Here is a 72089-nt window from a genome sequence, read left to right on the forward strand (position 1 = left end):
AAGTTACGCTCTTCATCTTTATTTATATATTTATATATTTTTTTTAATGTTGAGGATGAGATGATGCAGCCCAAAGTAAACTTTCTATATTTCTAGTAAGAGGTGCATATATCACTTTTTGTTTCGTATAATTGAGAGATCCCAGTGTGATTTGAACCGACCGCTTGGACTTACAATTCACCGCAACAGTAAATAAAATATTGAACAACATATTATACTCAGTCAATAGTCAAATTATTTTTTCCCCTAAAACTCGTACAGTACTATATATCCTAACTAAAAATATAGGGCAAATTACATTTTATCCCCTTGTGGTTTTCGCAAAAACCACATAACCCCCCCATCGTTCAAAAAGCTATACATAAACCCCCTGTGGTTTGGGTTGAACTGGCAAATAGACGGAAAGCACCCACCGTAACGATTCGTGGGCAAAATGTCCAAATTACCCTAATATAAATACAAAAAGGAAGCAGATGAGTCAGATTCTTCCTTGTTCTGTCTTTGTCGTGAGAAAAGGAGAGAAAAACATGACCACCGAATGAAGGAGAGAAATTTAACCCACAAAGATCTACCATTGAAGACCAAAAAGTAGCTGTGAAAGAGCATCACGAAAGCTGTTGTTGCATCTGGTAAGTTTTTTGACATCATTTTAGCATATAAGATGCACTTGCATGGTTTTTGAACAGAAACTAGCGGGCATTGGAAAGTTAATAAATCAGTGATTATTTTGCTTAAGCGTTGATTAATTTAAAATTTTGCTGCTTTGGGACAATCTGTATTATCATATTTAAGCATAGAGTATTTTATCGACTAGAATTGAATTTATGCATTAAGATTAGGGTAAAGAAAATTGCATTCGGGAGTAAAGAAAATCCCGCCTGCATAATAACGTTGAAACCCGCAAGCGGGATTCTGTGTTTTTTCTATTTCAAGGTTAGCTCGCATGCGGGTTAATGTTATATTTGAGCGCGAGAAGAAAAAATTGGTAATTAGGCTCTTTGGGCATTATAAGTAAATATTTAAATTAATGGCAGTTTTATTACACCAATATTATTGTATTATCATTATTATGATTATTGTATTATTTCTTATGCAAATATAACATTTAATAATTTAAATTTGATTTTATTTTTACAATTTATAAAATTTTTATCACTTATATAATATTTTTAAAACCCTAATACATCTAAATTTGATTTTATTTTTCAAATTTATAAGATTTTTATTTTAAAAAATGGGATACGGATAAGATATCCGGTTGGTTCGATTTGCATAGGTGCATATGAGAATATCCGAATACTCTTTAAACCCGCATGCGGGTTTAAGGAGATTATGGCAACTCTCTGACACACTAGTTACCCGTCCAACTTGTGTGTAACTAAAATATATTTAAATAATATATTTCATATTTTTGTTATTTAGAGTTTAACAAAACATTAATATTGGGTAGATTTGAGGGATATGCATAATTTTGCATATTTGTAGGAATATTAGAAAATGGAAAATTTGGGTAAATTCCCAAATTTTGGAGGTAAGGTGCAATCCAAGAACTAAAACAGTCATTTATAAAACCTTAACAGTCATTTATAAAATAGTCATTTCTAAAACCTTATCATCACTGCCTCACCAGTTGAACGAAAATTGCAGGTTTGTTCAGCTTCTATCTTCACGGCATTTCTTCTTATTTTTCTTTCGTTCTCTATCTTGGGTTCCTTCACCAACTTTCAGTGCAAAGTCAGCAACAAAGTATTTCGGAAGATGGAAAGAGATGAGGAGCACCCATCTAGGCTTTATTGGGTACGTCAAATTGGTCAGGGGTAATATGGGTATGTTTCCTACTGCTACCAGAAGAACAGGCGCGTTTTGCCCACGAATCGTTACGGTGGGTGCTTTCCGTCTATTTGCCAGTTCAACCCAAACCACAGGGGGTTTATGTATAGCTTTTTGAACGATGGGGGGTTATGTGGTTTTTTCGAAAACCACAGGGGGCTAAAATGTAATTTGCCCAAAAATATATATGGAACACAAAAGAAATTAGATTTCAAAGATATATGCCTGCCCTAATTCTGTACAAAATTAAGTTAATTTTTTGTACAATTCCTAAATTAAATTGGTTCCTAAAGACTAGAACACTTGCACTCAAATAATACAGTACACTACAATACGATACGATACAATACAACCTTTGTTGTTTAATAGGCGTCCACACTCATTTGACTACAGAGATTTGTTCGAATTAATATTATAATAAAATTAAATTAGATAATTGCATGGGAATCTCACTCCTGTAAAACACCTAAAACCTAACCAATGCTGCCCCTCCATCCCTAGCAATGACGGAGCCAAGGGGGGCAGAGGGGGGCCATGGCCCCCCCTAAGTTTTGAGAATTTTAATTCATAATATGTAAATATGTGTGTAAAATAAAATTGGCCCCCCCTAAATTTTTTCAATTTTAGTTTATATTATGAGAGTTGATATATATATATATATATATGAATTAGTCATCTTTGAATGGAATTTCAATTTTGGCCCCCCCAAAAAAAAAATCCTGGCTCCGTCACTAGTCCCTAGCCACCACTACTACTACAGTTTGTATTTCAGTCTTCAGCATCTTCACTCTTATCATGGCTGTGGTTGGTTGCAAATTATTCTCTAAAATTTATTTCACCACCTACAGGGAACTTTGGTGGTTCCCCGTGGTCGTGTCCTCTGTTGCTGCTTTTATGTGTTTTGCCCACTCCGACCTTCGTGAGCAGCATCCCATGACGGTAAATTTCGTCTCCAGAGTTTCAGGTGTTGTCATTCTCATGTTAGATTTTTTTCTCCTTCACGATTATGAAAAGACTCAAGCGTATAGGGTGCTGCACCTCAAGTTTAGTATCCTCGGCCGATCTACCTCGGTTCAGCCATACTCTCCGGGCTGAACGAAACTTCTTTGGCGGGAACCTTCTTCTTCTACTTTGTTGCCACTACCGTCATGTGTGGGGAGAGGCTGCTGGAGACAAAACTCATTTCTTGTAGGGTCTGTCGAGCTTATCTTAGCCTTGGTTTTGGCTCTTGGTTCTGGACCTTTGTTGCATTATCTTGGTCTTGTCTTACCTCTAGGGGTTTGCTGCTTGCCCTATGTGCCTCAAAAAAAGCGAAGGAATGAGGGGAAGGGAACCATGGAGATGGAGATGATTGGAGGTTCTAAATTCTTGTGCATATTTCGGTAAATTTACTAGTATTATAAATAAGTTACTGTTTTACTTTGGTAGGTTTGCTAGTATTATAAATAACTTAGTGCTATCTCTGTCTAATAGATCATCTTGTGTTGTTCTACTGCTATCTCTCAAAGATTATCACAAAGATTACAAGGACTTGGTTAGTTATATAATTTTGGTGGGGCCGCTAGCTAGCTTCTAAATTTGGCCATTCTAGTGATATATGCTATCCTTTATTTCTCAGTAACGAGGATAATTATCCAAGACTGTGACACAATCTTTTTAAGATACAAAAGTTTGGCATTTTCTTGGTTTCACTCTTCACTATTAGTAATAGGAAGCCCTTTTTTCCTTTTTCTCCCTGTCTCTCTCTTATTTTTATTTTTTTTTCATTTTGTTTTCTGTGATGTTTGGAAAGAAAGCGTTTTTGTTATCTATTTTCTCTTTCTTGTTTTATTTTTTCTCTCATTTTTTATATTGTCCCTGGAAGAATGGATACGTTTCTGTGACCGTAAGAATTATTATAATTATTTTTGCTAAAGTTTTGGTTAAGTGCAAATCATTAACGTTCCATAGCTTTCTAATCTAAAACTTCAAAGGCTGCCTCTAAATATTAATGTATTCCATGATGAAAGAACTTTTTAGTTGTTTGTTACTAGGTCTTTAATTCTAGACCTTGACCTTTAATTCTCAAATCAGACGAATCTGAAGCCTCAATCCTCACAGTTGGATCTTATGTTTGTGTCATTAATAGCAACTTTTCCAAAATAAGAAACAATTTATTTAGCCAAAATAAGACCAAGTTTATTCAGTAGAAGATCTTCACGTGAAAGAGTCATAAGTACGCACATTCAAGTTAAGGGTGTCCAGAATAATAAGCTGGAAAATATTTGTGACTTTTTATGTTGCTTTTGAAGGAATGAATCCTGTAGAGTTTATTTTGCACAAATGCTCTGATCGTTTAAGTCATTTAAGTCAAATGAAAAGAGGATAAGAAAAGTGTAAATCTCGGTGTCGATCAAATGAAAAGAGGATAAGAAAAGTGAGAAACTTGGTGTATGTTTATGTGACTTCAAAAAAGTGTAAAACTTTCCAAGATATATAAGTTTAAGTCAAAGGAAAAGAGGATAAGAAAAGTGAAAATCTTGGTGTATGTTGTTTATGTGACAATTTCGTGTAAGGTCTTGTGAGTGTTGTTGGATACAGTATGCAAGTTCTTCATTTGGGAAGGGGGAACAAGAGAATCTTAATTAAACGCCAAAAGAAAAACAAGTTATTTTTTAAATTTCTCTATTTTTGTTGCTTAGATTCAAAATCTTGCAGTCATGACTTCAAACCCATATTTTTTTAAATATAATAAGCAGATTTCCACGAAAAAATTAGAGAGAGAAAAAAGGAATTCAATTTGTTGACGTAATTCGAGTAATTAGAAAAAGAAAATTGATGCCTCTCTCAGAAAAGGGTCCATCTTGCATCAAAAGCAGAATATTGTAGTCTCTTTTGGCAGTAACAAAGTTATCTACTGATTCTTGTATTTGTCATAGAACTCCATGTATCTTCACATTCTTCATTTTCTCTCCTAAGAGCAACAAATGGAGGGACGAGAGCCTAATCATATGAATGATAAGTTAGTTTCGAGATTGTGAGACATTTTTGGTTGGCTAGTTGCCCCTTTCTGGTGATTCTGCCATTTGAAAGATGTTACCCCTATAAAATAAGTTCATCTTTTACATATGATAAGCCAGTGAGAATGGAGGAACTACGTAGTTGTTGAAGATTTGCTCAGGCAAATAACAAATCATTCTTCGATACAACAAACTTAAGTGACAGTACTTTTTTAGCTTTACTAGATCTTCGATTGAATTGTCCCCTTTCAACTCCCTTTCCATTGAATCCTTCTGGCTTGAATTTTTCTGGCTCATCCCACAGTTTTGGATCTCTTTCGATGGTCCATACATTGGTGAAAAACATCGTGCCTTTTGGTACCTCATATCCACAGAGATTACAATCTTAAGCTGACTGGTGTGGCACAAGAAGAGCAAGAGGATGTAATTTAGTGCTTCGGTGATAATGTCAATTCAGACAAATTCAGATTTGGGATGTCTTTTTCTTAAGCTTGTCCAATCACGTCTTTCAACCTCAGCTATTGCTTTCTTCATGGCTTCTGGATGGCTAAGGTCCTAAGGAGAAGAGACATTGCTACTCCAAAGTAGTTGCTGTGCTTTCAGTCCCAGCTGCAATCAATGTCTGAAAAGTGCAAGTTTAAATTCACCATTTTGCTTCCCAAAGGCACCCCAATAATTTTCTTCTCATGTGACTTGGCTTTTCCTTTTTCCTTTCTGAAATTACATAGGCACTCTGCTAAATGGAGAAGCAATATTGTTGAGTTCACAGATCAGACTTTATTTACTACTACTATGAATTATGCTAGATATGCATGTGTTAATAAGTGTTTTGATTAGAAGAAGGTTAATATTTGTGCATCAGAATGATGCTGCTTAAATATTTCTTCCAATTTTGCATCATGCTAAGTGTTCATATCCAAAAGAAGTGAGAGGGAAGCTAGTCATGCCAGCATAATTGCTTTCATTATCTAATCAGGAAGAGATTCTGGTTCTGCATCTTGCTTTGATAGCAAAATATCAATTAATGTCTTCTTCGTTTCTTTGTTTTTGTAAAGGCGTCGGTACATTGTCGTATGTTTATAGTGGCATTCTAACCTCCCACACAGAAAATGTAGCCTCATTAACACTTTAAAACATGCAAAGAATTGCAGCTGATGATCTTCAGTTTTCCAATTTGAAAGCCGAACGACTGATCAACACTAAAGTGATCAAGGTAGAAATGATGTGTTAATTTGTAGGACAGAACCATGAGCAGTGTAAGTATGATAAAATACAATCCACTTAGACGGCAGCCATCATAGATGGCTTTAGTCACTACTAGGCAGGGTGGACAGTAAATGAGTGATACTATCAAGTTTTCGAGGCCTGTAGAAGACTTCCGATGGCTTTGCCTTGTGGGTAGATGTGCCAGGAGCTTCCATCTGAAATCTTACATTAGGTGTTCTGTCCTATGCCTGTACTAGTGACCCCCACCAAAAAGAAATGCAGCTTTGTAGTTCTTAAGCAGGTTAAATTCCCTTTATTGCTTTATATTGTGCTGAACTGAGAAGACACTTGTCCAAACCCAGCAGCAGATCTTTTGTTTTAACTTGGTAATCAACAAGAAGGTGAAGGTAATATGTTAATTTTCCAGAAGACATAATGGCAATATACGTACGAGACAATACTTTGCACCTGAAGGATGAGCATCAGAAGTGGCTGAAATCGAATATAAACCAAGGAGAAAAGAACAAATCTTGATATATATATTTTTTTAGGAAGTGGAAGCAAAAAGTTGAGAACTATTCTGTTTTGATTTCCCCTGCATTGTATAGTAGTTTCCAATTTCAGTGCTGTAGGGGGACCTAGTCATGCATTGACCATCCCAAAGTAATTGAAAATTTGGCAAATGTACTTTTGTCTTTTCTTCTTTTTTTTGGTCCAAATTCATGTACATTATTATGTTTTGGAGATGTCAGTCAGTCTAGAGATCAATTACTGCTATTTTCACCTCGAATAATCATTGAAATATAGGGATTTTGGTTGGAGGATAAGCATTAGAAAGGTCTTGACTGATGTAAGAAGCATTACCACACCTGATAAAAGGCAATAAGTGCAGAAGAATAAGCCTTATCTATGGAAAGTCATCCAGTGACAATTGTACATCATTGCTAGAGAAAAGCCACCAAATTACAAAATCAAGACTTTCTGACTTAAAAAATTGAGTCTGTCAATGTTTAATGTCTCCAGACTTAAGCAGAGACTTTTAACCTTTGTCAAAAGCACAGAAGGTGTGCGAAGTAATCCAAATCCATTAAGTCTATACTCAGAGAGTCATTCTAGTGCCGCTTACAGTTTTCAGATCTGGGGGTTCAGTTGCCTGATCAGCTACTAATCAGTCTCATGTATGCATTAAAGGTATCTTGTCTTAGCTCTCCTTTATAGATTTGCTCTTATAGATGACACATTTTGGTTGATGTTCTCCAGGTACACAAGTCCTTGGAAAACAAATTCATGTATTCTTCCGGCCTCATGCTTGAAATTGTCAAGTTTCTCATAAGTATCTAGTTTCCCGGTTGCACATAAACTTCAACTTCGGACATTTTTTCTCACTTAACCGCTGAAGTAACAAGAAAAACCCAAGCACGCTTCACATTAGTTTGAGAAAATCTTAGTTTAAATCAACCAAATCAAACCAGATGAATGTTCAAATGTCGTGCACCTACATCTTTTACTGATGTTAAAATTTCCACCCGAATAATAAATTATTTAGATCCTTCACCTTGCTTTGGGTAAATTTAAAAAAAAAAAAAACCAATATGAAGGTGGCAATAGAAAGAGCAGTAGTTGGGAGGCTGGGAGCTGTCTCGGTGTGAAGCTTCATTTAGTTGCACGAGGGAAATTAAAGGACTGATGGCAGGGCATTCTGCTGTCCCTGACAGAGGAATCATCAAAAACCACGGAGAAACTTAAGGAGAAATCAAGCAAGAAAGCAAAAACATGACAAAGGAGCCAATCAACAGTAATGTTTACTTGTCACACTAAAGCAGATGATGCAAGCACCTAGAAATGTAGATTGCATTAATTTCCATCACATACTACAAACAAACATTTCCCAGAAAAATCTATGCAGCTTACTGAGACACTTTTTCTTAGTATACTATTGCATAGAAATCTGCTACGAAGCTGAACAGGTTGAACTCAGCCACATGGATTAGTCTGCAAGAAATTCCTGTTGATGTATATACAAGTGCAGAATTTATAATTTATCAGATTGATGGAGTGGTTGAGTCCCATTTGTGGATAGGTTTCAGAAAATTGTGAACTAGAATTAGAAGGCTGCACACAAGACATACTTCTTTATATCTGCTTTCATGTTGTTTTAGCGAACTTATATGAACGTGAAGGAAAGCTTGAAAAAAGTAGGAGAAAGTCTTTCAATCGCAAAGTTGGGGAAGAACTCTATGGAGCTTTTAAGACTCATTTGCTGCAGACTGCATTAGTTTATTTGAAGAATCAGCTGCTAAATAGTACAAGTCATTCAGATTAATTGTAACCATTTGGTACAAGAAATATTCCATCATCAACATTTCAACAATTAAATTATGAAATACATCATTATAAACAAAGCTATACTTGTTTAATTTGACAGAGCTGTAGCCAAGTTCAGAGATCATTAAATTGCTCATCCAACTTGTCGAAAGGTCGATGATATCTTTAACAATTGATAACATGATGGTCGACTGGTAGCGAGGCAGCTTCTTCAACACAATTATCGATGATATCAATTATACATTTATTAACTCAGGTTGGTTGTAGGCTTGTGGTCTTTGGTAGGAAAGCTATACTCAAGCACGAAGACATGGTTAGCCGAAAACTGATTTTTTTTTTTTTTTTTTTATAAGCAGGAGGTGTTGGAATCTAGGACCTCTTATGTACTGTCAATGTTTTGAAACTCGGACGGGTGATTGAACAGGTAAAGTGGCAACATCAAGGTTCAACCGATTCAACCTCAATTCATTGATTATTTATTTATTTTTTATTTTTAAAAATAAAAAATAACAAGTAATCAGAAATATGTAATATCAACACAAAAATCCTAAAATTTGTAATATCTTTTGGAGAAGATTTACTGATCTAGTGCCTTCTAATTCATCAACCAAATAAAAGAAAAAGTATTTCACAAAAAAAAAAAAAAGAATCAACAAAATGATGAACAAATCTATCCAATATTTTAAATTAAACAATGAAGTGTTTAACCTTCCCAACTAAAAAACAAATCTGATAGGATTTGTAAACTTAACTCCAAAAAACAGAAAAAAAAAATCATTAATATGAAACCAAAAGATAGAATACGAAAGGGAAAACAAGTGTGCTTTTTTATCTACCAAATTCAACTTGATCATCGTTTAGTTGAGCTTGTAGAACGGCTCGTGGAAGTAAAGATTCTTGGAAGAGGAAGAAAATTGAGGGTTTCTTGAAATTATAGTTGGATTAGTCAATTTATTTTTAATAAAAATAAAATAGCCCATCAACCAACTTAATTGAAGTAGTAGACAACTTAATTAGTTGTAGTTGTTGGGTTTTGATAGAACCCAAAAGTTCAAGAAAGTGAGCAGCCCATAAAAAAAATGTCCTAATTCAAACTCAAAATCTAAAAACTAGACCTGATCAGTTTAATCGGTTCATTTCGATTCACTGATTTTGACTGGTTTTGGCTGGCTTTTTAGCTTTCTGGGTTTCTCATAGATTAAGTTGGTTGGTATCATATCAACCGGTCAGTCCCGTCCAATTCTTAAAACATTGTATACAATTTCTTACACCTTATCATCCAATCTAACTCTTTCCAAAAAAATTGAAAAGTATTAATTCATTTAATTAAAGAGTTTTCTGGCCAGAAAACTAAAAAGTTTTCTCATAGATTACTATAAATCTATAGTGATTTTTTTTAGGAGGAAGCAATCTACATATATACATAGTTTGTTAGTGGAGGGATGGATTAAATAATTTGGGGGGAGAAAGTATAAATGAGAGGTCTCGAGTTCAAGGCCTCTCACTTACAGTTACACTAAAAAAAATGATAATAAACAAAATATATGCGTATAAGTTTGTCGGAGAAAAATAGCAAAGTCACAAACTCTATGATTTTTGGAAATCACAGTCAATTCTCAATTTGATTTTAAGGAGTGATTGATTCAATTGGACATTGGAGACAGAACAAGAAATACAACACACTTGACTAAGCATCAATACAAGATTGTATCAGATTGTGTCTTACCAGTTTCTGATAAAGCTATTGTGATACATGTTTTGATACACAACTTCACGATCCTGAGTCTGTATTCTGCGAAATGGAATCAACAGATACTTTATAGACTTGATTATAGTCATCTGCCAAAAGGTGGTGTATTAATCATCAACTTTTTCACAACCAATTTATCAAGCAGTACATTTATTTGTTCAATAACAATTTTCATCATATGTATGCATTAAAGCAACAAGGTCACGTCATTATAAACAAAGCTATACAGAATATTCACTCTTATGGCAGATTATCTTCCTGACCATCCTTTTTGAAACTCAATCGGACCATGAAGGAGTGTCCTTATTTCAGATCAATTTCACCTGAGATAAGGATTTTCAGATCCTCATTTCCGTAGTCCACCTGCTGTTCCTTGATATCTCGAACAAAACCTCCAGTAGAGCGTAGACATCCATGCACCTCAATCAATTGAAGAGTTAATGTTTCCCATAAACAAGAAGGCAGCTCTTTCAATTCCTTGCAACGTTCCAAAACTAATTTCTCAAGACTGGGAAAATGATGTCCTGAGCCTCTCCACCTGACTGTCTGCAAGGATTCCAATTTCAAGAATTTGAGTTTTGGGAAGATTTCCTCTTCTTCCATGTCTTCCATGTCCCATTCCTCTACTCCATCAGCTGGTTGAAGTATTTTAAGAACCTCAAGATTATGTATTTCTTTTATTGTGGAAATCATATTCCAAGGAAAGTACTCAAGGGTCAGCTGTTTAAGATTTAAGGGGAGACGAAATTCAATATGATGTGCTGTCACATTACCTAGAGTCAGCTTTAGTGATTCTAGTTGAGTCAGAAAGCCCATTTCCGCAATGGCGTTGCTCTCCCCAATAGATTCTTCGGATTCTAGCAAACGGCATTTCAGTTCACGAACATTTGGAAACTTTCTCATCATCTGTACCATGCTTTGCCCCAGATAAAACTTTGGAGTGGAAAAGGTGGCTAAATCATATAAAGTGGAGGAGCTGTCAAGGCTGTCATTGGCCAACCTAATATCAATGAAAGCACCATGCACATGGAGATGCCTCAATTTCTGCATGTTCCACAGAGATTTAGGCAGTAAACAATGTCCTCTGTCAAAACAATGTACCGTCAGAAGTAAAGTTTCCAAGTTTGAAAGGTTCGCAAGTGAGGATGGGATCTTCAGCTTACGGCCTTGAAATTTTACTGCCAAGTACCTCAAATGAACAAGCAAGCATAATTCACTTGGGAAAGTATAGCCTATCTCGTATTTTCCAAATCCAAGACTCTAAGAAGTTTCAGGAAAAAAACAAAGGATAGTATATAGTCCGTGTCTTTACTGCTGAAGTAATTACACGGCAGCAGTAGAGAGCGTATACGGGTAAAAAATATCCTTGATTTTGCAATATACTTGAGATCAGAGCCGTATGATAACCGACGTAGGTGGTGTGGCCCATCAAACGCCTCCTTAGACACTTGTAGAAAATTTATATCTTTGGCTTTTCCCTTGCAAAACACATGCAACAAATCATGAATGTGGCAGGTCTTGACCCCGCCTAAAGATCTCTGTTTCCCCACTGTAACCAAGCTTCTCTTAATTAGACTCGTTATATAGCCTTCTGCAATTTCTTCTGGGCTTTTTGACTCATTCTTCTGAACAAATCCTTCAGCGATCCATAACCACTTCAACCTCTGGGTAGGAATTGCTTGATCTTCTCTAAATGCTCCAAAGTAAAGGAGGCATGGCTTTAAATGATCAGGTAGATGTATGTAACTCAATTCCAGTATACTCTTGCATTGATCCGTGTCACAAACTATGTTTGAACTTAGGCTATTCAAGACTTCCACCCAACCAGCTTGATCTAGAGTAGCAAGAATTCCAGATATGATGACAATTGATAAAGGCAGCCCCTTACAGTTTCTTGCTATTTTCCTCCCAAGAACATTCAGTTCTGGAGGGTAGACTTCTTCTCTAGCATTTGCCACATTTGTCTGTAGTAATTCCCAGCTTTCGTCATCAGTAAGTAGCTGAACAACATGACGATTTCCAGTAATCTCATGATCCCGACTTGTTAAGAGAATTCTGCTTCCATTGGCATCATCAGGAAACGATATTTTCAAAGTATGCCATGCCTCAATATCCCATACATCATCCAGAAATATGAGATATTTCTTTCCCTTCAAGTTTTTACGGATTATATCAGCCAAATCATCATCTTCCTTCATCTCAGAAAATTGAGCTTTCTGATCAATGCAAGCCAAAATCTCAGACAACAGATCTCGCTTGTTATATGTTTGAGAGATACAACACCAAGCACGAACATGGAAGTGAGATGTAACTGAAGGATCATGGTAAACCTTTTGTGCCAGAGTTGTCTTACCTATCCCAGGCATCCCCACAATGGAAAGCATGTCCAACTGCATTGATCCTCCTTTAAGTTGATTGATTATCACTTCTACCTCATTCAAACCCACCACAGCTTCAATTTGAGTAGCACTATCAGTACTAAGCTCTTTGTTACTGCCACTCCACTTGCTTCTTGTTGTTGGGGAACAATTTAAACAACTGCAAAAGCAATTGGAATGTCATTAACACAATAGAAGTGCTAATTTCAGCATCCACTAATTTATTGCTGAAATATTACCTTGTGATAGCTGTCAGGGATTTGAAGACATAATTTTTGTCATGAATCTTCAGGGCTTCACCTTTAAGAAGCTTAACTTTTTGTGTGATCTTATCAAATAATAGCAGGGAATAAAATGATATATCTCCAACTATTAAGGAGTCAAAAACAAACTCTGTTTCATATGCTACCTCTATAACACGACTCCAAAGGGCTTGAAGTTCTTTGTGCTGATTGCATTGCTCCCCATGATTCTCCAACCACGATCTTAAGAATAAAAGACCATCTTGCATTGTTTGAAGGTTGAGATTGTCTTTCCGGCTGTGCTGCTCCAAATAATTTTTCAAAAATGATCTTAAGAATGAAATATCTTTTTTCAATCTTTGAAGTTGGAGCTTGTGTTGCAGGTCGTGCTGCTCCATCTCATTCAGCCAAGGTAATCGGAGCCCTTTTGGAACTTCCTGCTTTAAAGACCTTCGGGAATCTTCCTCGGTCTTCTTCAAGTACGTTTTTAAGAAGCCAGCTCCATCCCTAGCAAAAGCAAGTGGATCCACTTTACTGCTTGCCAGTTCCTTCAATTTTTGTAGGTGAAGATCGATAAACCCCAGTTCACTGGTCGTAGGAAAGTTAAACCTTAAATCGACAGGATGCTGTTCCTCAACTTCTGCCTTAATAAGCTTAATCTTGTACAGTAAACAAAAGAGCTTAACATCTGTTTCCTTGGCCGAAGCTTCTCGGATTTTCTTCTGATAAAGTGAGAAAATTACAATTGCAGCATCTTCGACCACAGCTCCAATAAGATCCTGGGTTCTTCGAGGTAGTCCATCATACTTCTCTTGCTGCTTTTGGAGAATGCTGCTCAGGAATTGAAGCCCCTCATAGAGTATCTTCAAGTGATGCTTCAGAGATCTATTAAAACAGGAAGGAGAATTTAGTAGTAACTCAAATAGATTTGCTAGAAGTGAACTTACAAAATTCCCCACTATAAACCTATTGGTCTGGGTAGACACAATGAGCGAAGATGATCCAGATTGCAAGACGCCAAAGCAAGCCAAACGGACTTGCCGATAAGCATGCTTGATGTTCTCTACTGATTCAGTAATCTTCAATCTAAGTTCATCAAATGCTTGACTACCATCATCTAAAAACAAATAGTAAATATAACAAAGATGTGCTGCAGATAGAACCACAGCTCCACAAGGCTTCTTCACCACCCCGGGGGCTTGCCTCGTAGGGTGGCAAAGTGCGCAACGGATAATAATGTGGCATTTGATTAATGGAACATCCGAACATATTTATTTCATATTAAATTTTATTCAGAATTTCAAATTTGAAAACGATATTTTTTACTATTTTATCAAAATAAATTCGAATTCAGTAAATCCGAATTCAAAAACCCCAAAATCGTTTTCAACCTTAATTCAATTCTTACTAATTCGGTATCATCGATTTACCGATCGAATTTTCGAATTACTGACTTCAAATTATCAAATTCAAATGAATATTGGTCGGTAATTCTATAATTACCGTAATCGCTCACCCCTAACTAAAATAGTTTCATTTATAACTTGCAAAAAATTGAATAAAAATGTAAAAGTTGGAAATGCGTGTCCGTTGATGTCTTGATGATGACTTCCTCGTTCTTTAGTGTAGCGCGGCTTGTCGACAACCGTCTGATGATTTGTGTGGACTCACTAAATACACTTTGCCCCCATGAGTTTGAGCCTGAATAACAATTTGGCCCTTAAACTCTAATGTATACCCCTTATCTCCATTGGAACTTTATAAGAAGTCAAAATTAGGTTATATTTTCTCATGTATTTGGCCAAAATAAGGCTGAAAGCTAGAAGAAACTCAAGTTTGGTATTTAAAAAATTAAAATAGGATTAGAAATTGAACCAAAAATCTCATAGTTATCTGACTAATATCCCTATTAATTAAATTGTGATTGGAGACAATACATTGAATTTGTTACTCAATTTCGGTATTTAAAAAATTAAAATAGGATTAGAAATTGAACCAAAAATCTCATAGTTATCTAGAAATTGAACCAAAAATCTCCCTTCCCTAACCACTAAACTAGAACAAGAAATTGAAAAATTAATCAAACATCTCGAAATCATCTTAACCTACAGTAATCAACAAACGAAAACAAAAGGGTCACTATGATCTCCTTAAAATATCAACAACTTGTATTGCTAAGCTCAAGGAATAAAGTTTGGGGGAACATGAAGGCTACAAATTGAAAATTATTTATCTTCGTGTTTTCAGAATGACAAACATTAAATAATGCATTAGGTAACATGTATTCCGAATGACTATTCCACCATTATTAAACCACAACCATCAGTCATTGTGCTTTCTTGGAAAGGCACAATGAAATGGCTTTACTTGGACTTGAGAAATGATACATGAATCCTTCCTTGTTCCCGGTTGGTCCTTCTTTAGTGGCCAGGAAAAGGAAATAGGCACATCTTATCGACATGCATCGTCCCAAGCACCTATTTGCCTTAGTCAAATCTAGCAAGAAGACGCGGCTGGTGAACAGCTCCCCCAAGCCGAAGCTACAAATCTACAAATCGTGACTTTTTGTTACTTAGCGCAAGTGGTACCAGGAAGCATCCTCAAGATCCTTTATACAAAAGTACCAGGGATCGAATCCTGGGAAGGCCCCCTCCAAGCACTACCACAGCCCTAGTCTAAGACGATGCCGAGGCGGACAAATAAACAATTGGCCTCCACACTTTTCTTGTATCAGATGGTGTTTAACCATTTTCTTGTAAAGCCACTGTGAAACATGTTTCTGACTTATAAATCCATCATGCTAAACTCGTATTCTACAAAATGGATTCAACAGATGCTGTAGACTTAATTATAAGTTTGTAACCATCAGGCACAAAGTATATTGACCATTAACTTTTTCATGATCAATTTATCCACTAGTACAGTAATCTGTTACTAACAAATTTCTATATATATATATATATATATATATATGCAATGAAGTGATACAAATTACATCATCTAAACAATCCTGCAGAAATCATTGTGCTATTCTTTTACAGAGCTGTAAAGTTGCAAGCCAAAAGCATAGCAGATGCCATCACATCCATAGCCTCTTATCTCCCATGACACAACAGACATGACTAAGCATCAGTTCAAGATCGTATCAGATTGTGAACTCCAATTTTCCAGCAAAGCTAATGTAAAACATGTAAATGGATTCAGCAGATACTTTAGACTTAATTATAACCATCTGGCAAAAAGTGTATTGATCATCTAGTTTTTCACAATCAATTTATCTACTAGTACATTAATTTGTTACTAACAATTTCAGCATATATATGCAGTAAAGCACATAATATTACATCATTCTAAACAAAGCCAAACGGAAGATATTCACTCTTAAGGCAGATTATCTTTCAGACTACCCTGACCATCCCTTTGAATCTCAATCGGACCATGAAGAAGTATCCTCAATTTCCCCTGAGATACAGATTTTCAGATCCTCATTTCCATAGTCCATCTGTTTTTCCATAATATCTCGAGCTAAATCGCCAGTAGAGTATAGACATCCATGCACCTGGATCAATTGAAGAGTTAATGTTTCCCATAAACAGAAAGGGAGCTCTTCTAATTCCACACAATCTTCCAAAACTAATTTCTCAAGACAGGGAAAATTATCTTCCGAGCCCTTCCAGCAGACTATATTCAAGGATTTCAATTTCAAGACTTTGAGATTGGGGAAGAGTCCTTCTTCCATGTCCCATTCCTTAACCCCATCACCATCAGATTGTCCGATTAATTTGAGAACCTCAAGATTGGATAGCTGTCCAACGGAGGAAAGTAGACTCCAAGAAAAGTCCACCAGGGTCAACCGTCTAAGATTTGAGGGGAGAAGAAGTTCAATATGATGTGCACTCACCTGACTAAGAAGCAGCTTTAGTGATTCAAGTTGCCTGAGAGAGTCCATTGCCACAATCTTGATGCTGTCACTAGTAGATTCCTCTGATTCTAGGAGACAGCATTTCAGTTCGCGGATATTTGGAAACTTCCTTATCATCGCATCCAAGCTTTGCCCTACGTAAAGCTTTGGAGTAGAAAAGGTGTCTAAGTTATACAAGACAGACGAGGATTCAGGGTTGTCATTGGCCAAACTAAGATCAATCAGAGCACCACGTACATGAAGATGCCTCAATTTCAGCATATTCCAGAAAGCATCTTGCAATAAAGAAAGGCCACCACCTGAATAATATGTTGTCACAATAAAAGTTTCCAAATCTAGGAGGTTAGCTAGTGAGGATGGGATGATGTTCATCCTACCTAGAACTGCCAAGTACCTCAGCCTAACGAGCAAGCATAATTCATTCGGAAAAGTAAAACCTAAACTAATATGTCCCAAATCCAATACTCTAAGAAGTTTCATCTGATGAATGGAGGATAAGCTGTATGATACTTCACGCCTTCTAACACCCGATGTAGAATGTTGTAGAGAGCGTAGGTGGGGACAAAATATCCTTGACTTCGCAAATTGCTTTGGTTGACAGTAAATGGATAACCGACGTGGGTGTTGTAACTCATCCAATTCAAGAAATTCATCATACCCTTGTACCAAATGTAGAAAATTTTGATCTTTGGCTTTTCCAACACAGAACACATGTAACAAATCATGAATGCGGCAGGTCTTGACCCCACCTGTGGATCTTCGTTGCCCCACCATAACCAAGCTTCTGTTAATTAGAGCCATTATATAGCCTTCTGCTAATTTCTCTGTGCTCTCCAACTCATTTTTCTGCACAAATCCTTCTGCTACCAATAACCACATCAACCTCCGGATAGGTATTTCTTGATCTTCTCTAAATGCTCCAAAGTAAAGAAGACATGGTTTCAAATGGTCAGGTAGATGTACATAACTCAGCTCTAATATACTCTTGCATTGTCCTGTGGCACCAACCACGCCATTTGAACTTAGCCTTTCTGCAACTTTCTCCCAAGCATCTTGATCCAGGGTTGCAAGAATTCCAGATATAATGACAATTGACAGTGGCAGCCCATTACAATTTTTTGCTATTTGCCTCCCAAGAACATCTAGTTCTGGAGGATAGCCTTCTTCCCTGGTAACTTCCAGCTTTCTTTGTAGTAATTCCCATCCTTCTTCCTCAGTAAGTAGCCGAAGAAGGTGAGGCTTACCAGGAATCTCATGGTTTCGACTTGTTAAGAGAATTCTGCTCCCATTGGTATCATCTGGGAATGATTCTTTCAAAGCATTCCATGCCTCAGTGTCCCAAACGTCATCCAAAACTATGAGATACTTCTTTTGCTTCAAGTGTTTACGAAGTGTGTTAGCCAAATCATTTTCATTCCTTTCAGCATATTCGTCTTTCTCGTCAATGCAAGCTAAAATTTCTAGTAACAAATCTTTCTTGCTATATACTTGGGAGATACAACACCATGCAAGAATGTGGAAGTGAGATATAATTGAAGGATCATGGTAGACTTTTTGTGCCAAAGTTGTCTTACCTATTCCAGGCATGCCCACTATGGACACGATGTTGAACTGTTTTGATCCTCCTACAAGTTGATCAATTATTGCTTGCTCCTGATCCTTCAGATCTACAACAACTTCATTGATTGCTGAGATACTACTCTGTGATGGCATGTCCCTCGGGCTCTTGGTAACTTCTTGGGCTTCAATGACGTACTTATCGCCTTCAATCTCCAAGGTCTCAGTCTTTTCGCCTCTCCACTTGCTTATTGCTGCTTTGGAAAAATTAGGAAGCCAGTAGAACGCCTGGTTCAGAACCATGGTAGTTTTCTGAGGTTTGAAGACATCCTTTTCGTCATCAATCTTTGAGAGTTCAGTTTTGACAAGATTAACTTCGTCAAGTACTTGGTGGGATTCCTGGTTTGCTACCTGGTGCGACACCTGGTGGGTTGTTCCAGTGCTCCACTTGCTTCTTGCTGTTTTGAAAAAATATTAGAGAAAATGGAAAAATATTTTAAAAAAATTTGGAGGTCTAACTTCACCATTGTTGCAATTATTTTTGAAAATTGAAATGTTACCTTGTGATGTTACATGCTTCGAGATTGTGGTTGCATTCTGTGCTTCACTCTTAACAAGCTTAATTTCTTCTGTGATGTTGTCAAGTAACATCAGAGAATAAAATGACACATCTCCAACTACTAAGGAGTCGATAACAAACTCTGCCTTGTGTGCCACCTCAATAACCTGACTCCAAATAGCTTGGAGCTGTTCATGCTGGTTGTGTTGCTCCCCGTTATTTTCCAAGAATGATCTTAAGAAAACAAGATCATTCTGCATTGTTTCAATTGGGAGCTTTTCGTTCTGGTTGAGCTGCTCCAAATTATTTTCCATGAATGATCTTGTTAAAGTCAAGCCACAGCAGCAACTCTTGACTTCTTGCTGCAGCCGCAATTCTTGATTCTTGACTGTGGCAGAATTTTGTAATCCCACATCGCCAGAAGCTGAGGGAATAGCCTCCATTGTTTCCTATAAATAGAGAAGGCCTTTGAGAAGTTTAAGTGCACCACTCAAGAGAGTTATATGGGCTATTAGCTTCTTGAGTCATCTAGCCCATTCAGTTAAATATTTTAGGCTCTCTTGATTTGAGTTTAGGAATATTTTCTAAACTCTTTTGTAAGTGCCTATTGGCCTAGGAACCACTTTCCTACGGTCTTTTGTATTTCTTCTTCATAGTAGAAATATTGCTCCTCCCTCGCCCGTGGACGTAGGTCAATTTGACCGAACCACGTAAATCTTCTGTGTCTTTTATTTGCTTTGTTATCCGTCTTTATATGGTCGGTTATACCGCCTACTTTGTGCTAACTTGAGTTTGTCTATTCCTGGCCCGGTCCTAACAAACTGGTATCAGAGCTGGTTATTATATTTTGCAAGACAGGTTCATCTGGTGGGGTCCGTTCATCTGGTAGGGCCCGTCCATCCTGTGGGGCCCACTCATCCTGTGGGGTCCGTTTATCTGTGGGGCCCGCTCACCTTGTGGGGTTCTTTCATCCCGTGGGGCCCGCTCACCTTGTGGGGTCCGTTCATCCCTGTGGGGCCCGCTTATCTCGTGGGGTCCACTCTTCCTGTGGGGCCCGCTCACGAGACTTGCATATTTGTTTGGCCAATTTTTGAGACAAATTTTAAGTTACTGATTTTGTGGCAACAATGACGATAACAAAGACGGTTGTCGAGAAATTCGACAGGAATGTCAACTTCGGAATGTGGCAGCTCAAGATGGAGGCCATTCTTGTTCAAGACGGAGTTGATCTAGCGATTCACGGAATCGAGAACAAACCAGAAGAAGTCAAGGATGCGGATTTCGCCGATATGGATAAGAAGGCCAGATCCAGCATAATCTTAAATCTCTCCGATGAGGTATTGCGTGAGGTAGCAACGGAGACTTCGGCCAAGGCTATGTGGGATAAATTGAAAGCCTTGTATATGAAGAAGACAGTCGAGAATCGGCTATATTTGAAGCAGAGTTTGTACATGCTTCGGATGTCTGAAGGTACATCTATACTCTCCCATCTTGATAAATTTGATTCCATTATTATGGATTTGGGGAATATAGATTCGAAAATTGATGATGAAGATCAAGCCCTATTGCTTTTGTGTTCCCTTCCCCAATCTTTTAAGCATTTCCGCGATACTATGATTTATGGAAAGGAAACAATTTCGTATCGGGAAATTAAATCTGCATTAAAATCTAAAGAGCAGATAGATAGGGACATTACTGGGGAAACTAGTGGGAGTCAAGCCGATGGCTTGTTTGTTCGGGGTAGATCTGAAAAGAGAAACACAGAAAATAGAAGTAGATCCAAGTCCAGACATAAAAATGTGGTGTGCAATTATTGTAAAAAGAAGGGCCATGTTATCTCTGATTGCTTTAAATTGAAAAATAAAGAAAAGCAAAAGGGGAAATTTGTTGAGAAAAATACTGAATCCGCTGAAGCTAGTATAGCAGCTGATGAGAATGATGGAACCATTTTCTGTGCAACGGAAAATAATTTTAGGTCTAACAATGAGTGGATTTTAGATTCGGGTTGTTCGTATCATATGTGTCCCAACAGGGACTGGTTTTCAACATATGAATCAGTTGAAGGTGGAGTTGTCTTAATGGGCAACAACGCTGTTTGTAAAGTTGTTGGCAAAGGCACAATCCGGATTAAAATGTACGATGGTATTGTGAGGACGCTCACAGATGTTAGACATGTTCCAGATTTGAAGAAAAATCTCATCTCTTTGGGCACTCTTGAGTCTATTGGGTGCAGGTATTCAGGTGGAGACGGAGTTCTCAAAATTACTCGAGGAGCTCTTGTTGTTATGAAGGCACACAGATCTGGTACTTTGTATATTTTGCAGGGATCTACTGTTACAGGTGCTGCTGCTGTTTCAACATCATCTTTGTCAGATACAGACATCACCAAATTATGGCATATGCGTTTGGGGCACATGAGCGAAAAAGGCTTAGGCATACTAAGCAAAAAGGGACTTCTTTGTGGTCAAAGTACCGGGCCATTGGAATTCTGTGAACATTGTATTTTTGGGAAGCAGAAAAGAGTCAGCTTCAGTTCACCAGCAATTCACAAGACAAAAGGTACTCTTGATTACATTCATTCAGATCTATGGGGTCCTTCTCGTGCTCCTTCTAAAGGTGGTGCCAGGTACATGTTGACTTTCATTGATGATTATTCAAGGAAAGTTTGGGTATATTTTCTTAAGCATAAAAATGATGTTTTCCTAACTTTCAAGCAATGGAAAGTTTTGATTGAGAAACAAACAGGAAAGCATATTAAGCGGTTGAGAACAGATAATGGCATGGAATTTTGTGGAGGTGAATTTAATGAATTCTGCAAGAATGAAGGAATTGTTCGGCATCACACCGTCAGGATGACGCCTCAACAAAATGGTGTGGCCGAACGTATGAACAGAACGCTTTTGGAGAGAGCAAGGTGTATGATCTCTAATGCAGGGTTGACAAACGACTTTTGGGCAGAGGCGATCAATATGGCCTGTTATATTGTCAACCGTTCTCCTTCTGCATCTCTTGATTTCAAAACTCCTGAGGAAGTTTGGTCAGGTACTCCTGCTGATTACTCCAATTTAAAAGTTTTTGGGTGTCCAGCATACATGCACGTGAATGATGGAAAATTGGAGCCTAGGGCTAAAAAGTGCATTTTTCTTGGGTATGCTTCTGGGGTGAAAGGATACAGATTATGGTGTCCTGATCCCAAATTCCCAAAATTTGTAATCAGTAGAGATGTTACTTTTGATGAATTGTCTATGTTATCTTCCAAGAAGGAGTCTTCTAGTCCTTGTACTACTGATAGTACACGGAAGCAGGTGGAGCTTGATATTGGCAGTTCTGGTCCTTCTCAGACCAAATCTTCTATTCAACAAATGCCAGTAGATGCACCTGAGTCTACTGTGGAAGATAGTTCAGAAGAAGAAGAATATTCCATAGCCAGAGATAGACAAAGGAGAGACATTCGACCACCACAAAGATATGCAAATTTAGTTGCATATGCTTTGTCTATTGCAGAAGAAACTGATGCAGTTGGTGAGCCTTCCACCTATTCAGAAGCAGTTTCTTGTGATGATTCTGCAAAGTGGTTGATTGCGATGAATGAAGAAATTGAATCTCTTCATCGTAATGAAACTTGGGTTCTTGTAAAGCCGCCGTCAGCTAAGAAAATTGTTGGTTGCAAGTGGGTCTTCAAGAAAAAGGAAGGTATTCCAGGGGTTGAAGATGCAAGATATAAAGCACGATTGGTTGCAAAGGGCTATAGTCAGGTACAAGGTGTTGATTTTAATGATATATTCTCACCTGTTGTTAAACATAGCTCTATTCGTGTTTTGCTTGCTTTAGTAGCCATGTATAATTTGGAGTTAGAGCAGCTTGATGTTAAGACAGCTTTCTTACATGGCGAACTTGAAGAACAAATTTATATGAAGCAACCCCAGGGTTTTGAGATTGAAGGTAAGGAAGACCATGTTTGCTTATTGAAGAAATCCTTATATGGATTGAAGCAGTCTCCAAGACAATGGTATAAAAGGTTTGATTCCTTTATGTTGGGTCATGGTTATTTGAGGAGCATGTATGATAGTTGTGTTTACTTCCGGAAGTTAAATGATGGTTCTTTCATTTATTTGCTGCTTTATGTTGATGACATGCTCATTGCTGCCAAGAATTTGTCAGAAATTCACACTTTGAAACTGCAGTTAAATAGTGAATTTGAAATGAAAGATTTGGGAGCAGCTAAGAAAATTCTTGGCATGGATATCAAGCGAGATCGAGGAGTAGGGAAGTTGTTCTTGACCCAGAAAAATTACCTTGAGAAAGTTTTGGAGCGTTTTGGCATGAAAGATGCTAAACCAGTATCTACTCCTCTTGCTAGCCATTTTCGGCTATCTGCTGCTCAATCACCAAAATCAGATGAAGAGGAAGATTATATGGCACGGGTACCTTATTCCAGTGCAGTCGGCAGTATTATGTATGCAATGGTTTGTACTCGTCCAGATATTGCACAAGCAGTCAGTGTTGTTAGCAGATATATGTCTTGCCCTGGTAAAACACATTGGCAGGCTGTGAAGTGGATTCTCAGATACTTGCGAGGTACTTCAAATGCATGTTTGGAGTTTGGAAGAAATAATAACACTTTGGTTGGTTTTGTAGACTCAGACTACGCTGGAGATCTTGACAGGAGAAGATCACTTTCAGGCTATGTATTTTGCATTGGCGGTTGTGCTGTTAGTTGGAAAGCTACTCTACAACCTGTCGTAGCTTTGTCTACTACTGAAGCAGAATATATGACTGTGACCGAGGCAATCAAAGAAGCCTTGTGGTTGAAGAGTTTATTTAGCGAGTTAAGTCTATATCAAGGTGTTACTGATATTCACTGTGATAGTCAAAGTGCCATACACTTGACTAAAGATCAGATGTATCATGAGAGGACGAAATCTCTTCCAATTTACAAGTTCAAACAGTGCTTGAACTTGATTGGTATTCATTGTTGGTGATTTATGCCCATTGGGGCTTATGTGGAGAAGGTGGAGCAATTTTACTATTGTCGATAGTGGTACTCAAAATTATGCCAAGGTGGAGATTTGTTAAAGTCAAGCCACAGCAGCAACTCTTGACTTCTTGCTGCAGCCGCAATTCTTGATTCTTGACTGTGGCAGAATTTTGTAATCCCACATCGCCAGAAGCTGAGGGAATAGCCTCCATTGTTTCCTATAAATAGAGAAGGCCTTTGAGAAGTTTAAGTGCACCACTCAAGAGAGTTATATGGGCTATTAGCTTCTTGAGTCATCTAGCCCATTCAGTTAAATATTTTAGGCTCTCTTGATTTGAGTTTAGGAATATTTTCTAAACTCTTTTGTAAGTGCCTATTGGCCTAGGAACCACTTTCCTACGGTCTTTTGTATTTCTTCTTCATAGTAGAAATATTGCTCCTCCCTCGCCCGTGGACGTAGGTCAATTTGACCGAACCACGTAAATCTTCTGTGTCTTTTATTTGCTTTGTTATCCGTCTTTATATGGTCGGTTATACCGCCTACTTTGTGCTAACTTGAGTTTGTCTATTCCTGGCCCGGTCCTAACAGATCTTAAGAATAAAAGATCCTCTTGCATATTTTGAAGATGGAGGTTTGGATGCCTGGTGGGATGCTTCACGGTCTTCTTCAAGTACGATCTTAAGAAGTTAACTCTATCCTCTGCAAAAGAAACTGGATCAACTTTACAGCTTGCCAGCTCCTTCAAATTTTCTAGGAGAAGATCAATAAGCTCCAGTGTGTTGGTTGTCGAAACATCAAACTTTAATGCCAATGGATGCTTTTTCTCAACTTCTTCCTTGATATGCTCAATTTTGTCCAATAAGCAAAATATCGTAGCATCTATTTCCTTGGCCAAGACTTCTTCAATTCCTTTCTGGTACAGTGAGAAAATTGCAACGCCAGCATCATTAACCACAGCTCCAACAAGATCCTTGGTTCTTCCATCTAGACCATCATACTTCTCTTGCTGCTTCTTGAGAATGTTTCTCAAGAATCGCAGTCCATCATAGAGTATCTGCATTTGATGCTTCAGGGATACCATAAAAGCAGCAGGACAATTTTGTAGTAACTCCCAAAGATTACCTAGGAGAGAATCTACAAAATCCCCCACTATAAACATATCCCTTTGGGTAGACAGAGTGAGGGATGATGATCGAAATTTCAAGACGCCAATGTAAGCCGAACGGACTTCATGATAAACTGGCTTGATCTTCTCTATTGATAGTGAAATCTTTAATTCCACTCCACCAATCACTTCATCATCATCCCTAAAAAACCGAAAAGCGAAACAGAGATGTGCTGCACATAAAGCCACGACTCCACAGTGCTTCATAAGTTCCTTCTGTGCTTCATCAAGCTTGCCTTGCATCCTGGCAAAGAGAACAAAATTTTTAAGGAATACTAGCTTCTCTTGAAGGGCTTCGAATAAGGGTTCGAATAAAGTTTCAAATCTGGAATCACAGGCTTCACCCAAGAAGCTAATATCCACAAGATTCTCTAGCAAGGAGTCTAGGAATTCCATGAATTCTTCTATCCTAGGAGAACTGGATTTCAACAAGCAATCAAGCAGTTTGGAATATGATTCTCTCCCTTTAAACAGCGAAGGCTCGTAATCTAAAAGACGCCATCTGTATTCAGACAGAAAAACGGGTAGCCATACGGAGTTTAACATCTCAACATAAGCATCACTGATTTCTTGCTTAACATTCTCTAGAGTATCTCCACAACTAGAGGCTGCGCCAGCTGGGTCGATGCGGGGCAATCCATTCTCCAGTCGGCGAAGAAGATGATAAAACAGCCCCAGTTTTGAATTTTCAGGATAGCCAAGGCTAAACCAGAAATATGCCAATTCCCTAGCACACACAAGAAATGTTTTCACCAGTCTTAGCTCCACCATCAGCTCATTCAAGCCTTGATTATCCCTGCTGAAATGACATCGCCTCCTCACCAGTGACCGCAGTTTCTGTGACGTTGAATCGATTACAATGATGCAGTCCATCCACAGTTTTCTGCTTTCCATGATCGTTCTGCCAGTGCTCTGAGATCTGAAAAAATTGAAGCAGGGAAAACTTTTCTGCGTTCTTCTTCCTCTCGATAAAATGTCATATCGATTTCAAGAAACTAATACTACCGCGTGGTTGATTTTGGGGTCAACCATACTATTTTTCTTTTGTTTCACTATTGGTACAAAACCAGATACTTTGTTGGGTCATAGTTGGGTCATGGGTTTGAGATAACCCAATATGACCCAATCAAAAATCAACCCAATCTAAAGTTGGGCGGGTTGGGTATAACCCAATTAAGTGAAGACCCAATATTAATCCGCCCAAAACCCGCCCAACCCGCCCAATTGCCAGGTATAGTATTACCATGTTCTTCTACGCAAAATGTAACAAATGGCCGTTAAACTATGAAAAGATTTCCGTTATTAGTCATTAAAATTTTTATTTTAGTAATATTGATAATCCAACCAATTAAAACTGTTATTTTTTGTCACTATTTTTTTAAAAAAATTTTCTCTATCAGAAGAGAGGAGGGACGGGATTGAAAAACCTGGAAAAGAGTAATTAGAATCCAAAATTTCTAAATTCTGATGTCTCAAAAGGCCTCTTGACATATTTTTTTGTCACTCAACTTTGCAAAAGTGTATTTTTTTTTTCAACTCAACTAAATATAAGTACTTTTTTTTTCACTCAATCAATAAAATAAATACCTACTTTTCTTGTAACAATTAATGTACACTGCTGTTAGCCAATTAACCATTTTGATTAAAAAAATTTGACATAAAACATGGAATTTAAAGGGTAAATTATCCTTTACTCCCCTATAGTTTGGTGTTTTATCACATAACCCCATATAGTTTAAAAACCCAAATATAACTATTAATTTTTTTCAGTTAAAACTAATAATCAGTAGTAAAAAAATCAAAGTCAAACTAATAAATAGACAAATTCATCCTTTTACTACTTTTTTTTTCTAATAAAAAAATGGTGCTTTATTTGAAGACTAACGTCTGAAATCATGCCAATTTCCCTGAGGGATGCAATAAAGAGAGGCTACTCCAAGAACCTTTTGGTAATGTCGAGAAAATCGTGAAGAAGAATAAAAATGATACTCTAAACAACATATATTGTGCATTTATTATTTTCTTTCTCTTATATTTTGTACAACCATTTCCCCACAGGCATTATACAATTTGAAAATTAAGGAAACATGGCATGAAAACATGGAAATGTGATAATGTTTTGATAAAAGTATCTTTATACTTCTCTTAAATATTCTTTACTTATTATGGGCTGCTTTTGATTTTCTAACCCATATTTCTTTATTGTAGTCCTATATGTGTGAGAGACAGAGAGAGACCAAACTTGGCATCGAGAATTACTTGTTTTTGCATGTCCTCATTACCAAAAACTAACTACTGCATCAGGTAAGATGTTCAACATTAACTCATGCTGAACTTAACGTGTGAAGTAAGTAAAGAAATGGTGCACATAATTTCCTTCTTTTTGTTCGTCTTCTTTTTGCATTTTTTGCATTTAGGCTCAGAAAGTGATTGCAAGAAATTCTTTGTTTGAAATTAAGCCCGTGTGCGTTTTCTGTGTGCTCTGAGATTGCTTTCTACGTACCTCAGAAATAAACTTTTTTTTATTCTCAGCCACCCAGTGATTATTGATTAAGTCAAGTCAACCCCAATTTTTCCAATTGAAATTCTAATACGAGAAAAAGTAAGAAAAGTGATTGCATATATCTGCCTCTCAATAAATGGTTGCATGGTTTTGAAGAAACCAATGCTACTAGTGGTTGATTTGGTCTGCAACTTCTTTCAATTTGCGTGGGGAACTTCAGATTTTGATTTGATTATCTGTTTCTCTTCTCTAGGTTTCTGGCCATCCTAGTGTGTAATGCAGAAACAAAAAATAGCAAAATAAAATCTTCTGATGCATATTGGAATTGATTATAGGCCCATTTCCTTATTAGTCCTTGTAGTCTCAATCGTTTCCACTTAGCTCACAGCGCAGTATGAGAGACAAAAACATGTATACTCCATTTGCTTTCATATGGTATCAATTGCTAGAAACTATAATGTTCGACAAGTGAGTTTTTTTGGGTATTTGTCGAAAACTTTGCTGTAATTTATCGTAGAAGTTGTAGAAAAATTTTTTAAAATGTATAAATTTTTGAATATTTTGAGTTTAAAATTTTTGAAAATTTTTTTAAGGTTACTGTAATTAAAGTTATTAAGAAACTTGCAGTAAACAAATTTGGCCAAAAACTTACTTGCTAAACAAGGCTTATAGTTTTTTCATTTGCCCTTAACTTGCAGTCAAAGGATAATAACACAAGATTAATTAATCATCAAATGCAGTCAAATGCCGAGTCCAATATTTATGACACAAGACTAATCATCAAGTATCAAATTAGATAATGCCACCTACCTATCATAATGACACAATGTGGATTCCACAGATACTTTATAGTCATAACCATCTGGCACATAGTATATTGATTGAACACCAACTTTTGCACAATCAATTTTTTAGTAACATACATATGCAATAAAGCAAAAAGATCACATCATTCTGAACAAAGCCATTGGAACATATTCACTCTTATGGTGGATGATCTTTCGGAGTACCTTGTCCCTAACTTGAAATCTCAATCGGACCATGAAGAAGTATCCTCAATTTCCCCTGAGATAAGGAATTTTAAATCCTTATTTCCATACTCCATCTGTTGTTCCTTGATGTCTCGAACTAAATCTCCAATAGAGTATAGACATCCATGCACCTTGATCAATTGAAGAGTCAATGTTTCCCATAAACAAGAAGGAAGTTCTTCTAATTCCACACAATCTTCCAAAACTAATTTCTCAAGACAGGGAAAATGATCTCCCGAGCCCTTCCAGCAGACTATATTCAAGGATTTCGGTTTCAAGACTTTGAGATTGGGGAAGAGTCCTTCTTCCATGTCCCATTCCTTAACCCCATCACCATCAGCTTGTCTGATTAATTTGAGAACCTCGAGACTGGATAGCTTTCCAATGGTGGAAAGTATACTCCAAGAAAAGTCCACCAGGGTCAACCGTCTAAGATTTGAGGGGAGAAGAAGTTCAATATGATGTGCAGCCACCTGACCGAGAAGCAGTTTTAGTGATTCTAGTTGCCTGAGAGAGTCCATTGCCACAATCTTGATGCTGTCACTAGTAGATTCCTCTGATTCTAGGACACTGCATTTCAGTTCGCATCTCATGATGTGTAGACATTATTACAACAAATGTAATTACTAATACAAAAAAATGTAAATAATAAAATGCAAAATCACAATAGTTTTTTTACACATTAAAATTTGTATTCAAAATTAAATCTCCTCCCTCGGTCCCTCCAGTTCCAACATACACTACAATTTGTTACCATTAATTGCACTCTGTAACCATTACTTACTGTAATTGTTGGTTGTAGAGAAATTGAATCCCTTAGGCATCTATTCCTTTAATCATGGAAGGCCAAAAAAATCTTCATTATTTTCTTTTGATCTAAGAATACCAATATTTGGACAATTAACCAAAACAAAATGTAGCTAAATTCTGGTTAATTAGATGCATAAAAACTTTGACATTTCAAATTAAAAGATGGTTTAATCACCATCCTTGAAGTTTGCATATGTTTACACAGTGGGTGTGTTTGGATTTACAAGATTTGAAATAAAATAATTTACTTCACAAATTCCAATCATCTTTTATTTTTTCAATCACCTTTTTATCCCACATACATCACATCACAAAAAATGCTACAGTAATTATCTCAAATAAACTCCTATCCAAACAAACTCTAACCAGACGTAAGTTTGTTAATGGATCGGATCTTATCCAAATTCAATCTAGATTTAATATATTTGGGTAGGGTTGGATTTAATTTTTTAAATTCAAACCCTAATCAGACCTAGATCCAATAAAAGAATCATGAGTCTGGATAGGGTCTGGATAGGATCTAATTTTTCATGATTTATATCCAATTTAACACGATAAGAGATTTGTAATTTACGCATTTTTCAATTGTTTGAGGCTGAAGGGATTTGGTCATCTTCTTCACCAACAAAAAGTTTTGTAGACGCCAACATTATGGCAAGAATGGAAACTTAATTAACGTTGTCCATTCAACCACTGATGATTGGGAGGAGTAAATACCTACCCTCATATTGGATCATCTTATCTTGTCTGAAAAAAAACAATAGAAATATTGCAAGCAAAGGGTTAGAGAAACACGACAAGACACTAGGATAAGTAACATTATCTGCCTAGTTCCATCAGGCCAAACAAGAAGGCTTAGGTAGAAAACACCAAGGAAATTCCGTTACTGCACAATTTTGTCACCTGTAGAAGTGTTTTCTGTTGCAGCTTCCTTGTAACATTTTGAGAACTTATTCATCAACCAACCAAACATAATGAAGTTACATCAAGAGTACATTTCTCTTACTTTGAGAGACAAAACAGAAACAGTAAAAAACAAAGAAAATCACCAGAGTGAAACATTAAATAGAAAATAAAATGACAAACAAGCAATGAAAAACTAAAACCAGGTATCAAGGAAACACTCTGATAGACCAAGAAATCTGCTCATTGGTGAAGGGCTTGCTAGACATAATTTCTTAAGAAAGAATATGACACCCTGGAGTAGAAACTGCTGCAGATGGAGATTTCTTCTTGTCCTCTGTCGATGAACGATCGCCTTCTATTTCTTTATGTTGCTGGATTGGCAAACCAGGAAATGAACCATCCTCTCGACTGTTAGATATGAATTAATTCCCAATAATACTCAACTTGCCAAATATTAAGAGCCAAGGTCCTCTGTTGAACTGTTACAGGACAACAACAACTCCTTCCAATGTCTTCAGCTCCTCGTGACTGACTTTTTTGTATCTTAAAGCCAAAGTAAAAGCAACATATTGATCAGTGTCAAGTTATTACAAAAGTAATCACCTATATCATAACATGTAACACAGTCATCTATTGCGTGAAACGAAGAGATTTTTAGAGATTTTAAGAAAAACTAATGTGCAGCTTGATCAGCTGTGGAAATGTTGTGCTCTTCCTTAAACAGTGGCTATTTAGACAAACAAGTTTGGTATGGTCTGAGTCATGCAATACCAAAAGGAGGATATTTGGTCCTTTTTCTAGTATCCCCTCCTGCAGAATGAAAACATGGCTTCAGGAGAAATCGATTCATCCTTAAAATTAACAGATTGGTTTGATGCTAAAACGGATATGTTTATATAACTCTTACAGTGAAAAAAAATTAGCCACAAATTCCAGAGATGGTCATCTAGCCCCAAAATTGTGCAAGTTCTTCTTTTCTCTAAATACAAAATCCTACTAATTATTTACAAGCTCTAGCATCTCATGCGTTAATATCACAATAAAATTCATGATTCAGTGAGTAAAATCTAGAGAAGATACTCAATCTCTTTTTGTTTCCTCCTCCATTTTTCTGTCTAACAAAATTTTGAGTATGCAAGATACTCCTGCCAAATATCTTCTTCATGAATCAAAAGCTAGGAATGATTTTACCACTTACATCTGACATGAGTACAAATTTATTCTGCTTCAGAACCGCTCTTCTCCTCTGGAATGATGTGAACCTTGAGATCTTCATTCCCCATGCTCCTCTGCTCATCCTCAATCTCGCATACTAAGCTTGTAAGAAAGTCTGAACACTGCTGCACCATGATAACTTCAAGAGTGGAAGCATACCATAAGCAAGAAGGGATCTCTGTCAGTTTTTCACATCTCGAGAGCACTAGCTTCTCAAGACAGGGAAGGCTATCATCACATCCTATCCATCTCAATGTGCACAATGCGCCCATTCTCAAGGTTTTGAGTTTAGGGAATTCCCCTTCTTTCATTTCCCATATTTTCCAATCATGGGGTCCATAGGACAAATTGAGGACCTCAAGATTGGGTAGTTTTCCAAGTGTGGAGACTGTACCACAAGGGAAGTAAGAAAGAGTCAACTTTTTCAGATTCAAAGGGAAATGATACTCAATCTTACATATTGTAGCATAGTCATCATGAATAATATTGAGGGACTCCAGTCTATTCAGAAAACTTAAATCCACAATGCTGCCTCTGTTCTCAGTAGATGCTGCTAATTCCTCATAATCGAGCTCGCATTTTAGTTCACGGATATTTGGGAACTTTCTCACAATCTTTTCAATGCCTTGTCCATAAGAAATCCATGCAGTGCTCAAGGTGTCTAAACTATGAAGAATGGATGAGCTGTCAAGATTGACTTTCTCGAAAGAAAACCTCGTATGCTGAGCAATTGTGTGAAGATGCCTCAATTTGTTCATGTTCAATATTGTATCGGGCAATGCAGCATCATTTGAATCCAACAGAAAAGTTTCCAAATTAGAAAGGTTAGCTATGGATGATGGGATGGAGCGCATGGTACCTTTTATTGCCAAAAAACGCAACTCCACAAGCAATTCTACTTCACTTGGAAAACGATCACCTTCATTGAACTGCCCCAAATCCAACACCCTGAGGAGTTTGAAGATGTGCAAGACAAATGAGATGTTTGGCTGTTGAAATGGGTACCTGCAGCCATCAGCAGAGAGCAACAGACAGCGCAGTCGAGGACAAAAAAGGATCGACCTCTCGAACAGCTCTAGTTTGGAGTGAATGCCCAAACGATGTATATTGCTTGACACATCATAGATACACGAGTCATCATTCCCATGCAAGAACCGCAAAAAGTTTTCTTCTTTAGCTTTTAGGACACAAAACTCATGCAACAGATCGTGACTATGGCAAGTCTTAATCTTGCCTAGGGATCTTCTTTTGGCAACCATGACCAAGCTTCTGTCAATTAGATCAATCATGTACTCTTCAGCCACATCCTCTAAACTCTTCATTTCAGTTTCTTGCACAAACCCTTCAGCTATCCATAAATACTTCAACCTCCAAATTGGAATTTCTTGGTCTTCTTTAAATGCTCCGAAGTAAAGAAGGCATCGCTGCAGATAATCAGGCAAATTTCTATAGCTCAGCTCTAGTATATCCCTGCACTCTTCTGTGCCCAAAACAGTGTAGGAGCTCAACCTTTGAGCAACTTCTTCCCAGCCATCAGGCTCTCTCGTTGCAAGAATTCCAGCTATGATGATAACTATAAGAGGTAGCCCCTTACAGTTTTTCGCTATTTGCACTCCAAGCTCATGTAGTGCTGGAGGACACTCCTCATTATGAAATACCTTCTTTCGTAACAATTCCCAGCTCTCTTCATCAGTGAGTGAGCGAAGATGGTGAAGTTTATTAGTAGGTCCAACATGCAGAGCCACCTTGTGATTTCTACTTGTTAAGAGAATTCTACTACCATTAGCATCATCAGGAAATGATTTTTCCATGAGTGTCCAAGCTTCACCATCCCACAAATCATCCAAAATTATGAGATACCTATTTCTCTTCAAACGCTTGTAGAGTTCTTCAACCAAATCAACTTCTTTCATTTTAGCATATTGTTCAGAAAGCTTAGGAACAATACAAACCAAAATCTCAAGTAACAAATTTTTTCCGTTATATACTTGAGAAACCGTAGACCAAGCAAAAGTATGAAAATGGCATCTGACAGAAGGATCATTGTAAAGTTTCTTGGCTAAAGTTGTCTTACCCAGTCCAGGCATACCCAGAATGGAAACAATTTCCAATTTCTTTGATCCTCTTACAAGTAAAGTGGTCACTATCTCTATCTGATCAGAGAGAGCTACCATAACTTCATTTGTTTTTGAGATACCACTTTCTGATGGCACAGAACTCGAAATCTTGACAGCTTTCTTGGATATGAAGCCTTGTTCTTGGTCATCAATCTCTAAGACCTCAGCCTTGATAAGCTTAATATCTTCTGCGATGGTGTTAAAAGGAATGCAACAAGAATCAGATAGATCTCCTCCTCTCAAGGAATGTATGACAAACTCTGCCCTGATTGTCACTTCTATAATGCTACTCCAAAGAACTTGGGGCTTTTCATGCTGGTTGTAATACTTCGCAACATTCTCAAAGCGAGATTTTAAGAATTCAAGATCTTCTTCCACTTCTTGAACTCTATCCTTTGTAAGAGAAACTGAATAGACTATATTGTTTGCCAGTCCCTTTAGATTCTCTAGGAGAAGATCAATGAAGTCCAGTTCTCTGGTACTTGGAAAGCTGAATATTGATGTTCTAGGATAGATGGGGGCTAAGTCTGCCTTAACAAGTTTGATCTTTTCCAAAAATTCAGTGACTGCCAGATCCATTCCCTTGGCTATGTGGTTTGGAAAAAGAGAGCAAATTATAATCCCTGCCTCATTGACAACAACTACGATAAGATCGATCATTTGTTCATCCAACTCATCGAACTTCACCTGCTGATTCTTGAGAATGGTTCTCAAGAATCGTAGTCCCTCATAAAGTATCTTCATGGAAACCATAAAACTCCTACCGCAGTGTAGTAGGTCCCAAATATTTCCCAGGAGAGAATCAACAAAGTCCCCCAATACACTGCTGATTGTCACCAAATTCAGAGTGGGCGGTGATCCTGATAATCCTGGAGCAGTCAGGACTTGGATATAAATCTCATGGGCTCTGGGATCAATGGGCTTGATCCCATCCAAGAGGTCAGAAATCTTCAACTTCACTTTATCATGGACTTCTTCTTCATCCTTGTCAAACCAACACAGGCAAGAGAGGTATGCTGCATTGACAGCTACAACTTGAGAGTGAGCCAAGACATCTGCCAACTGCCTTTCCTCAACCCCTCGATAAATGGCAAAGACAATAAAACTTTTCAAGAACTTTATCTTTTCTTGAAGAGCATGAATTAGTAGCTGCACATCTCCATAACAATCATCCTGTAAGAGAATATTGACTAGATTCTCTAACAGGGAATCCATAAATTCCATGAGTTCATGATCTCTTAAAGCAGCCGAGCTGGATTGCGATAAGCAACCCAACAAAGTGATGTAGAATTTGTCAAAATCTTGTTTAAAAGAATAGATGTTATTTTGACAATCCTGGACCAACTTAAGGGCATCACTAAGTAATGAGAATGCATCCTCTTCCAGTCTAAGGGAAAGAGAGTGCGACTCCATAGCATTTTTTTGAACAGAATCTTGGAGGCTAAACAAGAAAGATCCCAGACGTACCTCACGATCAATAATCTTCTCTGCAGGTTCTGGATTGCTCCATAATATTCTGGCACAGATAAAAAATGTTCTGACAAGTCTCAACTCCAGCTTCAGGACTTCCAAATTATCTTCTATCTGCAATAGCTGCTCGAATGCATCGATTTCTGCATTGTTATCCAGCAACTCCTGAACATCCATTTTAGCAAAAAAAATCTCCAGATTGAGTAAGATCGAATCAACACAAGTGGAGGAGAAGGCCATCAGAGATTTCCGTGCAGCAATACAAGAATTCAAAATGCCAAACTTGTTTGGTCAACCCTTCTGTTTTCAGAGTGAAAAGCTCAGTGGAATGATGATTCAATATCAGCAAAATGTGAACAAAATCAACAAGACAAACTATATCAGGCAATTTCTGCCACCCAAATGGACTTTCAACGACTGAAAACATTATTATATTAGTAGTACTGACTATATGAAAGGAATTGAATGATTAAGAAAGACTAGAGAAAGATTAACATAGAAATCACGTCAATTTGTTGGAAGGAGACATATAAGCAAAGGTCACTGCCAATGGTCTAATACCATAAAATAGTGTCCACTTGATTTATTAAAATTAAAAATCTAGGAGGAAGGAAATTAGCAAACACGTTTCTTTTGAATTATTTTCTTTTGGTTCAGAATTTCGGCCGTCTTTTCAACACCTAGCAGTCAATAATGTGTTATGGATTTTACATAGTTCTACTGTATATGCACCCTTTTGCTATGTTCATTTTTTCATTTTGGTTTTTTTTTCCTTTTCGTTTCCATTTTGAGGCAAGAAGGTGAACTGATTCTCTCAACTATAAAATATTGAAGCTACATCACTTCTGTTTATCTGGATTTGAGATGCTACTAGTCTGTACCTATGAGGTAGCAGTACAATTTAAACATGTTATACTTGTGTGTTACTGTTTTTCTAAGAAGCGGCACATTTTAGGCCTTCTATAGGCCATATCTGAGACATGTATCAATGAAGGAATAAATGAAGGAAAAGAATAAACACTAATTTGCATTACCGATCAGCTGAGATTGTCAAAAACAGCAAAAGAAGGAAAGAAATTTAGCAAACATCTTCCCTTCTATTTCCTGATATACACATCAGGATTGAGAATAAAAAGGGACTGGATCTAAAATGTTTGACGGTAGGCAACTAGACAGAACCAGTCTATGAAAAATTGATTATGTAGAGGAGCGAACTTATTTTTAAGTTTTGAACTTTTGTATGTTACTCTTTGACATTCTTTTGAACCTAGCTGAGTTGTCCGTAGAATTTTTTATTTGCTTTTGCAATTGATGGTTCTCAACATCCACCAGATAAAATAATATGAACTCTACACATTTGATATTTTCAATTTTGTCTTTCTGTGCTGGTTCAACAGTTCAAGTACAACTCCCAGCCATACTTCCATTGCAACAGGGTTGATGTTCTACCAGCTGAGCTAGATTTAAACAATTTACCACACCACTTTTGCGGTAAAATATGAAGTGCTAGTTTATGTGCATGTACAATGAATTCTTTCATCCTTCTTCTCATACAGCAACAATTGTTTTGTCATTTTAACATCAATATAGCTTTTGTAAACTTGATGAAAACATCCAGATCAATTCATCTTCTGATTTACAGCCATCTGCAGGTTTATGAACCTAATACTACAGTAGTGAAACACCATCAATTCTGTTCATCCTGTACATGAAGAGTCATCTTTTAGTTATCTTCTTTGCTTGGACCATTGGCCTTACAGCAAATGAGGAAATAAATCACGTTAAGCATACTTAAGCCAGCGAGACTGCAGTAGTAATAATCATAATGACCTTTATTGACATTGATTGAAATCCAACTTTCGTTTCCTCCTCGTTTTGCGAATTCATCAATGGTGTTCATAAGAAAACATGCAACCAAACTTGCCACAGACATCCCAAGTGTGAACAAAGTGGAAGCCACACTTGAAATGCTTCTGGGAAGCTCAGAATAGTAGAACTCATTTTGTACAGCTACACTCAAAGCTTCACAGAAGCCGAGCAGGAAATATTGTGGAAGAAGCCAAAGTGCTGGCATGTCCAACACTGCTTCTGGATCATCTGAATATCCTTCACTTATAGCCAGACTACGTCATTTACCCTCCACAATTGCTGTCGCTATCATGGAGAAAAGGGACAGGAGCATTCCACCTCCCATTCTTTTCCTTGTCGAGAAATGAACATGTTTCCCCATGATTCTTGATGTAATAGGAAGGATTATACGATCATAAAGAGCTACCCAATGTATTAGAAAGATAACATTAAGCATACTAAAAGAATCTGCTGATATTTCAAAGCTTGAACCAATTTTCCGATTGATGGACTTTGCTTGAAAAAAATAGTTCTGGCTGATATTTGCTGACATTATCATTCCTGAGGACCATAATTTTTCTTTTTTGGGTAAATCATACTTAAGCCTCTTGTAGTTCATCCTTTTTCGTATTACCATCTCATAAATTTAGGATAACATTTATCACTTTGAAACTTTAATCCAAAGTATGGAGCAGTTATCCATGACATTTGCTTCAAACTGCTTTCCTTTAGTTTATCATTAACAGCTAGACAAGAATTAAAAAAAAAATCTCTTTTTGGAATCACTGCTATAAATTTGTAATCCCTAAAAAATTCCCTTAAGAAAATGGAAAAGAAAAATCTGAAATCGGTCAACTTTTTGTTGAACGAAATAATATGAGGCTTACGGGGCAATAATGAAATGTAACATCAAAAGAGAGGGTTCAAGCCTAATGGGTTTTATTTGCTGAAAAAGAATGATTAAGGGAGTGAATACATAATCAACGAGACTGAAGTTTTAGAAACTTTTGCAGAAGTGTTTTTTCACGCATGTGCATGGAGAGAAATTGTTCCTGAAAATGAAATAAAGAAACAAAGGAAAAGATTCCAGCTAAAATACCTCAATGTCTACATAGAGTCTTGCCTGTCAATGAAATCAGTAGAAGCAGAACAAGGAAAGGGGAGGATAAATGTCCATGCTGTGGGGAGGCAACAGAAACTTTGGAGCACATGATGTTTTTCTGCCAACATGCTGAATGGATATGGAAGGCTGCACCAATTAAGTGGGATGGTTTTCTTTCCTTTAGGCAGAATTTCTGGTTATGGTGGACCACTTTGATGGAGGCAAAGGAAAGAGAGGATGGGGAGGAACATAGTGCATTAACTGTAAATATCCTGTGGCAGATATGGAAATCCAGGAATCAAATGCAATTTAAAAAGGTAAGGAAATGTCAGGCTTGACAGCACAAAAGGCAACATATGAATGGCAGGAGTATAGGATGGCACAAAGGGGGGAGGATCACGAACAAGATGAAGAAGAAAGCAAGCAAGGAGCTGGAATCAGAGGAACAACACCTGAAAGGAGGGTGATAAAGATAAATACAGATGCAGCCCTCAACCAAAGGAAGTGGCAGGATGGGGAATTGTGGCTAGGGATGACAGTGGTAAGTTAGTGTGTGCTTGGGCTGGCAAAAAAGTGTACTGAACCAGTAATAGAGGAAGCAACCGCGATTAGAACTGCACTGTTAAAGGCCAAAAGGTTGGAGAAACATCTGGATACAATCAGACTGCAATGTGGCTGTAGCAAGGATTGAAGAAGACTGCACTGGGGATCCAGTGATTGGAACGATAGTCGAAGACATCCAAAAGCTTAAGCAAGAGTTCCGGAAATGTTATTTTTCCTTTATTGGCAGGGAAGGTAACTATTTTAGTCACCATTGGCAAAGTTTGCCTTAAACTTGGTTAGTGAAGTGAGTTGGGAACAATCTTTCCCTCTTTGGCTCAGTAGTCTAGCCAGAAATGATGTAGGAGCAGTTGCTCCAACTTTGTAAGTTCATTTTATCTGCAATATAAGTTCTGCTATCGTTTGGAGAAAAAAAAAGCACCTTTTGGAGAGGAAAGAAACAGATGGCAAAAAATGACACCATGGAACAGAGGGGACAAGCTATACTATGGACGGAGTATTTGAAGCCCTTTCTTTTTTTTTTTTAAGGTGAAAAATAGACAGAAAGTACCTCTGTCTTTTATGATTATAAAATTCAGTCTGGACACTAATCCAATGGGGTGATTGGTCGACGGGTCAACAATGGTTTTAATGGGTGGGTTGATCGGTTGATTCAGTGATTATATAATATAATAAAGGTTAAATTGCTTGTCATCCCCATGTGAATTTACACAATGCTGGATAATTTACCTAAAGTTTTAAAATAATCACATAACCTTCTTGTGATTTTATATAAATTGAAAAATGAATTAGTCACGGCGTTTATACCAAATGCACTTTAAAGACGCGTGTAATAAAATCTTAATATCCATATAACCCCCTTATAATTTATATAAGTATCCACTTTACTCCCTCGTGGCTTTTACATTTATCAACGTAATCTTTCAATACTTTTATACAAGGTGGTTAAGTAGTCAATTAATTTAGTATTTAAGTAAGAGTACTATTGGTATTTCAACTAACGATGTTACATAAGTTATTTTTCGTTAATTTTTCACTTTACATAAAATTATAGGAGGTGAGTTGGATATTTTGAAACGTTAGGGAAATCATGTAACAATAGATGAAATCACACGGAGGTTATATGTAATTTACCCTATAATAAATAATATATTTAACTTATAATAATGTCTGAATTAGGGGTTCAATTGACAATTGAACGGTGTTTTTTTTTTCATTTTTTTTTTTGAAATTTTACCGGTAGAATCACCGACTTATGGATTGATCAATAGGTTTATTCCTTATTCGGTCTAAAAATATTCACCTGAAATACCACCTATGCCTTTGCTCAAATGCTTAGTATAACAAGGAGGTATAAGTGAATATTATTGAACAATAAGGTGCTCACCAGGAAAATGTGAAACCATAAGGGTAACTAGTAATTCAACCAAAATTATTTCTCTCAGTCCAGCCAAAACACTGGAAAATTATGAGGAAGACGTTCTGTTTATTAAGAAATGTTTTCTTTGGAGAACATGATAGGAACTATGTTACATCCAACCAAAAGAAAAAAAAAAATCAGCCTTCAACGTGGAAGAAGCTATGAGCTTCTGATGAGGAAAAATGTTTGTGCCAAGGAGACAGTAAACAAGGCAATCTCTATGATTCTGAGGTGAGGTAAGATGGGCCGGCAACGTAGTCTGAGTTTTGCCCAGACTGATTGACTGCTAATATTGACATCTTCAATTAGCTCATGAAGGTAGCATCTGTCCATGTCAAACACAAGTTGCTTAACAAGGCTGTTGAAAAAATTCACTACTTCTTCTTCATCATTCTCTGGTTGTCTGATGATCCCTGCTTTCATCAGAACTCTAGCATCATCTCTTGAGCACAGCAGATTGCCGAGGAAAACTACTAGGGACGTAAAATATGGTGCAGAACCTCTATCACCCTGCTCATGAGCCATCAAATTTCTCAACACAATGCCTGTGTTATCATCAATGAACAATTGGGAAATCTTCAGCACTCTGTCCTCGAATTCCAAATCTAACATGTTACCGGACTTTTTCTTGAATGTCAGCCCACAAAGGCTGAGTGATTTAGCGCTGTAGATCCAGCCTTTCCCACTATATGTATTATACGTACAGGACCTTCTTGCTTGGGTAGTAGAACAGTAAGTTTCAGTTGGAGCAAAGCTAGCATGAAAGAGAGCAAGTAAATGTGTGTATTTCCTGTCTGCATGATCAGTTGTTTCGCTGGTAATGGCATCTTTCCCTGGCCTGAGAGACTCGAAAAATTGGAGAGCGAGCTTGTTGAGAGAATCTTTTTCATCACCCAACCTGGTAAGATCAAAAAGCCTTTGGAGTACAAATAGAGGAAGTTGATTTTCAATCAGCAGGAGATCAAGACCAAGATTGGATGGCATCCAACGAGTAGCAAAGATGGGATCATCTGCCAGCTTTCCCTGTTCAAGAAATTTTTGTCTTCATATAAACCCACTTGGAAAAGAACAACAGTGTGAAAACTTGAACCTAAAACACCAGGAGATATTAAGACTATACCTGGTAACTTTTTCCACCGAGGCGCAAGAGCTCTATCACAAAGCAACCATCAACTAGCATCATTTTTGTGAAGCTATCACTGTAAATGTGTGTTAAGTCCTCTGCATAGCATTCTCTTGTTTCTGCTTCCAATTCTTTCATAGCATCACTGAGAACATTGAGTACATAAATACCATGATGTCTGCCTCTTTCCAAAAGGGAATCAAAAAGTCTCAACTTTTGAGCTTGCATAAACTCTAAACCAGGCCTCTTGTGATGAAGTGGGCCAATGGAGACTAATCTGGGAGCATAAGCTTTCTCGTTATCTTCGCGAACGTGCAATGGGATCCTGCAGATAGGCCATTTTCTGCAAGGAAGAGGCTCTTGCCTGACAGGATCAATGCTGATTACAGCATGAGCCTTGCCACCTGCTTCTTTGATAAGCGGAAACACTGAGTGAGTTATTTGTACAGACCTATTTTTGCCATTGGTGAACTTGGAACTCTTCGCTTCCGTGAAGGTATTCTTCACGATATCCAATACTGGACTTGGATCCATTTTTGCTGACAATCCTGCATCATTCGAAGTTCTATATAAAGCAGCACAACCCTTTTTTTCTAATCCAAAAAGTTGAAAAAGGTAGCATATATAAATACACGTTATTGCACACAAAGCAGCTTTTTGGCTGTAAAGTTGCACCATATAAAGTAACTACAATATTAAAACACGGGATTCAACACGTTGAAGGTTATTTTAATTCGCTATCCCTTGTACTATTTCACCTTTGAAAAGCATGTCACAGTTCAGTTGGACTCGGGGCAGGGACGGTTGCACCTGCAACCGTCCCTGCCAATTTTAGCTCATTTCAACTGCGCGTAACATTGGTTCAACTGCGCGTAACTTTTTTTTCACAGGATGTATTTTCACAACAGATAGTGGTGGGCCCCACACTTGACGCGAATTTCGAGTTACATGGTGTTATTTCAGCCGCACAAAATTTTGAGGGCCAATTTTCAGCCGCACAAATTTTTAACCGTGCAGGGACGGTCATACTGATGACCGTCCCTGCCCCAAATCCCAGTTCAAGAGAGCCAAGAAAAAGCATGTCAAAGTTAGTCAAATCATGTATATGTCGTCCGTGTTTGCTTTCTTTTTTTCCGAAACGGAATGAAACACACACACACACACTTAAGCGGGACCCACACGCAGAAGTCCGTGTTTGCTTTCCGTCCTTGTCTTTTTTGATTTCCAGACTGGTTTCCAATTTTGCTGTAAAAAGCGGTAATCAGGAACCGGGAAGGTGGAGATTGGAAGATTCCATTTACACATTCTAGTTGAACAATTCCAACTAAATTAAATTTGTTAAGAGACTTAAAAGTACCCTGGTTGAACATCTTAATGACTGTGCGTTCATACAGTGCTATGCTTGGAAAGATAATGAGTGGACTGGTTGGAGCAATTTATAGCCATGGGCTCCCTCCTTCTTTGCCTTGCTAGCTTTCTGTCCGTTCATACAGTCGCAATATCCAACTAAATCAAGCTAGTAATAAAATGGTTTCCGGCAAACATAAATAGAGCGTTTGCAGACCTATATTTTTCAAAGGATAAAATACACTTTACCCCTTGTGGTTTAGTGATTTTTGATATAACCCCATGATAGTTTTAAAAGCTCTACAAAACTCCTTTATAATTTGGACTAAAGTGTTAAAGTCACGGAATTTGCATTCCATAATGGAGTCAACTAAAATATCAAAAATATCCTTTGTAAAGTTGAAAATTATTAATTAACCATAGGGGATTATATATTTATTTTGAAAACTATAATAGAGTTATGTGATAAAATACTAAATCACAAGGGAATTATGTAATAAAATATAAAATCATAAGGAGTTAAAAGTGTCATACATATTAAGTCTATATATTTTGATTACTTCAACCGTTTTAGTTTTTAAACAAAGATATACTTGACATTTCCTTGGGCTTCGTTGTAGAGGATCATTTTTGTCACATTGACATTTTTAGTCCAAACTATGAGAGGGTAATGTATAACTTTTGACTATGATAGGGTTATATGAAAAATTACCAAACCACATGGGGTAAAATATATTTCGCCCTTTTTCAAATGTACATTAACATACACACTAGTGCCACATCATTATAAGTTCTAAGTAATCAACAAGTAGGGATGGCAACAGGGCCGGCACCCGCGCCCGCTGGGGGTCATTGAGGCGGGGGCGGGGTGGAATTTTTTCCCCCCATTTAGAAAAGGGGCGGGGATGGGGGTATACTCCCCCGCCCCACCCCCTGCCCCGCCACCCATTTGAAATATATATATATATATATGTCCATAATTATATATATAATGATATTATCATTATATTACTAATTATACATGTCTATTAATAAAAATTATTAATTATTTATAGTAAATTTATTAGTAATATATTTATGTTAAATTCCTAACTACACTTAATACAATAACACTTTTTTTTGAAAAAAAAAATACAATAATAATTTAATGATTGTATTTGTATCAAAAGTGAAAACTTGATTATTTTAGTTATATTTGTTTAATCATATTAGATTGTATTCAAATAACCTTTGTTTAATTATTTTTATGAGTTTCAATTGTGAACTTACAATGAATAATAATTTGGTAATGTGTTGATATTTTAGTACTTGATTATTTGCTCAAATTTAATTATAATAAAATTATTTTAACTCCACGAGGGCCCGCGAGGGAAGCGGGGCGGGGCGGGGGTTAGGGGAGATGTCCCCCGCCCCACCTCCGCCCCAGTGCCACCCCTATCAACAAGTGAGTGTAATAATTTTGTTTTTCTTTCATTTCATTTTTCTTTTGTACAAAATATAAAAAGAAAGATGCCATTATTACAGATGAAACTGAGAGATATATAACTCTGATTTCGTAAAATTCAGAAATCGGAGAACAAAATACATACACATGAAATTGAGCTCCGTTTGATGCAGTTTATTTCATAATTTAATAAATTTTTGAAGTGACATATAATATTGCTTATAATAAAGTTAGAGAAATGTTCAGATTCTAGCACATAACAACTATAATTTTCAGTTAAGAGCTGATTGACGCTTTGATAATTTTTCCAATCAAAAATTGTGCTCGATTACTTGATCCATCCAAGACGGCTAAGAACTGCTAAATTTAGAGAAAGACCCATTCCAAAGGTTTTTCCTACACATCTTCATGGTTAGGGGGTAATGAGAATTATTGTACTTTTCCATGTTTAAATTGACTAAATATTAATGTAAAAGGAATCCAAGTTGAACAAATTTAAAAAATAAAGCTACTCAATTTTCTAACTAAAACATAATCTTGCAATTAAACTTTGAAACTTATTTAGTGACAAATGCTAATAAAAAATTAACAAGTTTATGAGTACGCGACAAAAATTTTTTATTTTACAAATTAAATTTTGAATGGTTGTTAAAAAGTATAAGTGTGTCAAGGCTACACTTAATATGTAAAGCTAGTATAAAAGTCAAAAGAAAAGTACATAAGAAAATACATTTTTGTCCACCAAATTATTCAAATATGGTTCTCAGTTCATCGTTGGTTTTAAGTTTTTCTACATGAGATATTCAATCAATTAAACTTGATTTGCTTCAAATCAACAATAATTAAGAGAATATAAATGTCTCCTAGAACATATTTTCTATCATAATAAATATAATATTTCGGCAAAGTGAAGCATTATCTGTAAGTATGTACGTAAAAAAAAAAAAATACTTTCTTTATCTGTTTACACTTCATGGCACAAAACTATGAATTATTCTTTAATGAGCTTTAGGAAAGGTTTTGTTTAATAGTGTGGTATTTTCTTTAAGCAACATGTATTATACTCTTATAAGACTGCTAATATTAACTAACTAGACATTCAAATTAAGTCATCGGAAAATAAATCAAATTAATCTGCTTCAGGTGTTAATCAAGCATTCCATGCTTCTACATGTAGGAGTGTGCAAACTTTTCAAACCGGAAAAACCAAACTAATGGCTTCTTTGCTGTCTTATGTTAGTTTATGATTGTGGAGTTCTCAGAACCTTGGCTTTTCGGTTTGATTGTTGTGTTTTAACCAAATGAAAATCGACCAAAGTTCAGGACTTTAACCCGGAAGTAATATCATTGATGATAAATAGTATAACATATTCTGCTAGTTGACAAATGGCAACCTCGGCCTAAATTTCGAACTTTAAAAAAATTATTTTTTAATTTAAACAACAAATTGATCAAATTTAGATTTGGTAGAGTTATTTAATTCGAGAATGGGATTGCAAACGAGTTTTATCGGGTCGAAAACTTTAGTATTCAAATTTGTCTGATTATTTTAATAATTTTGAAATTGTATTTAAATTTGACTTATATAGTTACTGAATTGAACTCAAATTAACATTTATCGAATCGAACTCGAATTGAGTTTAAATAACTTGAACTTTTTACACGTAAATTTCACTTCTATACTCATCGAGCCAAGGTCCAGCCGAGTTTAAAAGTTTACCATATACAAAATATTGCTCAAATTTAACTTGATTAATTGACGAAACAAGTTCAAATGAGTTCTTATCAAATCAAATATATTGAGTAATTTGATTCGTCTTTCTGGCCTATTCGAGAATAATCGTTGTTATTTTATTAAAATATAAAAAAGCAATACTAAACCGGACTTTAAAATGCAAAAGATTATCAAACAATAATCATCTCTTTGCGTGTTTAAGGGGATCCAGCTTCTGTTGAAAGAGTCAAAAACTACTTCAAAAACTTTTGATTTTCGACTATTTACTGAACTATTTTGTGTTCAAATTTTTACTGGGAGGGAAGGCAAAGCTCATCGACTAAGGTACATGAGAAATAATCATCTGTTTTTAAGGTTCACTATTCAAATGTCTTCCAAAAACAGGATTTCAGATAGCTTTTAGCTGAAAAAGTCAAAATCGTAATCTTTGGAAGCCTAAGTTTGAAGCAGCCATATAAATCCAGTTCCTTTTTAAAAAGTTTCCATGTTTGGAGCAGAAAATTCCAGGTTTAACCTAGTTGTTCTGATTTAAAAAAAAAAAAAGAAAAAAGAAAATAAGAGGTAAATGGCCTTAAAGGTCTAGGCCTAATGGTCTGGTGTTCTTGACCTTGCTTATGCTCAAAATTCACAATTCTAACTCAAAAGGAATTTCATTTGTAATAAAAGAACAACCTAGGGGCTAGTTGACAACTTTAGCCCAAAATCTGAATTTTAAAAAAATTCAAACCGATTAACAATGGAAACTTTGAACTGATCAGGGATTATTGTTAACTGGTTTTTGCATGAATTTGGGAATTGCAGATGGCATGGGAGCAAATAATTGGCACATATGGCAGTGGCTTATTAGTATTGCTTGGGAATTAGGGGTGCAAAAATTGGAAACAGAGACTGATTCTCAGCTTAGTGTTCATGTAATCTCAAAGGCATATTTAGGCCATTCTTGTTTCAACTCGGAACAGGATCATGATCTTTTTCCAGAAAAATCATACTAGAACAGGATACAAGAACCCAAAGATTATGAAGTATAAGATAAATCTCAGCAAATGATGAGAAATGGTACTGGTACTGAGTATCACTTGGCATAAAAAAGTCGAAGAAACTACTGAAATTTGCAGGCATGTAAAACAAATTCGAGAATTTAAGTCAAAAGTAGTGTCAAATTCTTTCTTCATTTCTGCATCATTTCATCGGTAACTAGTGCCAAAATAAGTCTTGATACTTGCTTTCAACGATCATAATGTTCCAAGAAGTGAACATAAAGAATAAGGGCAGACGAAAACAAGAATAGCTTGAGAAACTCTTATCAATTAGAAATTCTATAAGAAACAGGAGAGGAAGACTCTAGTTACTGGTCTAAGAAACCTAGGGGAGGTTAGTCATCCTAGCATGTCCAAGAAAGACAAGGCCAGCTGAAATTCAACCTGAGAAAATGTCAGCTTTTCTCAAATGAATATTAATTTCTAGGTTGCATCATGAGCAACTTCCAAGTTCTAATATTACTAGTAGAAAGAAGTTTCAACTACCTTCGTTTCCCAAACTAGATGAAGGGAATACAGTGCAGAAAGCAAACCTTTTCCGACAGACAAGTCAATCAGACAAAGTGGAATTTCCCAAAATGCAGAATTTTTCATGCAGAAAATGACAAGGGAAAGAAGTAAACAATGCGCCGGATCATTCTAATCAGGATATACTGTGGCTTTCTTACAAAGATATTCACTTCAAGGAAGTTCTTGGACTGCAAGCACGAGTTACAGACAAGTTCATACAAAATGCAACATAATTTAGATGGAACTAAAGGCAATAGCATCAACAGATTAAACAAGCACTAGGTAGTTATCCTACAACAAAACAAAAGAAACTTGTGCTCAAGAAGACGTTCTATGCCCCTTCAAGGATAAGGATCTTCAGATCCATATTTCCCCCATCGTTCTGCTCTTCCTTAACCTCTCGTACCAACCTTCCAGTGGATGGCGAGCACCAGAGCACTTCAATTGTCTCGAGATTTTTAGTACAACTTAAACACAAAGGGATCTCTTCCAATTTCCAACATTGCTGCAGTACTAATTTCTGAAGATTGGGAAAATGATCATCAGAACCTGTCCACTTAACTATTTTGGAATTTATCAATTTCAAGATTCTGAGCTTAGGAAATTCACCTTCTTCCATGTCCCATGTTACTGCCTCGAAGAGTGGGGTGTGCAACTTGAGAACCTCAAGATTTGGAAGTTTACCAATCATGGAAATTATACTCCAAGGAAAGTACTCTAGACTCAACTTCTTTAGATTCTCAGGGAACTGAAACTTAATTTGATAGTGTCCCAGAAACAACTTAAGAGATTCTAGTTGACTCAGGATGTCCATTTGCACAGTCTTGCTGCACCCATCTGTGGATTCCACTGATGCAGAGATTCTGCATTTAAGTTTGCGAATGCTTGGAAACTTTTTCTGTATCTTTTCCAAAGATGGACCAGCAGAAAGAGTTAAAGTGGAAAAGGTAACTAGATTAAATAGACCGGGATAGCTGTCAAGCCTGTCTTCCGACAAGCTAATGTCCACACAATCACCAATTCCAAATAGATGCCTCAGTTTCTCCAATTTCCAGATGGTGGCTGGCAATAAAGCCTCAAGACCATACGTTCTCACACGAAAGTTTCTAATTTTGAGAGGTTGCACACTGACAATGGTATGTATTTAATATCACCATAAATTGCCAAGTATCTCAACTCACCAAGCAACTCTATCTCAGTTGGAAAAGTATTCCCTATATCAAATTGCTCAAGATCCAGCACTTTAAGAAGCTTGCAGATGCGGAAAATGAATGAAATATTGCACATCTGGGCCATATTACCATGAGGAAAGTATAATAGGCAATTTATTTGGGGACAATATAACCTCGACATCAGAAAATCTTTTACCTTGGTATGAATGCACAACCGGTGACAGCTGCCTGGCTCATTAAAGGTGAAAAGCTCTTCAGACCCATGTAATACGCAAAGAAACTTTTCTTCTTTGGCTTTCGCCACACAAAATTCAACTAACAAATCATGAATGCTACAGTTTTGAACCCCAGTAAAGGATCTCTTTTCCGCAACCATGACCAAGCTTCTATTAATCAGATCCATCATGTATGCCTCTGCCACCTCCTCTAAGCTCCTTGACCCACTTTTTTGCACAAAATTTTCAGCGATCCATAAGCTTGTCAACTTCCAAACAGGAACTTCTTGGACCTTTGGAAATGCTGCAAAGTAGAGAAAGCATGGCTTCAAGTAATCAGGTAAGTTTTTGTAACTTAGCTCCAAGGCATCCATGCACTCTTTTGTTCCACAAACAGTGTTTGAACCTAACCTTGTTGCAACTTCTTCCCAACCATCTTGGTTTGTTGTTACAAGAATTCCAGCAATGATGACAATTATGAGAGGTAATCCATTGCAATTTTTTGCTATTTTCTGTCCAAGAATGACAAGCTCTGGAGGAAACTCTGCATTGCAACATATCTTCTTTTGTAATAATTCCCAACTCTCATCGTAAGTGAGCTGGCGAAGAGGGTGTAGTTTACTATCAGTTTTAACTTCTTCAGCCACCTTATGAAGTTGACTTGTTAACAGAATTCTACTTCCATTTTTATCATCTGGGAATGATATATGCAAGCCATTCCATGCCTCAATGTCCCAAATGTCATCCAAAACTATGAGATATCTATTCTTCTTCAAAGATTGGAACAGCTCCAGGGCCAAATCATCTTCATCCTTCCCAGAATATTGAGCCGTCTGTACAATACAACCCAGAATCTCAAGCAACAAGTTTTTCATGCAATATGCTTGAGAAACATGACACCATGCTTGAACATGAAAGTGATGTCTAATTCTAGGATCATTATAGATTTTTTTGGCTAAAGTTGTCTTACCAAGCCCAGGCATTCCCAAGATCGAGACCATGTCCAGCTTCATCGATCCTCGAGTAAGTTGATTGACTATTGTTTCTGTCTCATCGTGCAAGCCAACTATAACTTCGTCAATTGTTTGGATACTACCTTGTGGCGGCTCATGACTTAACACCTTGGCATCTTTTACAGCTACAAAACCATAATTACTATTATCTGTGAAACCAACCTTGTTGATTCTTGGAGAGTTCAGTATTGATGTTGCAGGGTGCTTATTTAGAATTCCTGTTTTAAGAAGTTTAACTTTTCCCAGCAAATTGAAAGGGAATGATCCACTTCCTTGGCCAAGACTGACTTCAGATTGCTCAGAAAAAGAGAGCAAACTACTACACCTGCATCACTAACCACAACCGGAACAAGATCCTTTAGGTTTTCATCTAGGTCATTGAGCTTCTCCTGCTGCTTCATGAGAATGGTTTTCAAGAATCTCAAATGCTCATAGAGTACCTACAGTTGATCCTTCAGAGAAATCATGACACTAGTACGACAATGAAGTATCTCAAAAAGATTAACCAGGAGAGAATCAACAAACTGCCCCAATATATCCAGATCCTTCTCTGAAGGCTGAGTGTTAGATGATTCTGATGAAGTTGAAGCTATTAGGAGTTGGACATAAATCTCAAGAACTCCAAGATCATCAGCCTTAATCTTCTGTAGCAATTCAGGAATCAACTGACTATCAGCTTGGACTTGGGGATCATCAGCTCTGATCTCCTGTAGTTCTACAAATATCAAGAACATTTTATCATTTCTATCAAACCAATACATGCAAGTAGCCAATGCTGCTCTCAAAGCAAGTACTTCAAATTGAGTCGAGAGATTTTCCAATTGCCCATGCCTAACACCTCGCCATGTGACATAGAGGATAAAATTTCTAAAGAACATCAGCCTCTCTTCAAGGGCTTCAATAAATTCTGGAAAGACTTTATCATAAGCTCTTACCATATAAAAAGCTTGATCATAAGGCTTGCTCCATTTGAGATCCTCCAGATTTTTAAGCAGTGAGTCAATGGTCTCCATAAGTTCACCTCTTGCAGGAGAACTGGAACGCACCGGGCAATCCACCAGAGTGGAATACAATTCTTTGATTTCTTCCTTGAATGAACCGATGATTTTTCGGAATTCAGAGACTACTTTCTCCAATTCACTCGATGAGAACTCTTCCACTGATCTTTGCAGGAATTTCTGAAGAGCATCTTGAAGTCTAGCGAAGGAAGATCTCAGACTTACATGCTTATTATCATCAGATTCCAAACAGACATCTTTTCCACATTTTCTCGAACAGAGAAAGAGTGTTCTCAGAATTCTTAACTCCAACTTCAGCATCCCCAACTCATCCCTCTTTTTCACTAAATATTTATCCAGCAACTCGAGATTATGAAAGATTGCATCGATACAAGCGGAACCCATCTCAGAAGAATTTGAATAAACTTCAAACTTGGAACTAAATGAAATGAAATCTTAACTCTGGAACTTGAAGCAATTCTCCTCTCTCCCTCTCAAGTTTTGGGTCAACCCTTTCATTTACAAATGAAAAAGACAGCGGGATTAGGCCAAAATCCACACATTCCGCGGTTGAAAATGAACAGGTCAACTGTTATCCTACTGATTCCGCCGTAGCTAAATTTACAGTATTGTAGGTCTATTTTTATCTGTAACCATTTTTGGGTGGGGGTACAAAAAAGGATCTGTAGTTAAAATTAATCCATAGGCTCGTTTGAAAATCGGGAAATTTTGGTTGGAAGACAAGGGGAGAAAGAAATGGGAGTGAAATGAGGTGACAGATAAAAGGAAATTGAAAGACATTTCCCGCTCAAGTTCGGTAATTCCGTTAAACTGGAAAACTTGAGAATAGAACAGACAATATTTGAATAATTTAAAGAGGATATAAAGTTTGGGAAGCTATGGACATGTGGAACAAAGTTACTATTCAAAATATTAGGAAGCTATTTCTCTTCACCTAAGAGATGTTTATAAGAGAAGTTTAAGGTAAAATATTATATGTAAAATATTAGCTAAACTGTACGCGTCACGTGACAACACATCAATATCAATTAAAAGTCACCAACTAACGTCATAGGTCATTCTACTAAATAAGAAATTGATCACCATTATTATTTAGTGACATATGATTATTATTAGTGTATCACGTGACATAGCACATAACATATGGCTTCGAGAGTTGAAATATGCCTTAAACAATCAGGCACCATATGGCTTTGAGAGTTGAAATATGCCTTAAACAATCAGGCACCTGAATCAGCTGCATACAGTTCTGCACTACTAATTTCTGAAGAAAGGGAAACTGATCGTCTGGACCTGTCCACCTGACAATGTCTGGACCTGTCCACCTGACAATGTCCAGTAATTCCAATACCAAGATTCTAAGTTTAGGGAAATCCCCTTCTTTCATTTCCCAAACTTCTCCCCCATGATCTCCTCGTAGTTTGAGAACCTCAAGGTTGGGTAGCTTTCCTACCGGGGGGAAGTTGCACTCCAGGAAAAGCTCGATAGAGTTAACTTTTTTAGGTTCAAGGGAAAACAAAACTCGCAATGGTTCTCTTTCATATCATACAGAGAAAGTTTTAGTGATTCTAATCTGACTCAAAAAGTCCAGGTCCACAATCTTATTGCAATCTTCCATGGTTCCTTGGCTTCAGAGATCCTGCATATTAGTCTTTGGATTTTTGGAAATTTTCTTATTATTGTTTCCATCTGTTGTCCAGCATACAGAATTGGAGTGAAAAAGGTGTCTATATTCTTCAGATCATGGGAGTTTTCAAGATTCTCTCCGGCCAAAGTAAGGTGTAAAAAGCCACCACTTATGTGGAGATGCCTCAATTTCGTCACATTCCAGATGGTATCTGGCAAGGAAACAGAACAATAATATACTTCCAACAGGAAAGTTTCCAAGTTTGATAGGTTCGCTATCGATGATGGGATGGATTGCATTGCACCTAGAACTGCCAGATATCTCAAGTGAACAAGCAATTCAATCTCAGTTGGTAAAAAGTCACCTAGATGAACTTGCTGTAGATCCAAAACTTTTAAGAAGTTTGAAGATGCAAAAAATGAATGAGATATTACACCGATTAAGAGGGTACCCATTGTCACGAGTAAAGAACAGTAGGCTGCGTATGTGGCTACAAAATAGCCTTGACATCTCAAGATGCTCTCCTTCAGAATAAATGCACAACCTGCGTATATTGTGTGGCTCTTCAAATGTAAGAAGCTCATCATACCCATGCAAAAACTGCAGGAAATTTTCCTCTTTCGCTTTTGGCAAACAAAACTCATGTAACAAATCATGAATGTGGCAAGTTTTGACCCCTCCTGTGGAGCTGCGTTTAGCCACCATAACCGAGCTTTTGCCAATTAGATCCATCATGTAATCCTCTGCTATGTCCTCTAAGATCCTTCCCTCAGATTTTTGCACAAGTCCTTCTGCGATCTATAGCCACATCAACCTCCAAATAGGAATTTCTTGGTCTTTTAAATATGCTCCAAATTAGAGAAAGCATGGCTTCAAACAATCAGGTAGATATCTGTAGCTCATCTCTAATATGTTCATGCAGTGCTCTGTGCCACAAACAATATCAGAACTTAGCCCTTCTGCAACTGCTTCCCATCCATCTTCCTCCATAGTTGCAAGAATCCCAGCTATGATGACAACTGATAGAGGTAGCCCATTACAATTCTTAGCTATTTGGATTCCAAGATCACATAGTTCTTGTGGAAAAGCTTGTCCAGGAAATAGCTTCTTTCACAATAGTTCCCAGCTCTCATCATAACTAAGTTGGCGAAGAGGGTAATGTCTACCATCGGGTTTAATCTGCAAAGCCACCTCATGAAGTCGACTTGTCAAGAGTACTAGCATCATTGGTGAATGACCTTTCCAACCCATTCCTTGCATCTATATCCCAAACATCATCCAAAATGATGAGATGCCTATTTCCTTTCAAACATCTGTAGAGTTTTTCCACCAAACCATCTTCATTCATTGCAAAATATTCATGACAAAGCTTCGGAACAATACAATCCAGAATCTCAAGAAATATATCTTTCGTACGATACTTGAGAAATGCAACACCATACTTCTTACCATCATAAATCTTCAAGGCTTCAGTCTTAATATGTTTGATTTCTTCTCTAAGGCTACTAAGTAACATAGCAGAAGAATAAGTAGTGTCTCCAACCAGTAACGAGTCAATGACAAACTCAAGCCTTGTGTCCCACCTCTGTAACAGGATTCCAAAGAGCTTGAAGCTTTTCATCCAGGCTGCACTGCTCCACAATACTCTCCAGTAAAGATCTTAGAAATACAAGATCTTCCTGCACTGTTTGAATCTGATCCTTTGCAAAAGCAATTGATTCAACCTTGCAGCTTAGTAGTTCCTTCATATTTTCAAGGAGATAATCGTCAAAGCCCGGCTCATTTGTCTTGGAAAGTCAAATTCTGACGTTAATGGGCACTTGTCTGCAATTTTGGGCGTCAAAAGCGTAACTATTTCGAGCCAAGCAAAGAGCACAAGCTCCATTTCCACGGCTGACCCTTGTTCCAATTCATGAGTAAAAAGCCAGCAAGTTATAGTACCAGCACTATTTACAAAAAATTATCATACAAGTATGCTCTCAAACACTAGAAATAAGTATTTATTAAGTACTTTTTGTAACAATTCTATTAAACAAAGTACTTTATTATAAATTACCGCAATCCTGAATTGGCTCTAAATATGCAAGAGGAATCTGGGAATTTGGGAAGCATAACTGAAGAAGGGTTGAAAATTATGGCAAAATGTAATGAAAATTAATCATCACGAAATTGATTCTACGTTTTGTGTAATTATTTTTATACTTGATAAACTTTGTACATCTGGTCAAATTCTGCCACAATGAAGAAATAATGAAGGAATTGCGTCTGAATCACATTTTTTTATGGATGGTTTTCTTTTTTGTTTTCAATTTGTGGTAACTTTTTGGTATCTCATTTACAATTCAAAGTTGCAACCTAAAAGGATAACTTTTGTGTTCTAAATTGTGTCACCCTAAATGGTAAAGTTATAAACTTTTTTTTTTCTTATCTTCACTTTATCCTTGTGGTAAAACGTATTGGGATACTTGGTCAAAAACTTTGGCAAGTTTAATTAGCAACTCACTATTGCTTTGGAAATGCTTTTTCTCTAATGTTTGGTCTCAATGTTTTTGCTTCAACTTACCCCCTTTTTTTATTCAATTTTTTGCCTTTCATATGAGCACTTCCTAGTTTGATCAATTCCAAAAATTTCGCTCTGCAACTTTAGTCCATCTTCTGGAGAAATGAACTTCAAAATATAGACAAATGAAGGAGAAAATTGTGGTGTAGACAGAGAAATCCAGACAAACATAAGAGAAATTGTTGGAGCAAATGAGGAAAGGCCACCAGAAATAGCAATTTCAAAACTTCATTGTCAAACCACTAGCAATAGAAGAATTCCACTGTGACTGCACTTTCATTACAGAAGGCACAGAAAACGAATTCAAAGTATCAGAAGTAGCAAGAAAATGAAGAAACAAAGAATATCCTAAGCTGAAACCATTGCCAGGTACTGAAGTGAAACACAGAAGCTAATAGATGAAACACTCAGCAATATTCTTTATTCACAAAAATCCACCACAGTCATGCATTTATTAGTACAAAGCATCCTTCTTCAAACAAGAACTAAACTTGGTAACAAGTGACCATCACAACTTCATTTATTAATTAGTACATTGATTTCATAGCCAAATCTCTGTCAACAATGAAAAACATAAATAGATTCAACCACTTAACATGTTATGCGACATGTGCGTGCGAATTCTTGCTTCTGAATAGAACATCCATAGTCTTGTATCACTGGAAGATAAAGATCTTGAAATCATAATTTCCTGAGCTCTTCTGTTCCTCCTCAATCTTCCAAAGTAAACTTTTATCCAAGACTGGACAGTGACGCGCCTCAATTATTTCAAGAGGTTCAATAACCTCTAAGCAAGAAGGGATCTCTTCTAGTTTGCGACATTGCTGCAGCACTAATTTCTCAAGACAGGGAAAATGATCGCCTGTGCTGGTCCATCTCACAATGTCCAAGGATCCTAACTTCAGGAATCTGAGTTTTGGGAGTTCCCATTCTTCTTCCATGTCCCAAGTATTCTCCTCACAGTGAATGGAAAGTAATTTGAGTACCTCAAGATTGGATAGATCTCTCAGTTCTGGAATTATACTCGAATGCAAGTATGACAGAGACAGTTTCTTTAGGTTCGAGGGAAAATGAAGCTCGCTATGATACTTTACTCTTCCAAATGATGAGGACAGGTGGAGTGATTGTAGTCGACTCAAAAACTGCACTGCCACAGTCCTGTTGCAATCCCCAGTAGATTTCCCGGATTCTAAGAGTCTGCATTTTAGTCTGCGGATGTTTGGCAACTTCCTCAGTATCTTTTCAATGCTTTGCCCAGAAGAAAGCCTAAGGACAGAAAAGGTCTCTAAGTTGTGTAAGGCAGAGGACATTTCAAGGTTTTCTGTGGCCAAACTAGACCCAAGCAAGCTAAAATCACCATGCAGATGTCTTAATTTCTGCATATTCCAGATAGTATCTGGCAATACAGCTGTAGTATGACTTTTGACAAGAAGAGTTTCTAAATTTGAGAGGTTGGATATTGATGATGGGATCGAATCGAATTCACCCTGAGCTGCCAAGTACCTCAACTCAACAAGCAATAGCGTTTCACTTGGAAAACAAAATCCTAGATGGATTTGCTCCAAATTCAACACATTAAGAAGTTTGAAGATGCATAGATTGAATAAGAGACGACAATGCTTCGGTCCATATGCATTATCAAGAGGAAAGAATAGTATAGAACGTACACTGGGACAAAATATCCTTGACCTCTCAAAATGTTCTTGGAGAGAATACACGCACAACCGTTGCTGATTACACTGCCCATTGAAGGTGAGAAGCTCATCATACCCACTTACCAAAGACAAAAATTTCTCCTTTTTGGCTGTTACCACACAAAACTCATGCAACAGATCATGAACACGATAGGCTTTAATGCCTCCTAAGGATCTTTCTTTGGAGATCATAACCAAGCTTCTGCCAATCAGATCATTGATGTAGTCCCCGGCCACATCTTCTAAGCTCTTTCCATCACTTTTTTGAACAAATCCATCGGCAATCCATAATCTCATCAGCTTCCCAAAAGGAATCTCCTGGCCTACTGGAAATGCACCAAAGTAAAGAAAGGATGGTTTCAGATAATCAGGTAGGTTTCTGTAACTCAACTTTATTATGTCCATGCACTGTTCTGTGATAGAAAGAGTATTTAAGCTTAGCCTTCCTGCAATCTCTTCCCAACCATCCTGCCCTGAATTCGAAAGAATTCCAGCTACAATGACTACTGTGAGGGGTAATCCCTTACAATTTTTTGCTATTTCCCTCCCTAGTTTCTCATCATAGCTATCCCTGCAAGATAGCCTCTTTTGTAACAGTTCCCAGCTCTCATCATCAGTGAGTTGGCGAAGGGGGTGAGGCTCACGGTTAGGATTAATTTTTTTGGCTACTTCAGGATGTCTACTTGTTAAGAGGATCCTACTTCCATTGGCATCATTGGGCAGCGATCTTTCCAACCCACTCCATGCGTCAGCATCCCAGACATCATCCAAAACAATGAGATACTTATTTTTCATTAAACGCCTTTTGAGCTCTTCCTCCAAATCGACTTCACTCTTGTTCAGATATTGATCAGAAAGTTCAGGAACAATCCCTCCCAAAATCTGAAGAACCAAATCTTTCTTTGTATATACTTGAGAAACAATGCACCATGCATGACTATGAAATGTGCATGTAACTGAAGGATCATTAAAAACACTTCTGGCCAAAGTAGTCTTACCTAGTCCTGGCATACCTACAACAGAAATGATATCCAGCTGTTTTGATCCTCTTACAAGTTGATCAATTATCTTCTTTGCCTCGTCATTCAAACTCACCACAGCTTTGTTGATTGCTGGTGTTCTACCCTGTGATGGCAAAGAATCGGAAGACCTGATAGGTTTTTGGGATGGCAAGCTACACCTATTGTCACCAATCTTCAAGGCCTCCATCTTAATAAAATTAATTTCTTCTGTGAGTGGACCAAATATCATTGGAGAATAATCAGGATCATTTCCGACCACTAAGGATTGAATCATAAGTTGTGCTTTGTACGCCACCTCTACAGCATGACGGGAAAGAGCTTGAAGCTTTTCATCCTGATTACGTTCTTCCAGATTATTCTCCAACAAGGATCTCAAGGATATAAGATCATCTAGTACTGTCTGAATTTCAGTGCTTGCAAAAACATTTGAATCAACCTTACAACTTGGCAAATCTTTGAGATTTTGTAGAAAAAAGTTCATAAAGCCAAGCTCATCAGTCTTAGGAAAGATAAGTGCTGATGTTACTACCTTGATAAGCTTAATCTTTCCCAGCAGGTTGACAAGTGCAGAATCCATTTCCTTGGCCAAGCCTTCTTTCAATCCTTGCACAAATAGTGAGCAAATTACGATCCCTGCCTCACTGACAGCAGCTCGAATGAGATCCTTAACTTTGTTAGGCAACTTCTCAAAGTACTTCTTGAGAATGGTTCTCAAGAATCTGAGCCCCTCATAGAGAATTGGCATTTGATCCTCCAAAGAAACCACACAAGTAATACTGTGCGTCAGTCCTTCCCAAATCCGATATAGGAGAGAATCAACAAAATCCCCTAGTATATGCTCTTCTATCTCCAATGTCCGAGCATGTGGCGATCCAGATAGCAAGACTTGGATGTATGTCTCACGGATTTGTGGATCAACAGCCTCCATCTTTTGTAGCAGCTCAGAAAAGATCAACCGCATTTTATTATCCCGTGCTTCTTTATAATCATATGGGTAAAATGCCCACATGTGGAAGACTCTTGCTGCTGCATCGATAGCCACAACTTGTAAACGCATGAAGAGAACTTCCAACTGCCCATACTCAAAGCCTCGCCATTCTGCAAAGCGAATGAAGTTCTTCAAGAAAGCCACCTTCTCTTTGAGGGCTTCGAGTAAATCTCGCACATCTTGATCATCAACTCTTACCCAAGTTTGGACATCCTCTATATTCACTAGCAGGAAGTCGATGAATTCCATAATTTTTGGGCCCCAGCTGGAATGGTTTTGCAATGAATTGTAGTAATCCAACAAATTGATATAGGATCGGCTGATTTCTTGCTTCGAATTGTAGATGCAAGTGGTTCTTATTTCGCCAACCTTGTGATCAAACTTGGACTCCCAATCGAAAGTCCAGACCCCCTCTCCTCCGAGACCACAAGAGTACTTATCTTTTCCCTTCAAGAGATTGAAAGAGGCATTGCTGCCCATCCCCATGAAACCCTGATCATAGCTGAATCGTTCTTCTCCCATATAAGAACGACCATACGAGTACGTTCCCTGTTCCAAGGGGAAGAACTGTTCCTGTTTCAGGCCGATCAAATGGGAATTCAAACCCAGTTCGCGGAATCTTTCTTCACTAAGACAATCATTATACAAGTCCAGAATCTTTTCCTCTACTGCAGGTTCAAGGCTAGTCAAGAAAGATGCCAGATTATTGTTGTTACCAGGTTTGGAATACAGATCGTAGTTCCACTCTCTTGCACACCAAAAGAGGGTCCTCAGAAGTCTCAACTCCGCCTTCAGGTCCAACACCCTGAAATATTCTACACCAAAATCTTTCACCAGCAACTCTAGATCACGCAAGACTGTAGCTATGATATCAGAGGCCATCTCTGTCTCTTTCAGATCAGATCCCTCAGCTCTTCAGCAGCAATAGAGAAAACTGAAATGAAAACTTGAACAGCTAAAGCTAATGCTGACTATTCCACTCTGCCACTGGAGTATTCAGTCAAATTCCATTAGAAAGGAGATAAAGTTTGGAAAAAGATCCGCAAGTTCCGGCATTTGCAATGAACTGAAATTATTGTAGTAATTGTAGTAACTTAATACTCCCAGAATGGACAAAGTAGCCGGCTTTCGCAAGTTCCGGTTATTGCTAAAGATTCCAGAGAAATTTCTAACAATATGATGAAATTTAAAAAAATTCTACAAAGGGGGCGTTTTGTGTATGGTTTTCTATCTTGGGGGTCTTCGCATTTGCTAAATGCGAGGTACGCTGACCTCGCATTTAGCAAATGCAAGGTCTTGTATACCTCGCATTTGCAAAATGCGAGGTTAGTAACCACCTCATTTCCTTCATTCTTTTCCGACGTTTGATTAATACGTATTTGGACTTCTTAACTTTAGTAAATATTTAAAAGTGACTACCACTAAATATGTCACAGTTATGATTTCTTGGCTGTAAAGTTGTGTGAATTTCATTTCACTCGAGAACAGTAAGACTAACAATAATCCTCTTTTGCATTTAAAATAGCGATTGGTGGATTCAAAAAATTCATGAGTTTTGTAGCTTATTTGGAATTAGTCGGAAAAGGGAGAAAATGTTTGGAAAGTTGCAGTTGGTGTAATTAGTGCAGAATTGTGATGATCCGAGCTCGTATCCTATAAAACCCAGAAGGATCCGACTGCGGATCGTTTGAAGCGGAAAAAATTAAAACAGTAGATCCGAGCCCGGATCATTCAAGTTCCAGTTTGATCCGAGACCTCGGATAAACTTCAGCACTTGTGGATCCGAGCCATGTAGGATCCGAGGACTACAAGAACAAATACGACCTCGGATCTGTTCGCGGATAAAGCAGAAACGAGGGTTCGTTTCTGCACTTTTCAAATATTTCTTCCCTCTTCTCACCGAAACCCTATCCCTTTTCTCCAATCTTCTATTTAATCTATCAAATCTCCAATCCTTCACCATAAACACCTCCCTAACCCTTGTATGATCATAAACCGTAAGCTATTTCACCACAAAACATCATCAAAAGTGGATTTTGATATTCAAAAGGCAATTTTGGGCCGCACGGATTTTGTTTGATTTGTGGGTAAAATCGGACTTGTTTCTCCCTCATTTTTCATCATTATCATCCTCCAGCATCCTCCTTTACATTTGAGGTAACAATTTGCAATTTCTTTTGAGATTTTATAATTCCTATTTTTGCATAATTTTTAAAGTTTTTGAGTAATTGTGATAAAAGCTTATTTGTTGAAATTTCTTGATACAATTGTGTTACATTAGGGATAATATATACATTTAGTTATGGTTGTTTGCTTAGATTTGAGAAATTTGTTAATATGGTGAGAAATTTTATAATTTTTGTCATGAAAGCACACTAGACTTTTGTTTGCAATTTCTTGTTTTGGTGTATAATTTGCATTTGTTTGCTTGAAATAAGTGCATCTTTATGCAAATTGATGATAAATTGTGGTAAGTATAGTGGGTAGTTATGTATTGGTTTGAAGCAAAGTGCCAAAAGTTGAGAATTGTTTGAATTGAAGATGTTTTTCGTAAGGCATATTTTGACGCTGCGATGAATTGATGGTTGAAGCTTAATGTTATAGCATAGTGTCATTGATAGTCTACTTTACTTTCAAATTTTATTCCAATCTTACAAATGGTTTTAATTGTCAAAGTATTGGAAGTATTTAGCGTATCATGACAACCTTGTTGGTAATATTCATTCTCAATGTGAGAATTGTATTTGTGAGGTCTTAAGTAGATTTTTTGCTTGAATTTTTGGTAAATGTTGGCAGGTAGTTTAGCCCTTTTTCAAGGGGAAACTCTGCCGAAATTTTTTTAAATTCTTATTTAATACGTGTGAGCAAGTTTCTACGATTTCTAATGAAGGTTCATCTTGCTTTTGGTATAGGTATTATGGCTCGCACAAGAAGGTCTCGAGCACCGACACCTCCATCTTCGTCGACAGAGGAACACACACCTTCCTTGCATAAGGAGTCACCTGAAGAGGAATCTCCGTCACCAGAGCCGCCACCTCGCTCTCGCCGGAAGACCGCGTCTACTAGCCGTGACGAGCCACCTCCGGACTACGATACCACTCGATTCACCTCGCTTGAAAACCAACAATGGTATGAATTCGGCTTAGACAAGGAGATTATCATCGAGAAGCACTTGGCACCGGAAGTGGATGCACACTACCACATCTCCACAGCATTCAAGCGCCTTGGTTGGGAGAACATCTTACAACTTCCCAAGCATTACTACCCAACCTTGGTCCGGGAGTTCTATGCCAACGTGGAAAACAAAGAAAGCCACAGTGGCAATCTCATCGTCTCGTGGGTTCGAGGCAAGAGAGTGGCTCTAACTCGGGAAACACTGGGATGCTTCGTCAAACTAAAAGACGAAGGACAAGATATCAAATTGACGAAGGAGTTCAAGGCGCGAGACCCTTGGCAGGTGGGAGAGGCAGTTGGACGCCTCAAGGGCCAGTATAGAGAGAGAGGAACTGCGAAGAAGCTTACAGTTTACGCCGATTCATTCGAGCATAGGTACCACCTAATCTTCTACTTGTTTGCCTTCAATGTGGTACCAAAAAAAAGTGGAAAACGGGAGCTCCGCAATAGTGATCTCTACTTTTTGGACAAGATGATGCATGGTGTAGGTGCGCAGCTGACCGGCATTCCTCTACCCAGCATTATCATCAGTTATATGCGGACTACAGCTCGCATGAGGGCCGGCGAGACCTGCTTCGGGTTTCCAAGACTGCTATCCCTCATTTTTGAGAAGGTCAAGGTTCCTCTTGGAACCGAGCGAGCTATCGTCACTAGGTCTGTCGAGGAGGTTAATACCTCTATACTCAAAGCTTTGGGCATTCCTACGGATTTTGGAGCTGCTCTCATTCGAGACACTGGAGAGGCATCGACTTCCGCCCAGCCTCCTCCGCACACTGAACCACAAGCGGAAACTCGAGAGGCGGAGGCGCAGCAAGCTCTTCCTCCTCCTGTTCCTCGACCGCCACCTCCTCCGAGATCAAAATGGCAAGAGCTCCTAAATGCCATTTGCTGTATGGAGGGACGAGTCGTCGAGCGTATCGATCAAACGGAGAGACGGATGACGGAGCGACTAGACAGGCATGATCGCCGTCTTCGGGCGATGGAAGAACACTTCAACATCCGCCGGTCGCCTACTCCGACACCTCATCAGGAGGAGGGCCATATTGGTACCTCACAGGGTCCTCATCAGGAGGAGGGCCATATTGGTACCTCACAGGGTCCTCATGGAGCGGATGGCCATATTGGTACTCCGACACCTCATCAGGAGGAGGGCCATATTGGTACCTCACAGGGTCGTCATGGAGCGGAAGAGGCAATAGACCCTCGTTCCGAGCAGCCATGACGCTCCGTTGCGGCTTGGATCTTTTATTTCTCTATTTTGCTTTTCTTTTGTTAAGACAACCTTTGTAGTTTTCTTATTGGATTATCTTGTCCAACTTATGTAGTTTGGTACCCTTGTTGTTTCATTTTGGACAGAATTGGGATGATTGTGAGGTTTGAAGGGCATCAAATTGCATGACCACTCATTTTGAGGGAAGTTTCATTGTCTCCTACATGTCTGTACAATGAGGGCATTGTAGATTTTAAGTGTGGGGGAGTGATTACTTTGTCTTATGGGTGGTTGTGTTTTGAAATGTATAATTGCAGTTGTGTATGGTTAAAAATGTTGGAATTTGTCTCTGAAATGTTGTCATGAGATTAATTTCCGTGAAATTGAGGTTGTTGGTCGGGAGTTTTCATCCAACGTTATTTAGATTACTCTGGCAAAATTTGATCTTCCAGGCAAAAGTTTTCCAATATTTCAAATCAATGGCCAAAATGTTCCATGCTTAAGTGTCTATTTCTTCCATTGGATAGAATGTTATATGTTTTTTGGGAAGGTTTAGTCCTCATTTTGCTTGGAATGAACCATTATGCAATTAGGATTTTTAGTTTTTATGAAGTATATTCGGTTAAATAAGAAAAATTACCTCGCTTGGAAATTTGCATGATTAATGATATTTGTCATTTTCACTTAATTTCGTTAGTAAGTGCTTGATTCCCTCACCATAAGGCCAAATCCGAGACAAAATTATGCTTAAATGACAAAAGAAATTGATGCCTAAATTAAAGAATAATATTATTACTTTTCTGCTCCAATGAATCAAGTACTGGGTAACAAGGGGGCTGCCATTTACAAATGTCGACATTCGCTTATTTAAGGGTTCGAAATTGTACAAATTTAGGAAAGCCGTAAAAAATAAAGCGTAGGTGTTGCTGCACACGGATCCGAGGCGCGGATCGGTGTTAACAAAACTGATCCGAGGCCTCGGATCTACTTCTGGAGTAAGAGATCCGAGGTCATCGTACATCCGACCTCGGATCATAGCTGGAAAGTCCACGGATCACTTGGATCCGAGTACGGATCCATATTAACAACACCTATCCGAGGTCTCGTCTGTACTCCTGGCGTAAGTGATTTTGAAGTCTTTAGGATCCGTCCTCGGATGAAAATGGAAAGTCCTCGGATCATATTGATCCGAGCTCGTATCCATTATCAGTAGACAGATCCGAGGCGCGGATCTGTCTCTTTCCTCCGTCAACAGGCAGAGCCGTTTTGCTACATCTTTCTCACAGGTTTTACAGCTATTTTTCAGAGCTTCACCTTCAATTGGCTAACTTCGCTTTTACCTTTGTTCACCTTCCTTTCAAGTAGTTAGTTAATGCGCATGTTATCATATTTAAATTTAAAATCATCACATTTCCTGATTGCAATGTGTTATTTACAATTCCATTACAATTGTGACTTCCGTTTGAGTAATATTAAATTTTTTTAAAATTTAATTTGACAAAGTCTCCCCTTAAAAGTGGACAAAACTTCCTGCCAGCAAACCCAAAATGCACAACATTTAATCCAACCAATATTTCCAGCAATGTGTCCAAATATTTTACATACCAAAACTACTATTCACCAAACTAAAGAATATAAACAAAAAGAGAAGCAAACAACAACTATAAAATGCCGGTGGAGCATATCAATGATGTCCAAGTCTTCCATGAGTGCCACATCCTCTGGGTTTGCGCACTCTCTGTGTTCGACGTGGCTGGACTGGGATCGCAACATCGACCTGAGTAATCTGTGACTCAAGTCTAGCATCAATAGCTTGAGAACTTGGGCCTTCATCTATACCTCCTACATGTTGTTCACCGCTTGCAAGATGTAAGTCTGTAAGAGGCGTAAACTCCGCCATAGGCACTGGCGACCTAGGATGGCCAATGGACCTAGGGATGCCCTGATGCTCGGTAGCCTGTGACCCTCCATCACATCCAGTTTGGACGGTGGGGTCTGGTGACCGGAGTCTACGACGGCGTCCACCACCATGCTGACCACCGTGAACATTCCTAGGAGCTCTTTCAACGCGACGAGGGTCTGCTGCTTGCGGAATTTGCTGGGGTACTCGTGGAGGGCGAAATGCAAGTCGGGATGACTCCCCTACAGTTTCCAATGTCATGGATGCAAAGTCCTTCATGGCATTAAAATAATTCGTGTGCTGTTCGTCACTCTGTGCGAGACAGGTCTCAGCCATGTAATATACTTGAGACATAGCATCCATCTGGAGATATAATGCTGGGATGAGTCGGCTAGAATAGAGTTAAATCTTAACAACTTGGGGTTTGTTTGAAGGATCTCTTTCAGTAATTGTAAGGAAAACTTACTAGATATTGTGCTCTAGCGCTATCACCCTGAAAGCCCTCCGGATAAACGGGATGCCTAGTAGGATTTGAAATATATAGCACTGTCCGCTCGCGATACCATTGACGATACTCATCGGACGGATAGGTAGGATCTTCAGTTACAGCACCGTCCTCCACATGCATAGGCCGATCAGTCCACACATCAATATATGCTGCATGTCTAGTTATCCAGTCTTGATTTCCCTTGCCACGACGATCAAGAGAATGCAGTGCCTGTTGATTATCGGTCAATCTTAGATCAGGCACGGGCTGATGATATCCGAACTGTCTCATAACTCGATTCAGAAGATGTGGCTCGACAACTTTCCAACATATGAGATACGTGACCGATCTCCAAATGCCGCGTCCTGCAGTACAATATGCAGGCAGAGATGCGAGAATATCGTCCGAGTACGGCTGCCATATAAACTGCAAAGCCAATACTTATTCCATTTCGCCATACATACAATACATCACAATAGTTATTCTCATTTTTTACATCTAATTTTTAATTTATCTTCCCAGCACCTCCCCTATAACCGGATGAAAACTCCCTGCCAATCCAACCATTTTGACGATACTCAAGCATAATCTTTTTGCCATACAACCAACATATATATATAAATTTTAAACATCTTACTGAAATATAACGGCAAAGACCAATCATAATGACATCAAAAGACAATTAGTGTACCTCTCGGGCACGTAAGCCTGTCAACTGATCTCGGAATACAGATACAACATGTCTTACCACTCTGTGTACATCAAATTGAACATTCCACCTGAGGGAACGAATTGGGAAAATATTTGTTAAAGGAGATAGTTGATTCGTATTAGTATTACAGAAATATATTTGATATATACATACCGAGCTCCATATGGACCAGGATAGTGCTCTAACGGCTGCACACGATCAGGGCGCATTGTTGGTATACGTTCCCACGCCCATAGCTGTAATTTATAACATTTGAATGTATTAATTGACCGTATAATCATCACCTAGTTAAAGTTTAACACGTTGAATCTGGAGGAAATGTACCTGAAGCAAAACTAATGGTCCCGCAATTGCCGATCTAGAGGGAGATGTGGCGCTACACAATGATCGATACAGAGTTGCTAATATCGCGCTTCCCCAACTATATTGCCCAACAGTTTCCAAATCTCGTAGTAATGGCATATACAATAGGGGGACTTTGTTACCGGACTTATCTGCTAATAAATGACCGCCTAATAGCAGGAGCAGGTATACACGGGCCCGCTGTCTACATTGGACATCCGAAGCATCAGGTGGCAACTCTATATCTAATACTCTAGATAAACATCCTAATTTAAGCCGCTGCCCATCAAAATCTGACATCGCTGGATAAAATCCAATCAACTCCTCACATAAATTCCTCCACTCCTCAACTGTATGAGGAGTATCAATCCCTATAACTGGAGGACCGTCTATGGGTAGACCCCACAGAACCTCCACATCCTGCAAGGTTACCGTAGTCTCTCCAACGGGGAGATGAAATGTATGCGTCTCGGGCCGCCACCGCTCCACCAAACTAGTGATCAAAGCATGATCGAGCATCATATATCCACAGTCAAGCACCCCTTCAAAGCCAGCCAATCGAATATACTGTCGAACGGGATCAGGGATAGGTGTATGCTCCCAAAAGTGCCTATCACATCGCCTGACGTCAAGCTGCTCACCTACAATGTGCCCGTGAAATATAGAATGTGCCCGGTGTGCAGTGCCTGCTGAGATAATATCATACACGAATGGCCCCGGATGCAAGGCTGCTTGTGTAGGAATGTCGGCCATATAGAAAACAATAGCTGCAAATGCATTATGTAACATATAAGGCTACTACACATAGTATTAGTAGACTGGTAGTTGCTAAAACTAATGCAACAATTTAAATAGTGGGATGCTTAAAATGACACTGAAATATTACGAGCCAAAGTACTGATATTAGAGAATATCGTCTCATGAATCATATTAATTCCATAATCCAACAAAATGACATAGCAAACGTTCAGTACACTGGTTCCTATCCCTGAAACGGATGATGTCAAACTCTAAAATTAGGACAATTTCTTCTATTGTGACCCGGCTGATGGCAATTTGTACACCTTCTTGGTTCCTCTGGATCTCTCTCGTCCATCTCATTCCGAATTCTTCTAGCTCGTACCCTCCCCGCCCGACGGGCAACATATTTACTGCGATCTGCTTGCAACTCCCAATCCGGTTGGAGCCAAGTATCCGGATGTGGCAAAGGGTTAAACTTTCCTGAATACTGAACTGTCCATCGCCTTTTTGTTAACTGCGGATCTACCAGCGCCCCAGGATTATCCCTGCGATGCCTGCACACGGCCAACACGTGGGAACAGGGAAGTCGGTAGCACTGCCACTTACCACAAGAGCAAGATTTTTCCAAATACTTGACCGTTTGTATATTGCCCCCTTTACCGTCCACACGGCGGCCTGTCACCACTTTATACACCCCGGAAGAGCCATCGAACTCAACAACCCTGTGGCTTCCCGCTTTCTGATCCGAATTCTTAAACTTTCGCCAAATCTTTGGAGGAAATGGATTACGGCAATGTCTGGCGTCCTTCCTTCTTGTTCTGAACAACTCTACTGTCCGATGAAAAGTCATATCAATACAAGCCCGGATAGGCAAGTGACGTGCTCCTCTAAGTACATTATTGTAACTTTCGGACATGTTAGTTGTGAGAATACCCCAACGATGGCCACCGTCATGAGTTAGACACCACTTCTCGATTTCAATGTTACACAAATAGGTCCATGCATCTGGAAACGTGCTCCTTAATTCTCGTTTTAATGCCCTCCACTTGCGCAACTGTCTGGCCCTTCCCATTGCCCAACACAACTTTTTTAGGTTCAAACCTTTGAAGTGAGTCATTAGGTTACTCCTAACGTGTCGTAGGCAAAACCTATGAAAGGCCAAAGGTTCTTGCCAATAGTCAAAATGTGCCATAGCATGAATAATACCGGGATGCCGATCTGAAATGACACAAATGGGATACCGATCGCGGGCGACGTGGTATCTAAGTTGCTCCATGAACCAAGACCAACTAGAAATGGTCTCCTCGTCGACTATGGCATAAGCTATTGGAATAATGTGGTTGTTGGCATCCTGTGTCACGGCAACAAGTAGTTTGCCCTTATATTCGCCACGCAAATGAGTGCCGTCAACACATATTACCGGCCGACACATGTGAAATGCATCAATAGCCGGTTCAAAGGCCCAGAACACATACTTAAATGTCTTCACGTGATCCGTGCTATCAGAATGGTGTAACCACCTGATAACGGTACCCTGATTCGACTTCACAAGCGCGTCAAGATATTTTGGTAGTTCGGCAAAATTTGTTTCCCAAGAACCAAAAACAAGTTCAATAGCTTTGCGTCTGCCGTACCAAGCCTTTTTATAAGAAACATCCACCTTCAGCACCTTTTTAACATCACTGACAATGTTCTTTACTTTGTACCCAGGATCGTCTTCAATACTGTGAACAACGTGTCTAGCAATAACCGAAGATGTTAGACTAGCGTTGCTATTACTCATCAAATCACCCACACAATTGTGATCGTTCACCCACCTGGTTATTTGCCACAATCCGTGTGTCTTTTTCTTCACTGCTCGGACACACCAGTCGCATGGAGGTTCCAATGAGTCGGCCTCAGTGGTGAAGGTCCTTTCAATTGCGGATTTACATTTGGCAACCCAGGTGTTTCTCTTGCTCTCAACAACCCTAAACTCCCTATTATGAGTGATAGACCACATTCTAATAGCCCTGCTCAACTGTTGTTTGCTCTCAAATCTCATATGCAGCCTTATATTATTATTTTCCTCACTAAATGTCACAATACGCTCCAACTCATCGTCATCTGTCAGATACTCGTCCTCATCTATGTTTCCAAGGTTAGAGAAGAATTTCAATCCTCGTGGAGCATACAGGGGGTTGCTAGATGCATCAAAAGGCTGTTGGTTCTCAAGATCCAGGTGGACTCCATGTTGTCCAATTTCGCCATCTGAGTCACTGCCTGACACATCAACCGACTCAGATTCCTCTACATCTTCCACGTCATGCTCCAAATCATCATCTAGGGGGCTGTTGCAATGGCTTGGACCGGCAGTGAAATCCAAGCCATAACTACCAAGATGATCCGGCGATTCTGGATCTCTAAAACTTTGAATCGAGTCTAGGCCCTGAACAGATTCAACTTGCGTCCTTAAGCCTGATGTAAGACGTGGCTCTAACGAATCCCTACCACAATCTCCATGTGCCCATTCTGATACCGATGCCGTCTCAGGTACTGCTGTACTAGAGCTTGGTTGAAATCTTGTCGGATCCATGCATGCATGGACAAGTGACATCATCAGACCTAAATTAGTATTTGGTGAAATGAATGTCCCGGTGACTCGAGGATTTTGGAATTTTTCATCCTTCTCGATATACAGTTCTGCGGTGTATGGAACAATTTCATTCCATACATCGTACATTATCGCAAGAGTTTCATCGTCAACCACTGGGGACACGTTATAAGAGCTCCGGCCACAAGGTTGGCGGAGAAATATATTCAACCTAAACAGCCCCCTATCGACCCCCATATATTCATAGATTCTATCCACCAAATCATCATATCCAATCCTGCATCGTAAAGAGAATGTACGGTTGCACATACGAGGCAAGTAACAAATTGACCCATCCTCGTAGTGTATTTTACCTCCCCAATAAAGAGACACGCGCAGAGGTCTTTCTATAGACATACGTGTGGAAAGAATCCCTATTTTGGAATAAAATAAGTAGCTCATGCGGTAGAAGAGTATACATCAGATAACAATCCCTATCCATTGTTACTGTTTCAAGTGTGATACAAAGGAGAACTCACCTTAATCAAGCAAATGTGTGTTTAAGGTACAAGTAGTAGTACAAGCAAAGGAGAACTCACATTTGTAGTAGTACAAGCAAATGTGATTCCAGTTTGTCTTGTATACAAATTTTTAGTCAACATTTTAAGTTAATGTTCCCTCTAACCGCCTATACATCATCATCATCCAAATGCCAAAAAGTTATTCAACAACTCCTAATTAAATTGAATAGTACGTAATATCTCCGAGGATGTCTTGTTTTATTTAACGGAAAGAAGCACCCCCCCTTTTGAGTCCATATTGCCGCCAATTTGTCTTATTATACTCTTAAGGCAATCACTAACCAAAACACCCAAAAAGATTTTAAACAAATTTTGACAGAGTCTCCCCTGTAACTGGGCGAAAACTCCTTGCCAACCAACATAGGCACATCGATTTTCAAACAAGACATCAAATATGAGATAATTTACAGCACTACAAATACGGTAGAATAATTTGACATACAATAAGCATCTTATAGAAGACAACCAACTGCGAATTTTCCTTAAGCCTGCAATAATAATATAATGTACACAGTAGAATGTGAAACAACAATAATTTCGTATGCTCCACTGTCAACCACCATAACATGCAATTAAAAAATATACTATACTACAAGGTCTCACATTACATTCATGAATTCAAAATAAAACGAATCCAAGCAAGGTTTTATAAATTAGAACATGTGCAAGTCTACAATTAAATCTACTTGAAAACTACATGACTTACCCAATGATATGCCGAAGATTCTGAAGATGCACTTCTGCAGACAACTTCCTAGTGGTACCAATCAAAGCCTCTTCAAGTCTCCTGGCTTATTTCGAAAACTCGATGTGCACCTATATGAATATGATGGAGTTCACACAGACCCAACATAAGGTACTGGAGCAGAGGATCTGGGGTGCAATGAGGGATTTGTTCAAATGAACCACCTCGTTCCCGTAGATCTTGCTTGTTCCGATATACCTTTTTGGATCTATTCACCTAAATTCAAAGAATTTAACCCTTGGTAAACTAGATAACATAGGTATAGAAAACATACTTATAGAAAATAAAAAAATGTCCACGCAAGGGGGTTACTTTGGTGTCCCATTCTGACAAGGGAGGTGTTCAAGCATTTATTATTATTCCGACAAGGGAGATTATTATTGAACGAGTCATGCTTATTATATCTATGTTACCCTGTTATACTAACCTAGCAAGACAAACAAGAAGAAGTGTTCAACAACTGAAAAACATGTTTTGGAAGATTCTGTCAAATTCTCACTTCACTTCACCAAGTAACCAATCGTGTCAAAATATCGTCCCAATGAACCAAATAAAAGTACTTGAAGCAAGGGAAACTTTCTACATGCTTCAATATCAGATTATAATACAACTCCACAATGGCATGGTTCAATTACTGAATTAAGTGACAGAAGGGACCATTAGATAGGCTGTCGAACTTCAAGACCGAGGGCTTTTTTTTTTTTTACTATACTCCAGTTTTCAGATAATACCAAAAGAAAAAGGCTTTTACTTAGGCCTTTGGTGCAATTTAGCAGTGAAGTACTGGAATTTAGCTGTTTAGTACCAACACCTAAATAGATCCGAGGTCGTATCTGATCAAAAAGTCCTCGGATCCGACATGGCTCGGATCAACTATAACAGAAGTTTATCCGAGGTCTCGGATACAACACGAACTTGTCGGATCAGAGCTCGGATCAGCTGTTTTAATTTTTGGCTTTTCAAACGATCCGAGGTCGGATCCTTCTGGGTTTTATAGATTCGAGCTCGGATCATACGCTTAAAAATTACAGCACTACATATTCATTATACAGAGGCAAGTGGGGACGGAAGGGCAACCAAAAACCAATAATCAACAACGACATAACTTAAACAAAAAAATGGAACAAGGATAAACAAACCTGGTATAATCTGAGCTGGGTAGCAGCTTAGAAATGCAGCGGCGGCGAGCTGTGTGGTGAAGCGGCGAAGATGAAACGAAAATAG

General features: G+C 38.1%; 6 protein-coding genes across 6 annotated transcripts; all 6 read right to left on the bottom strand.

The window, feature by feature from the left end:
- Positions 1-10413: 10413 nt before the first annotated feature.
- On the bottom strand, positions 10414-13975 carry LOC113772198 (putative late blight resistance protein homolog R1A-10). The gene is made up of 5 exons (XM_027316788.1): positions 13894-13975; positions 13697-13847; positions 12728-13615; positions 11494-12648; positions 10414-11194 (listed from the first exon to the last, which is right to left on the bottom strand). The coding sequence occupies exons 1-5, from the start codon at positions 13973-13975 to the stop codon at positions 10414-10416; spliced, it is 3057 nt and encodes a 1018-aa protein (XP_027172589.1).
- A 2182-nt stretch (positions 13976-16157) lies between these two features.
- LOC113772210 (putative late blight resistance protein homolog R1A-10) lies at positions 16158-19211 on the bottom strand. The gene is made up of 2 exons (XM_027316799.1): positions 18770-19211; positions 16158-18667 (listed from the first exon to the last, which is right to left on the bottom strand). The coding sequence occupies exons 1-2, from the start codon at positions 19209-19211 to the stop codon at positions 16158-16160; spliced, it is 2952 nt and encodes a 983-aa protein (XP_027172600.1).
- Positions 19212-31379: 12168 nt separating this feature from the next.
- Positions 31380-35141, bottom strand: LOC113772218 (putative late blight resistance protein homolog R1A-3). The gene has a single exon (XM_027316810.1). The coding sequence runs from the start codon at positions 35139-35141 to the stop codon at positions 31380-31382; it is 3762 nt and encodes a 1253-aa protein (XP_027172611.1).
- A 4800-nt stretch (positions 35142-39941) lies between these two features.
- Positions 39942-41552, bottom strand: LOC113772227 (UPF0481 protein At3g47200-like). Its single transcript, XM_027316821.1, has 2 exons — positions 41016-41552; positions 39942-40918 (listed from the first exon to the last, which is right to left on the bottom strand). The coding sequence occupies exons 1-2, from the start codon at positions 41550-41552 to the stop codon at positions 40055-40057; spliced, it is 1401 nt and encodes a 466-aa protein (XP_027172622.1). The 3' UTR covers positions 39942-40054.
- Positions 41553-47422: 5870 nt separating this feature from the next.
- On the bottom strand, positions 47423-53127 carry LOC113772236 (putative late blight resistance protein homolog R1B-16). Its single transcript, XM_027316833.1, has 8 exons — positions 53016-53127; positions 52216-52348; positions 51695-51835; positions 49998-50928; positions 49817-49931; positions 48460-49709; positions 48273-48378; positions 47423-48153 (listed from the first exon to the last, which is right to left on the bottom strand). The coding sequence occupies exons 1-8, from the start codon at positions 53125-53127 to the stop codon at positions 47423-47425; spliced, it is 3519 nt and encodes a 1172-aa protein (XP_027172634.1).
- A 2226-nt stretch (positions 53128-55353) lies between these two features.
- On the bottom strand, positions 55354-59283 carry LOC113772246 (putative late blight resistance protein homolog R1A-3). Its single transcript, XM_027316843.1, has one exon. The coding sequence runs from the start codon at positions 59281-59283 to the stop codon at positions 55354-55356; it is 3930 nt and encodes a 1309-aa protein (XP_027172644.1).
- Between the last annotated feature and the right edge of the window lie 12806 nt (positions 59284-72089).

Source organism: Coffea eugenioides, chromosome 1 (genome assembly GCF_003713205.1).
Source record: "Coffea eugenioides isolate CCC68of chromosome 1, Ceug_1.0, whole genome shotgun sequence".
Lineage (NCBI taxonomy): Eukaryota > Viridiplantae > Streptophyta > Magnoliopsida > Gentianales > Rubiaceae > Coffea > Coffea eugenioides.

Excerpts from the sequence above, each read along its gene's own strand:
- LOC113772246 (XM_027316843.1), bottom strand. The coding sequence starts at position 59,283 with ATGGCCTCTGATATCATAGCTACAGTCTTGCGTGATCTAGAGTTGCTG.
- LOC113772227 (XM_027316821.1), bottom strand. The coding sequence starts at position 41,552 with ATGGATCCAAGTCCAGTATTGGATATCGTGAAGAATACCTTCACGGAA. Across the intron at positions 40,919-41,015 it reads TCGGTGGAAAAAGTTACCAG|GGAAAGCTGGCAGATGATCC; the intron begins GTATAGTCTTAA and ends TTTCTTGAACAG.
- LOC113772236 (XM_027316833.1), bottom strand. The coding sequence starts at position 53,127 with ATGGAGGAAGATGGATGGGAAGCAGTTGCAGAAGGGCTAAGTTCTGAT. Across the intron at positions 50,929-51,694 it reads TCAACTCTCAAAGCCATATG|TTCCAAGTTTGAAGTTTATT; the intron begins GTGCCTGATTGT and ends CATTTCATTTAG. Across the intron at positions 48,379-48,459 it reads GGTTGTGCATTCATACCAAG|ATGTGCAATATTTCATTCAT; the intron begins GTAAAAGATTTT and ends AATATGGCCCAG.
- LOC113772210 (XM_027316799.1), bottom strand. The coding sequence starts at position 19,211 with ATGGAGGCTATTCCCTCAGCTTCTGGCGATGTGGGATTACAAAATTCT. Across the intron at positions 18,668-18,769 it reads GAAGCATGTAACATCACAAG|CAAGAAGCAAGTGGAGCACT; the intron begins GTAACATTTCAA and ends TTTTCAAAACAG.
- LOC113772218 (XM_027316810.1), bottom strand. The coding sequence starts at position 35,141 with ATGGATGTTCAGGAGTTGCTGGATAACAATGCAGAAATCGATGCATTC.
- LOC113772198 (XM_027316788.1), bottom strand. The coding sequence starts at position 13,975 with ATGCCACATTATTATCCGTTGCGCACTTTGCCACCCTACGAGGCAAGC. Across the intron at positions 13,616-13,696 it reads GTGTCTACCCAGACCAATAG|ATCTCTGAAGCATCACTTGA; the intron begins GTTTATAGTGGG and ends CTGTTTTAATAG. Across the intron at positions 11,195-11,493 it reads TCATACGGCTCTGATCTCAA|AGGACATTGTTTACTGCCTA; the intron begins GTATATTGCAAA and ends TTGTTTTGACAG.